The 72089-nt window shown below is 38.0% G+C and overlaps 5 protein-coding genes and 1 non-coding gene across 9 annotated transcripts; 2 read left to right on the forward strand and 4 right to left on the reverse strand.

Moving 5' to 3' along the window:
- The first annotated feature begins 3670 nt into the window (after nt 1-3670).
- On the forward strand, nt 3671-46602 carry LOC129769565 (uncharacterized). 3 transcript variants are annotated; one of them, XM_055771915.1, is made up of 4 exons: nt 42512-42663; nt 42858-43166; nt 45053-46139; nt 46197-46602. In XM_055771915.1, exons 2-4 carry the CDS (start codon nt 43074-43076, stop codon nt 46532-46534), a joined length of 1518 nt encoding a protein of 505 aa, XP_055627890.1. In that variant the 5' UTR covers nt 42512-42663; nt 42858-43073; the 3' UTR covers nt 46535-46602. The 3 variants fall into 3 exon arrangements, with proteins under 3 accessions (XP_055627893.1, XP_055627890.1, XP_055627894.1); XM_055771918.1 differs by lacking the exons at nt 42512-42663; nt 42858-43166 and adding an exon at nt 3671-3813; XM_055771919.1 differs by lacking the exons at nt 42512-42663; nt 42858-43166 and adding an exon at nt 44566-44827.
- On the reverse strand, nt 4836-35662 carry LOC129769566 (glutamate--cysteine ligase regulatory subunit). Its single transcript, XM_055771920.1, has 3 exons — nt 35017-35662; nt 14562-15141; nt 4836-5966 (listed from the first exon to the last, which is right to left on the reverse strand). The coding sequence occupies exons 1-3, from the start codon at nt 35122-35124 to the stop codon at nt 5827-5829; spliced, it is 828 nt and encodes a 275-aa protein (XP_055627895.1). The 5' UTR covers nt 35125-35662; the 3' UTR covers nt 4836-5826.
- An 11769-nt stretch (nt 46603-58371) lies between the features above and the next one.
- On the reverse strand, nt 58372-58524 carry LOC129772209 (5.8S ribosomal RNA). The gene has a single exon (XR_008742587.1). It is a non-coding gene; the product is annotated as a 5.8S ribosomal RNA (ribosomal RNA).
- Nucleotides 58525-64494: 5970 nt separating this feature from the next.
- On the forward strand, nt 64495-65327 carry LOC129768264 (transmembrane protein 222). 2 transcript variants are annotated; one of them, XM_055769784.1, is made up of 2 exons: nt 64495-64594; nt 64671-65327. In XM_055769784.1, exon 2 carries the CDS (start codon nt 64683-64685, stop codon nt 65220-65222), a length of 540 nt encoding a protein of 179 aa, XP_055625759.1. In that variant the 5' UTR covers nt 64495-64594; nt 64671-64682; the 3' UTR covers nt 65223-65327. The 2 variants fall into 2 exon arrangements, with proteins under 2 accessions (XP_055625759.1, XP_055625758.1); XM_055769783.1 differs by having other exon boundaries at nt 64536-64606.
- Nucleotides 65328-65446: 119 nt separating this feature from the next.
- LOC129768265 (RNA polymerase II transcriptional coactivator) lies at nt 65447-66273 on the reverse strand. Its single transcript, XM_055769786.1, has 3 exons — nt 66132-66273; nt 65918-65994; nt 65447-65862 (listed from the first exon to the last, which is right to left on the reverse strand). Exons 2-3 carry the CDS (start codon nt 65972-65974, stop codon nt 65599-65601), a joined length of 321 nt encoding a protein of 106 aa, XP_055625761.1. The 5' UTR covers nt 65975-65994; nt 66132-66273; the 3' UTR covers nt 65447-65598.
- Nucleotides 66274-69562: 3289 nt separating this feature from the next.
- LOC129766251 (uncharacterized protein K02A2.6-like) lies at nt 69563-71173 on the reverse strand. Its single transcript, XM_055766766.1, has one exon. The coding sequence runs from the start codon at nt 71171-71173 to the stop codon at nt 69563-69565; it is 1611 nt and encodes a 536-aa protein (XP_055622741.1).
- Between the last annotated feature and the right edge of the window lie 916 nt (nt 71174-72089).

Here is a 72089-nt window from a genome sequence, read left to right on the forward strand (position 1 = left end):
TCGGTGATATAGCAAACTATCTCGAACATGGCAATATATTCTGTACTGGCTTTCCGATGCCAGTTTCGGTTCTTTACCTTTGCTTATATTAGGCTGTCAAAAAAGTCCTGCGGTTTTTTTTTTGAATTTTCATTTGTTCATATAATTAGTTACAATCATCTATTTTAAGTCAAATATGCGCCGTTTTGTTCGAGATGCCAACTTCATTATACCCCTGTTATAGAAGCTCGCTTCCTTATTGGCAAAAAACTCGGATAGCCAATTTTCACAGGCCTCTTTTGTGGCTAACTTCTGACTACCTAGCTCGTTCGCCATGGACAAAAACAGGTGGTAGTCACTTGGTGCAAGGTCCGGACTATACGGCGGATGCAAAAGAACCTCCCATCCGAGCTCCCGGAGTTCGTCACCAAAGAAGTGTGTGGCCTGGCGTTGTCCTGATGGAAGATAATGCGGCCTCTGTTTATCAAAGATGGCCTCTTCTTCATGAGTGCTACCTTCAAGCGGTCCAGTTGTTGGCAGTACAGGTTCGAATTGAGCGTTTGGCCATAGGGAAGCAGCTCATAATAGATTATTCCTTGACAATCCCACCAAACACACAGCAGAACCTTCCTGGCCGTTAATGAGGGCTTGGCCACCGTCTGAGCCGCTTCAGCGGGCTTCGACCACGACCGTTTGCGCTTCACGTTGTCGTAAGTGACCCACTTTTCATCGCCAGTCACCATCCGCTTCAGAAACGGGTCGATTTTGTTGCGATTCAGCAGCGATTCACATGCGTCGATACGGTCAAAGATGTTTTTTTGCGTCAACGTGTGTGGCACCCATACATCGAGCTTCTTTGTGAATCCAAGCTTCTTCAAATGGTTAATAACGGTTTGATGACTTATCCCCAGCTCTTGGCCGATGCTATGGCTGCTACTATGCCGGTCTTTCTCGGCTAATTCAGCGATTTTGTCGCAATTTTCGACGACAGGCCTTCCGGAGCGTGGCGCATCTTCGACGACCTCTACACCAGAACGAAAACGTTGAAACCATCGTTGTGCGGTGGAAATGGAAACTGTATCGGGTCCATAAACTGCACAAATTTTATTGTCAGCTTGAGATGCATTTTTGCCATTGTCATAGTAGTACTGTAAAATATGTCGGATTTTCTCTTTATTTTGCTCCATATTTGCGACACTATAACTCAAGAACGACTTAACCAAACAAAACATTGTAAAGGACTATATTATAGCGCGCAAAAATACCTTTCCAACAAGCTATAGTATGACTCGATACAATGAATACAACTAGAACTACGCGCTTACAACGACACCTCGCGGAAATACCGCAGGACTTTTTTGACAGCCTAATATGTTGTCTTGAAAAAGAATCGCATGCTTGAAAGTTTTCTTGGATCAGAATAACTTTTTTTTCAAAAAAAAAACAAAATACAACATAAAAAAATAGAATAGAAGCGCAATTCAATTATTCCTATGATTTTTCAATGAGAAAAATTGAAAATGTCCACGTGAACAACATGGGGAGGGGTATAGTCAATATCCACGCTTGTCTAAAAACGTGCTTTTTCTGTCCACTTTGTATGTGGACGGCCCCTAAATGAAATAAACAAGTTGTATAAAAAAATTCAGAACATAGTTTATTAAGTTTTGAATATACAGTGACTCAAACCCGGAATCGTACTACACCATGCAGATCTCTTTTCCCTTCTTTTGAAAGTCGAAAACAAGTTTTCGGAACATTTTATTTAGATAAAGTCATAGTGTCATATGAGAGTTAAAAGGTTTGCTATCTGTTTTCAGAATAATGGTTTTTATTTCTCTACAAATAGCGAATGTATGCGCTAATGTATGAAAATTGACTCAAACTCATAATTACTCTGGTTGAAATCTACTCGATTTCGAAGGCGTTGGTCATTTTTCGAATTACATCATTAGTATGGTATCCCTTGTTCATTGCAACTATCTTTAGCTGTCTTTGGCCTTATCTATGAGTTTTTTGGTATATTCGGAAGGAGCATTTATCCATTTTTCATCAAATGGTTTTAAAATCGTTATTTTTAGAAATTTAAAGGTTTCTAAATTTCCTACACAGATAACTTCGTTAATTTTTTACTGGGATTGCTGTCGGAAGATTGTGAAGGAATTTCAATAATTTTTGAGCAATTGTAATGTAACCAAGTACCAATTTTATATGTCTTGAGCTCTAGTCATTGTCTTGGCAAAACTTGAATCCTCGATTCCATCCCATTTTGTTGACACTTTGCTTCATATTTTCCTTCAGGATGTTCAAGTAAACATTCTGATCCAATACACTATCGATGAAAACCAAATTGCTCATACATGCACCCTCATATCATCCCTCCAAAAATTTTTACATTTAATTCATCGTAGGCGAAGCGATAACAATCGGAGCCAAAAATATCAAATTAGGACCCATCTACGGAAATAACATCATACCAGTAATACATTGATGTGTTTCATGCTGTTTGGAATAATCAAAATGGAGTTACTGATTTTTTTGCTGAGAAACGGTTCGTCCCTCTGTGCTCGGGCATTCAAGTTGTCCTTCCTAGGCTCAATTTGTTTTTTTTTTTTGATGGTATAATCAGAATGTTTACTTGAACATGAAAATATGAAGCAAGACAATGACCCAGAGTTTCAAGTTCGTACATGGTTACATTACAAATGCTCGAAAGTTATTGATATTTCTCCACAATCTTCCGACATCAATCCCAGTAAAAAACTGTGGATGTTCTTTGGGTAGGAAATTTAGAAACCATTTAATTTCTAAAAATAACGATTTTAAAATCTACTTGATGAAAAAATTGATAAATATTCCTTCCGAATACACCAAAAAACTCGTAGATGAGGCGAGTTGAGATTTCAACCAGCGTACGATTATGAGTTTGAGTCAATTTTCATAGCTTAGCGCATACATTCGCTATTTGTAGAGAAATAAAAACCATTATTCTGAAAACAGATAGCAAACCTTTTAACTCTCATATGACACTATGACTTTATCTAAATAGAATGTTCCGAAAGCTTGTTTTCAATTTTAAAAAGAAGGAAAAAGTGTTCTGCATGGTGGAGTACGATTACGGGTTTAAGTCACTGTAAATGTGAATGTATTTTTTGAAAATATTTACTCAACTTGCCCTCGCAGACACCCTCCCCATGGACATGTGTAGACATTTTTTAGCGCCTATTACCCAGGGGTTAGACATCAATTGAATATAGGCTACCCAAAATCAAAATCAATATGGCGTTATTTGTTTACCAACATATCATTTGCGAGGATTGAAATCACGGAGATAGTAAAAATAAAGAAAAATGCGCTGCTTCATTTCTAACTGCATGAGCGATTTTCATATTTTTGTTTCACATGGAGGTGTTCACATTTAACATGGAGTTTAAAGTTAGCCACTATTCGACTATATAACCGGACCGAGTTGTAAACAATATTGGGTACACTGGCAAAATGAGGGATTCGACGTTTTAGTCATACCCCTGCTATTACCTCTCTTCAACCTTCTAAATTCGTCAACACTCATGTGGACGACCCATACGAAACTACTCACACTTGTCGTGCATAGACCTTGTGTTATTGTTTACATATGTCCGAACCAACTGTCAATCGAACAATTCGGGAGTGAAATGTTGGGAAGATAGATAGTTATTGTTTGGAATGTAGGTGCATAATTTAATAATGATACATTAGAAAATAATTCAATGGTGGTTTTTTCAACATTTCAATCCAACTATTATTTCAACTATGAATCGTATCTATCAGGCAATGTCTTGGTCCTTGGTGAAGGTAAGTGTCTGGTTTCCTATTTAAGGAAGCACAATTCCGTATGATTTATATTACAAAACTCAAGATAATAGAAATCACAAATGGTAAAAAGAAAGCTACAAATGGTCGGTGTTAAGTTAAGACCAAGTCGCAAAATTAAAAAATTGTAGTTATACAGCATATGGAGTGTGGACATCTACTTGAGAAAAAAAATAATGTCATTATCTATTAAAATTCTCAAAGCAATGATAAAAATCATGCCACCCCACTGACAAACGACTAAAATGATATCCCTTAAACACTTCACATCATACAAACTGGTCTGATATAAGTCTGTTATCCTCGCCTCTGTGCGAAGCGAGTCGAATGCATCCCCATTCAATACCTCATATTTCCTCTCATGCAGCAGCCGACTTGATAAATCATATTCAAAAATGCCAAAATTTCATCTCCATCAATAAAAAGTACTAAATAGTAACGCAAACGTCAGTGAAGCTTTCTTCAAATAAAACTCTCCTGGCGCATTAAAACTATATGATTTGGTGCCGGTCAGGAGTCAGAGAATCAGAAAAGAGTGCCGCGCGTGGAATGGGCTCAATATATTGAGCTCATAGCAGTGGTGACAACTTTTGATGAATGAATGCTACAGATGAATGAAACATATTTCATCGTTGGCTACCTTTCGGGGTCCTCGGTTACACTGTTGTTGAGATCGAGAAAATTGCCACAAACGCCAAAAGATGCAACAAGCGGAATTTGCTTAATCTTGTCAATTTTGCTTTTCGGTATTTTCTCGTTCACTCGTTCTGGCGGCCGTTTGTTGTGACTTGTTGCAATCCAATAAATTATGCACCCGCAATTTCGATGGTTCATCCGATCGGTTTCTCCGCTCGTCGCCAGCTCCGTTCAAATTCTGATTTCGGGGAATTATTTCGGCAGCTCGGCCGGTACCGGTACAACCAAACGGAGCGCTGTGTCTGAGACGCTTAACGGGACATACTGGTCAGTGATATTTATGGGATTCTTAATATGTTTTCCAATCATTCTAGATTCTACCTCTCTCCCTTTATAGTTTCCTCATTTCATGTTTTATTTCGTCTCAAAATGATGTGAAAAATCGTTATCAAAAATAGTCTTTGCGATCGAAGTGTTTGGAATAAAACTAATTAACAAACTATGCTAATTGTTCGCAGTTACTGTAGCGTGAACAGAAAGAAATGCCTATGATGGTCTTAAGTACTAATATAATATGTTTTAGAAAAAAAATAGAGCTACTCGACTGAATCCAACAGGATACCTTCTCCGCCGGACTGACCACATTCCTATACAGTATCTAACATGAAGTACTTCCAACATACACGCAAAATTTGTATCATATCGATAATTATTCGCTTGCCGTCTACAGTATATGCTGATTGTATTTTCGTATATAATGCCTACATAACATAATTTCTACATTTACTTGTATTAAATACAGTTCTGACGGATACTTCTTAAAGACGTATTCGATTCCATCACCACTAACAACTTGCATTCGATTAGCGAAGAAGCAAACCACCAGTCGACATTCAGCAGTTGTAGCGCAGACACAAACAACCGTTCAAGCATGTCGACAGAGGCGGTGATTCACGAAATCGTTGACCACAAACATCTACTTTGCACTAAACATATTTCCGTTTATTCTGCACCGCGAGTGACGTCGACAACCTCTGAGGACACGACTTCCAATCTCATCTAATGGCAAACTATAATCACGCCGTTCGCCTTCGGGAATACTGTGACTTGAGTTATTTTATGTCATTCGCCGTGCGGAATAAAGGGGATTTTCATGGAAAGCGTGCTTGGTGCGCGGTTATTCTTTAACATAAAAATAAATTTGTAACTGTCACTCTTCGTTGGTTTGTTCGCCTTTGTCAGAATCGCATTCTCATAAAGGAATTATCGTGCGGTTCGCATAATATACTAAGCTGGTTGGTTGACACGTCGATGAACATTGACTTGCTTCCTCGGCTAGGGACTGACAACGAATGGTGTCTAATTGCGGATCAGTTTAACAATGAAACCTTTCGCAGCAAGCACTCCGCGGCATTTGATGTGCACCTGATAGCGTGTTATCCAGCCGGCCTGATACGAACTCAGTTCAAGCTCATTTAGAACTGTCCGCGGGAGGAGTTCTGGAAATGAGAAAGAATATTAAACTTCATTAAACCAAATCATGATGTGGGGATGAATGAACACACGAAAAATTATACACAGAATGAGCGTTGTTCCATGTTTGTCTGATAAACTTAAGATGCCATACACTGTTTGATCTTAAACGGCCCACACGTGATCATTCGTATTGGCATTTGCTCAACAGAATGACATTATAAATGATCGTGTAATTCCAAGAAGTTGGAACGACTAACAATAACAACGGAAATTCGGATTTTCGGATCTCGGTTCATTACTTAAATAGGGCAGGGGAACGGTCATTTTATAATTAACGATTGATGAAGTAAGGTGTGCTGAGTTCATTTTAGGACAACAAAGTACGGTGTCGACATCTTGAAAAAAAAATGAACGAGTGAAGCAAGTAATGATGTCCTTCAGAAATGGTTAAAAAATGCATGTTCTGAGAATTCGAATAACTATTAGCTATTATTTTTATTGATAGTTTGACGATTTAAAATAAATCAAATTTTTGAAATTGTAATTAAAAACCATCAGAAATAATTTTCGTTCAAAAGTCTTTTACTGCTTGCAGAAAACTTTTCAAACTATCAATGAGAATATTCATTTGACACAGAGCTTAGGTAGACTGTACAATTCGTAATTGCTCTCCGTGATTGACCTGAACTAACCAAATTGCACAAAGAACACACAGAATAACGCTTGGGACTAGCAAATCATTCTCGTTGTGCAATTTTTGGTGATTCGAACTTTAAATGGTCAATAACGACACCAGCCACGTCCTTACAGTCACCAGGGGAAGTGAATCATGGAAGGTTTATCATGGAAGGGATAGTTGTTAGTGGGAATGGTTAAGACAAATCAGGATTCACTGCCGTAAGTGATGTGATTCTAAAAACGCGAACTCTCAACTATTCAGCGAAATGAGATTTGAAGAAAATAAACATACTTATCGGACAGGTCATGCATTTCTTTATTCCGCATCTAGTCACACGCAGTATTTTCTCAAAACTAGACGAATAAGAATATCAAAGGGAAACCTGAAAAGGTATCCGAGATTTGTGATATCTCGAAAGCATGTGTATAAGTAATATATGCAATTAAGAGATATAAAGCAATGATCGCAACACTGCTGAATTTGATTTGCCTAATTCCTTCGTGCTTTTAATGTCCTTGTTTTGAATCGATACAGAACACTTGCACATACAACCGCATCACACAATGTACACATACGCGCCCGAAACTCATAAAAAGAAACGAGTACTTCCGTATACAATCTTGAATACACTTATAATGAAGTGCTGTGATAACAACACTACACAAATCGTGTATGAATACTATATCACTCCTGACAATCACTCAGATTATTAAACTTCTATGTTTATTCTATCATTGGAATTGAATCTTTAATGCTACTTCAGGTGTCCAAAGTTTTGATCTGCGTATCGATTTTTTCAAAACAGGCACACTCCGTCCAAATGAAACTGTCTTCGACATAAGTTTTATGATACGAACGCAACTTTAGGGGGTCACATATATTTCGCGTATGTTGTTCTTTGCTTTGAACTAATAGAATCGTACTACACGATGACTGAAACGTATCGAATACTAAATAATACAGTACTGAAACACTGATCATAAGAATAACGTTGTAATGGTGATAATTACACTACGCTTACATATGCCTCAATGAGAATATTCGTTTGACACAGAAAAGTTTTTTTTTCGAAAACGTGTTAATTTCTTCTACGGATATGAGTGCTGAAGTTGCTGCACTCCTACAAACTGTCAAAATCGGTTTTCTTTGGCGTGCATTATTGTACATATTCAGTTACCCTGGTACGCATTACCTATATAAATAAAAATGTCAGGCCAAATGTGTTACTAAGCGCGAAACCCGAAGAAGGAATAGTCCGATTTGAGCCATCTTTATTTTGATGCATTCGTCTCTGCCCGTAGATCAATGTTATGGAGAGAAAAATCGGAAAATTTTCGGAAAACTCTGAAGGAAGGTCGGAAAATTCGGAAAAATTGATTTCCCATATGTTTTAAAATTACATCATGATAAGCGTTGTCGGTCCATTCAATGTTTACGCTATCAAAATTGATCTTTGTTTAAAAGTGGAAATGGATTTTCAGGTGAAATAAAGCACTTCTATATCTTCTATCTATATAAATAAAAATGTGGGGCCAAATGTGTTGCTAAGCGCGAACCCCGAAGAAGGAATCGTCCGATTGTAGCCATCTTTAATTTGATGTATTCGTCTCTACCCGTAGATCAATGTTATGAAGAGAAAAATCAGAAAATCTTCGGAAAACTGAAGGAAGGTCGGAAAGTTCGGAAAATTGATTTTCCATATGTATTAAAATTACATCATGATCAGCGTCGTCGATCCATTCGACGTTTGCGCTAACGAATTTATCTTTGTTTGAATGTGGAAACGGATTTTCAGGCGGAATAACGCATTCCTATCTACAGCCAATCGCAAAATTGAATATACAACTCGTGCTGGTTTGTTATTGTTGAGGTGTTCGGGGCTAAAAAATAAATAATTGAATGCGACTTTTATTCATCGTAAAATCGATCCCAAGCTCCCCACAATCCAGTCGACGAACAAAATATCGACCTAACATTGGCCGAAATGCTGTGACTTCTCCGTCTTGCCTACACCCAGAAAACAGATTACTAAAATATGCCAAATCTTTGGTGAGGCAAACATTAGTAGAATGTACATATTTTCTGTAAATATTAATCAACTGTATGTAAAATCAATGTTAGATGCAATATACATCCCTGCCAATGATTGGTACATTTTACTAAGCGGTATCGGTAACTTTGACGATCGTCATTGCTGGAAACCGTGAAAGAAATGTAAACAGAACATTATTAACCTAATTATCTAGCTGATAATTGAGTTGAGCGGAACTACTTTTCGATATTGTTTCTCCACAGAAAAAGGTTGAATTTACCCAGACAGGTGAGTGACGTTCTTGAAAATTAATTCAATTTATGTTCTTTAATCAACATTGATACATATTGGACAGCCAAATAATGATCCATGCTCATCTGTTGCGGGAGAAAGTGAAGACATTACTTCAATAATGAGGAATCTGGGTAATTCGAGACACTAAAACGAGCCTAGTTGAGCTCTAATTCCACCGCTATATTGTCGGATTTGGTCAAGGGCAACTTCATAAACTATTTTCCGACGATTGTGATCGGTGGTTCGATCAATTGGATGTTTTCGAAATCGTCAAAACGAAGGTTCCGTTTCCACTGACGCTGCGCTTCAACTCAATTTTGAAAAGGGGCATAGAACTGGCTCTTTGATGTAGTCTATCGTAGCTGTTTGTAGTAACCATTCTGTATTTGTAGCCGAGAATCAAACTCAATCGATGCAGGATCAGATGTTGGACGCTGCAATGGCCATGCCTCGAGTTAATGTGCATTGTAATGTGGTTTATACCGCATTTAGATAGTTCAACAAATGACTAAAATTGCATACAATAGTTCAAAAATTACTGTTATACTGGCTGGTTTTACATTTGTTTACTAATGTTATCGCCTAATATGTACGAATAAAGTGTGCTGCACATACAACGTCCCGTCACTGTGAAGTCAACGTGAAGGAATGAAATGTCAAATATTCTCCCATGGAAATCGTATGGTAACATTCACATACATCATCACCGGAAATTGTGACGTCGGCAGAATAAGTCCAAGAGAATATTTGACGGGACGATGACGGTGATGTTGTATGTGTAGCGCACTTAATTCATATCGCAAAAATCAACTAATCATTGGTAATATTTACCCAAAAATCGTCATATATACCAATTTTTCCTAAGAGTGTATAGTTCATTGATCGAAAATACGGAATAATTAAAAAACCAAATGGTATCACTGGTAGTCCGCTAAACTGTCATCTCAAACAAAAACAAATGGACCATATAACTGGTGAGTAAGGAAACTGTTATCGCTTTTTCTTTCATTAATTATTTCATTTTCTTTCAGACTATGATGTGAAAACATCTGGCTTTTCTATAGCCATCAATAAAAACTAGCCGGAAGATGATTTCCCCCATTACCAGTCGCCAAACAACAAGAACAACAGTGCAGATTTTCACCGTTGTCACAGGAGCCAACAACATCTGCAATTCCAATCAGCAGTATCCTCCAAACCCATGCCGGGGACAGCAACAACAGCGGCAACAGCAGAATCGAATCCACGGGCACAAATGTGCATCAAGGAAATAAAAACTATCAACGCAGGAGGTATTTATCAACGAGCTCAGCTGGACTCGAATCGTCAATCCGGAAACCCCGGATTTAAAAATTTCGCTGTATTGTGGTTATTTGTATATCACAAACACATATTGTTTTGTAATGCGTATTTTTTCGAGTAATAAAATGACTAAAATTGATTATGTATTTTCCTTTTAATATTTCATTTCTTTTTAATAACAAACTAATACAAACAAGCAGCAAGCAGTGCTGGAAGCAGCGCTGCAAGCAGGTCGACGCCTTGCACATGTTGGCGAAAAAGTGGCGTCAAGTTGTTCGATGAATGCATATGAAAGGTCGATAACTCGATTGCAAGGTGGCAGCATTTGAGGTCGATTGTTGACATTTCATCGACCCGATCTTGGCAGGCAAAATGGAATGTGGGTCGCGTGCTAAAGCCCAATCTCATCGCTTGCACATGGAAGGATAGTGAGGAAGAGAAAATCGATACTCGTCTCGGTATTTCAGCGCGCACAGGAGGTCTGTTCGCTCGGCTGCCTTCTACCTCGCTCATTTGTTGCATCAGCTCCCCATCACTTTGTGAGAGGCGAGACTGGATTAGGATTGGGCGATCTCGAATCGATTTTCCATCCCGATTTCCGATTTCCGTACTTGAGAAAATCGAGAAAATCGATTTTTTTGCTTTCGATCTTTTCGATCTTTTTGTAGATTCGTTTTTCAGTATACATCGACGTTTTATCTCACCAAAGGCATCTAACTTTTTTTTTTAAACATAATGTCAACATTTGGATCACTTCTTCTACGATTTACTTCTATAAAAATGCTGACAGAGACCGAACTAGCGGCAGCTACTGAGGGGATGAACTGTAACCGGTTGCGGATAGGATCACTGAACCTGATGTTGACATCAATCACAGGCGAAAGGTTGTTTTCTAGAACTGGCATCAAAAACAAGAATCGTCTTCGACTAAATGACAGATGTATGGCACGATTGGCTTTTATGATCATTGTCAGCTGAGTGCTGGGTGGTTGTTCAATTTCTAAGAATGCTTTTTTCAATTAATTTATTTAATAAAACGACTACCTGACGGCACAAGGTGAATGCCCTGTGGCTGTGGTCTTCATGCTGAGAAACAAAACAATATGCTTTTGATGTTTGAAAAGAGAAATGAATTTTGTATTCCCTGTTTTAAGAAAATATAGAATAAACAGATAAATCGGCATTTTAATTTTTCAAAAATCGAATCGGCAAAGATCGATTCTTTGGTATCGATTTAATCAGTGGATCGATCTCAACGCCGTTTGGAAAATCGATTCGATAAGATCGATCTTTTTATAAAGATCGCCCAATCCTAGACTGGATAACGCAAAGCACACTCTCCTTTATTCCGCGCGGCGAATGACTTGAGATTGCAAAGTTTACTGCTTTATTCTGGAAACCACCTAATTGTTTAGCTCCTATTTGACGCTCGAATCGATAACAAATGAGGACACGACTTCAAATCTCACCTAGTGACGAGCTATAGGGCCTGATTCTCGAATACACTTCACGGTCGGAACAAAATAAACGGCACGCCATTGAACTTCGTTTTACGAGTTAGTAAATTGTCGAAGATAATGATGAGTTTTCAGGCAGAATGATCACTTTTCAAATAAAAAATCATTAATGAAAATTAACTTCTTCGTATCAAACTGGTATTCAATGTGAGTGGAAAACTTTGTTTTCTTCATGTGATATAATAATCTCATACAAAAATTTCATCTGAAGATAATTTGATATTATAATGATAAGTTTAGTGGGAAACTAATCTCGTATCCAGATGTCGACGCCGTACCGTTGTCATCGCGAATACGTTTCATTCCGTTTCCACCGTGAAGTGTATTCGTAGTGTATTCGAGAATCAGGCCCATAGTCACGCCATTCGCCTACGGGAATGCAGTCACTTGAGCCATCCCGCGTCATTCGCCGCGTGGAATAAGGGGGACTGTCTCTTTTGCGTGCGGTGCGAGATCTCGGAAAGTCTAATACAAACATTTCAAAGCGTTGGGGGACAGATGGCATTATTTGCCTATTTGACGCTTCATGGCATGGAATAACATGTTTTCTGTCGAAAATGAAATGCTTTTTGACAACGCTAGTTTGGGTGTAAGTAATGTCATTAAATAAAAATTCTAGCATTCTAACAGGTAAATTATAGATCATAAAAATACTGCAGGAAAGTAACGACAATCGAAATGATTGTGTAGGGTTGAAGAATAATGATATTGTTGATTGCAGTGAATCGCGAATGAATATAATTACTCGTAATGTCAATACGAATGATCGTGTAAGGGCCGCTTTAGATATTTGGATACCGTTTTGTCCCAAGATCCAAAAAGTCTCAAATTCCGAAATGAAAAGAAGCATATTTGACGAAGTTACCGTCCATTAGTTTTTTTCGATGTTTTAGATGCATTTCAGCGCGAAAAAAAGCATACTTGCGTCTAAATTATCCATTTCTCAAATCATTTACATTCTCCATCAAATACTCTAAGTTGCGCATAACATGATTTCTAATAGCAAAAAGTTCAACCAGAGTTACCATATCTACAGAATAATCTGTATTCATACAGATTTTTCAGACTTTTTTAAACAAAGACTCTGTAGATACAGATTACTGATTTTTTTGGTTTTCATACAGATTTACAGATTTTTCAAAATAACGACCAACATAGTTATAGCTTGATCTCAACAATATTTTTCCCTACTAACGAATATTATTCATATAGCATTCGAATCAGTCATTTTGGAATCCATATGTAGCGTGTAGTAGTGCTTCTCAATCTAAGGCGAAAAGATGCAAAAGTCTGTAAGATTCGCATGGTTTCATGCTGTGGTGGCTGAGAGCAGACAAACGACCACAAAGAGTTATATTCGTTTGGAAAAAGTGTGATATCATACATTGTGCATAAATTATAATATCAGTATACTTATTTGCTGTGGTGGCTGAGAGCAGACAAACGATCGCAAAGGATTAACACAGATTTCAATACAGATTTTCAGAGAAAAAACTCAGATAAAAAGATTTTTTCAGACCAAAAACATAGATTTTATTATGGCAACCCTGATAACGACATGCAACGAAAAGCGCAACACAGCCTCGCACAACCGAAAAGGCAAACGGCGTGGATTTGAGTTATTTTTTCCCTATCTATCGCACAAAAAAGTATTTTTTCAAATTGTGTACCGAACACGGTTTTTAAAGCTGCTGTTGAAGTTTCTTACAACTTTGTTTATTTAACTTTTTTCATTTTATTTTATGGTCCCCATCTCCCGCGCAAAAAAGGTTTGCCTGTATCGTTAAAATAATTTTAGATTTATACTCGTTGGAAGTGTGGCATTTTTCATTTGAAAAAATCTGCTAATTTATATTGTATTCATTCAGCTATGTTGAACTGTGATTTTTGTGTTAACTCGAAGACGAATGAATCGTAAGATTCAAAGTATCCGTAAACAAAGGAAAAAAAGGATGTGTTAACAGCAGTGGTATTGAGTCAACCTTCCGCGCCGGGTGTTTGCCCTATGTTTGTGCTATCACCACCATTATTCCAACAACACAAAACATTAAAACTGCCTAATGGTAACTATTTCAATTTACATTTGGCAACGCAGAAGAATTCGATAAATAATGTGGGAATCATTAAAATCTGTTCGCAAGAGAATACCACTTTCGTTGAAAAAAAAAATTGACAAATTTTACCAATTTTTCATGTGTTCAACTTAACCCTGGGTGATGAGACCAGTTGTATGTGCCTGAAATCGGGAGTACTTCCTTTTATACCAAATAAGTTATCGAGAAGAACAGCCGGGTTGCAATATTTTCTTTCTCCACTGATTCACTGTGTTCATAAAACGAACGCTGCATTTGATTCGCAGTGATATATGACTATTGGAACTCACATACATAAGTAGAACCTTAGCGACAGCCCCGGTAGGTAAACACACAATTGTATGGGATAATGGGAGTGCTTCCAGTTTTCGTTAATTTTTAATTTTAACCATTCACGGATTAGTGATTCGTAATGTATAGTATTCTTAACAAATCTTAAGGAATTTTCGTTTGGATTGGTATACAAATCATCAAAATTCATTTACATCAAAAATAGTTGTTAACGTTAAAACTATTTCATCAAAACGTGACCTGTTTAAAAAGTTTAAAAGCCAACGGCGGAATGTGCACAATGTTGTACGCATGTACTTTGAAAATTTGTTCAGAATACCTTAAATGATGATAATGATCTGACCGGAAAGTGCACAGAAGCCCATTTGTATATAACCCATCCATCTCTATTTTTCTCCAACGTAACTCACCTTGTGGATCGCTATGGGTCAGAAGTTGAATGTCATGCTGTCCGCAGTAATCCTGTAGCTGCGGTGGCACCACACAGCAAGCCGCCAGATTGATCTGCGCTATCGTTGGATGCACGGTTGCTGCCTCGAACAGCTCACGCAATGAATTCACATCTAAGTCGGCAATACCGAGCTGGCCAATTTTTTTATCCACCGCATATCTCTCCAGTGAACTCCACAGCTTCTTCAGATTGCTAACCGCACTTTCACTGCCAGTGGCCCACTCTATTACGCCTTCCTTCACCTCTCCATTAGTTTCCCCGCCGGCCGAACTATCAATGCTCCGAGGATGATAGGCCAAAATCAAATTGTCCAAATATGAGACATTCAACGTATCGAACAGCCTCTCAACCGCCTCCGAGAGACATGTTTCCGAATATTGATTGAGAAAAATCTTTGCCCCGATCTTAATGTCGGTTCGCTGGTGCTCCTTTACCTTCGTCAACAGGTCGTTGTTCTTACGTGTCACCAGACGGACCTGCTCATCGGATACCTCAACGACCTCCGCCTCCACGAAAGTTGCCCGTAAACAATCTGTTAGCTGGAAAGAAAGTAAGAAGTAGTGTGTGAGAAATTGCAAGTGCGGTTTTCTACTTATCCTATAAAATACTTTGGCAGTTGGTCAAAAATAGTTCCGAAAGAAGCAATAACTATAAATAAGCTGAATGATGGGTCGTTTGCATAGAAAAAAAAATACATACATCCATATTTCCATTTCGCGATGTGTATCAGTTTTCTCAGAATTATGCTTCTCGTCAAAAACAAGCATGTTCGGGAATGCGGCATTTTGCCTCCGTGGAACGTAATGAGTTGCACAAAATAGCTCCGAATGAGATGCCGAAAGTTTGGCATGCATCAAAAATTTTACATCCAGTTCGGAAACGGTCACTTTTATGAGATTTTAATTGCTTCATACTGAGTGTACGATTTAAGTCACGCGAGAGTTCGAAACATCTCACGTCATCCCAACGAATATCGAATATCAATCGAACGCATTAGCGGCACAGTAACACTAGCACCCTCAACAGATGGCTTCAACCGGTCGCGAGAAAGTGAAACGAAGTGACAGTAGTAAATAAATTGCATTCAACTATCCTACAACCAACCAACAAATAGCCAACAGAACGCCGATGAATCGCGGATTTGGTTCGATCCAAAAATAGCTTAGCGGATGTTATTCCATCCATCCATCGGTTCGAAATATCATTGGAAAGGTTAAACGAGTGAACTAGGAAGAAGGAATGCACTCACATAGATTCGTTTGTACCAAGCAATTTTCACAAATAAGGGGAAAATAACAAAGACAAAACTAATTTCGATTTCTTCTAAAAACAGTCGACTTCCAAATATAATCGTCAACCATACAAATAACGAGTAGTAAAGTAAAGATAATTACCTTTGTATATTGATCATAATAATAAAACACAAAACTAACAAAAATCATGGTGGAATTGATAGGTTTTTTAATACTTCATTCTCAGATCTAAGATAATTCTAGAGCTTGCCACTTAGAATGCGTTCAATGCGTGTTATTTTGCTTGAGCAGGGGTCTTATAGTTTTGTCCGACACTGTAAGTAAACAAGTGAATGTTACATAAAATCTCATTATATTGACTTTCAGCTTAAAAAGTTTTTTTTGAGTAATATTACACTCTGAAACGTGTTCATTCATCAATAACTCTGCGGCTACATACACATCATACAAAGTAAATCGAATCTCGTTACTATTTCTTAAGTTCGTCGGAGATACTGGGTTCATAATATAATCGAGCACTGAATTGAAAAGCCTCCAAACATGTGAGCATAATGAAAATAATTCGAGATTTACACACTGGAAAAGCTTATGATTATATTATTGATCATACATATTGAAAAATAGTTAGGTACAGTTAGGTCAAGAATAAAAAAAAGTCTGTCTGATATCGAGGCATGTTCTGTAAAAAATCCTGAGCTTTCAAGAAAAAATATAAACCATTGTAGCGCCCTCTAGTCCAAAGCCATTAAAACAATAAAAAATTACTACAACCAATAATTACGAGACTAAAATCCATTTTTTTGCAAGTTCAATATTTTTAATAAAAGGCAAGCTTCAACTTGCTATGTCGATCATCTTAATCGGTTCAGTGGTGAAAAAAATACCGAATGCATCTTACTACGGTGTATCAAGAAAAATTATCAAAAAAAAATTCATCAAAAATTTTAATACTAAAAAACATATTGAAATTTTGAAATTATTTTTTTTGGGATTTAGAGTTTCAGTACTACTCTAATTTATATTTAAATGTGTTTCTACGGCTTTTCTAGATATGCATGATTTTTTTCAGATTTTTTGCGCGGTACAAAATTTTTTTTTATATTTCCAAAGAGTATGGCTGTGTAAGGGAGAAAAAAGTTCCCCAAATCACCAGCTGTATGGAAAATATTGTATAGGGTACTAAATAAAATATTTTGGCAGTAGTACCATACATTTGAATCCTTATATGGTACACCATGAGATCTATGGTGAAAAATGCATCTTTTCGTTTTATTCACGCCATTCTCAATAGCTTTGAGACAAAAATATGAAAAAATACTGAATGTATATCTTACTAAGGTTTATCGATAAATATTTTCAAACTATTTTTTAATCAAAAAATCTAATAATAAAAAAATTAAATACGCAGTACAAAAAAAATTCATATATTTTCTGGCATTTCGAAATTTTGAAATAACCCACTTTGAGACCCACTTCTGCTCTAATTTTTATTTAAATGCGTTCGTATGTGTCTTTTTTTCTACATGTTACGTAATATTTCCTGAATTTTTAAGAGCATTGTGATACACAAAAAATAATTTTCTTCATCGTCTGCATTATTGTTTATTTTCTTGAAATCGATTATTTCATTGTATTCGTGGTTTTCAATGGTAAGATTAAAATTTAAAAAATTAAAACAATTCGGATTTTTTCAAATGTTCTTCTCATTAAACCAAATGATCTTTCCACAAGGACTTTATTTTTTTCTTACAGAGCTCTAACGTACTGCTGACTCCTATGAATTTGGTAAACCGCCTTAATCCAATGTAAAGATAATCTCATGTTTTTTAAGATACGAGAAAAAAAAGTACGGCGCAATGTTCTAAATATACCGAAAAAATTCATGAAACACATGAAAAACTAAATTTAAAAAATATTAGGACAGTAATGGGTCTCTAAATTCAAAATAAATTCAAAATGCCAAAAGGCCAAAAAACAATTTTTTTCCCGCGATCCTCTTAAAAATTCAAGAAAAAATTACGCTACATGTGAAAAAAAACAACACATACGAACGCATTTAAATAAAAATTTAAAAATTTTAATTGGAACTCAGAGACATACAAATTTCGAAATGCCTGAAAATATATATTTTTTTTTGTGCCGCGAAAAACACTCTAAAAATTCTGGAAAAAATCACATATACCTAAAATAGACGTAGGAAGAAATTTAAATACAAACTAGAGTAGTATTGAATCTCAAAATAAAAAAAAATAAAAATTAATTTAAAATTTTATTTAGTGTTTGATTTTCTGATGAAAAAATTGTTTGAAAATATTGATCGATACACCTAAGTAAGATGTACTTTTTTGTCATATTTTTGTCTCAAAGCTATTGAGAATGGGGTGAAAAAAACCAAAAGGTGCATTTTTCACCATAGATCTTATGGTGTACTATAAAAGGACTCAAATATATGGTACTACTGTCAAAATGTTTTATTTAGTACCCTATACAATATTTTACATACAGCTGGTGATTTGGTTTGGAGGACTTTTTACTCCCTTACCCAGCCACATACTCTTTGGAAATATAAAAAAAATTGTTTGTGCCGCATAACACTGAAAAAAATCACACATATCTAGAAAAGCCAAAGAAACACATTTAAATATAATTAGAGTAGTACTGAATTTCTAAATCCCGAAAAAAAAATTTCAAAATTCCAATATTTGTTTTAGTACTAAAATTTTTGATGAATTTTTTTTTAATAATTTTTCTTGATACACTATAGTAAGATGCATGTAAGATGTAAGATTCAGTATTGTTTTCAAATTTTTATCTCGTGGCTTTTGAGGATGGCGTGAAATAAACGAAAAAGTACGTTATTCACTATAGATTCTATGTTAAACTACATAGGGGTTCAAATAAACCGTCAAAATTTATTATTTAATGTCCTATACAATATTTGATTTGGTTTGGGGTCACTTTTTACTTTTTTCGCTGAAAAAAAAATTAAAAATTAATATTCATTTTTCACAAAAACTTTTTTTTTAATTCTCAAAGAAATTATATGAATAACCCATACAATTTCCAACAAGTCGTCCATACATCGGAAGATGAGCACTTTTACAGGGAGAAAGCTTTTTTAACAACATTTTTTTCGTGTTTTCCTTGAAAAAAATACAACTAATCCTAATTTTGTTTAAAGTGATGATAGCAATATACTGTATTCGACAAAGTATTAGATCTTATGAAAATATGAACTTCCGTCGGGGACGTCAACTTTCTATCTTTTCTAGTTTCTGGAATACAGGGCATTTTGGTAAGGATACCCCTGAAAAAATAATGTCTCACTCGTAACATTTTTGTGGGTAAATTTTCGCGTTTGACATGTTCTTGACATGTTTATGAATAGAAAAAAAATAGCAGAGCAAGTAAATCGAGATAGTTTATACATACAAATGTTACGAATCAAACATTAATAATAACTTTTCAAAGAAAAACATGAAAAAGTTGTTGTTCGAAAAACTTTTTCCTTGTAAAAGTTCCGATGTATGGGTGACCTTTTGGAAATTATGTGGGCTATTTATATTTATTTTTTCAAAATTTTAACTTTGTTTTCGAGAAAAATGAATTTAATTTTCAAAATATTTTTCTTCCAAAGATTTTTTTTTTCAAAAAATTACTTGATATTTTCCAATGAAAACATAAATAATTTTCTACATTTCATTCTTTGACTAAATTTTTGTATTCGACAATATTTTAGATCTTATTAAAATATGAACTTTCGTCGAAGACGTCAATTTTCTATCTTTTATAATTTTTGGAATATAGGACATTTTTGTATGGAGATTCCTGATAAAATATCGCTATCTTGACTTTAAACAAAATTAGGATTAGTTGCAATTTTTTCAAAGAAAACATGAAAAGTTGTTAGAAAAACCTTTTCCCTGTGAAAGTGTCCATCTTCCGATGTATTGGAAATTATAAGAGCTATTCATATATATTTTTGGAGAATTTGAAAAAAATATTTTTTTTAAGAAAAATGAATTTTAATTTTTAAAATAATGTTTGGTATTTTTATTGAGAAATTCAACAATTTCCTACATTTTATTCTTTGATTAAAATTTTATAGGTATTATGGTTTATGAGTTATATTTTTTGTAAAAGTCAAGAAAAAATTTTGGCCCTTTTAAAAAAGTAGTCTAATTCTTTTTTGAATATTTCAAGTATGCAAAGTTGCTCAGAAGATCCGTGTGCTTACACCCACAACGTTTCACTGATATCTAAGATGGTGCTGCCAACGGCCAGTTGAGTTGACATGGAATTCGTCAAAAGTGGAAACATTGATTTTTGGGGCCCCCTAATAAAAAACACAAAATACACTTCATGTTATTTTAATACTTAAGTATTCAAACAGCATCAAGTAATATTAAAAATATAAAAATTTGAAACTTTGAAATCTAGAAATTTAAAAAGGTTGGATTTTTAATGGATGAAAATTGTATTGGGATTTATTTTCATTATTAAAATGATAAAATAAGTCAAATAGCAGTGTTACCAGTGATCCGTGATCCAGTCATCCGAAAAATCTTTTTTTTTTCAAATTTTCCCAAAAATATTTGTTTTCAAAAATTCATAACTTTTGAACTACTGAACCGATTTAGATGATCAGTATATCAAATTGAAGCCAATGAGTTTCTTCGTTTTCTTCGAAAAAACACTACGCTTTCTAAGAAATGAATTTTGTTTTTATAATTATGGATTGAATTTGTTTTTTATAGTTTTCGTTGTCTCGGGATCAAGGTCAGTATTTTTTTCATATTTTTTCTTGAAAGTTGAGTTTTTTATACATAACTTATCCAAAAATTAGGGAGGTGTTTTCTTTCGTTTTTGAGTTATGATTTTTCAAAGTTAACCAATGGTCCAGAAAATCATGTTTTTACATTATTTCCAAAAATGACGTTTTTCAAAATTTCATTACTTTTGAACTACTGGACCAATTCAGTAAATCGACATGACAAATTCACGTCGATGAGCTATTCTTTTTTGGAAAAATATTACACTTGCGAAAAAAAAGGATCCTATTCGCATAGATCTACCCTGGTCGCATAGAAATATTGAAAGAAGATTAAAAACGAGTTTACTTTGAAAAATAAAAAAAATAGCTCATTCGCTTCAATTTGATATCATCTTAAAGTTATAATTTTTTTTTTGTGGAAAAAAGGGGAAAAAATTATTTTGCGGACCATCGGTTAACTTTGAATAATCATAACTCAAAAACGAAAAAAAGCACCTCTCTGGTTTTTGCATATGTTATATAAAAGTAGCTCAGCTTTCGAGAAAAATAATTTAAAAATATAGCGCTCCTGGCCCCGAGACCATGAAAATAAAAAAAAAACTCAATTATTACGAAAACCGAAATTATTTTATTAGGAAGTGCAGTATCAGACTAGATCATCGGCTTCAATTTGATATATCGAACATTTGAATCGGTTCGGTAGTTCGAAAATTATGAATTTTTGAAAAAAGTTATTTTTGGAATAGTGGGAAAACTAGATTTTTCGGACCTCCCTAAAATGGAAATGGGCACTAGGGTGGCAATTGATGTATGGAAAAAAACATCTTCGAATTTAGAGAACCGACCATGTAAATTTTGTTTATTGGCGTAAATAAATTACCTATTCAAAATTTCAATCGGACATGATTTCAGGCTGCCTCAAAGTACTCAAAGTTTTGATTTTTTGGCCACTCGGGCTGAGTCCCAAAAGATCGATTTTCGGTCAAAAATTATTTTCCGAGATGACACCAGATCTCGACGTTTTATGCATTGCAGTTATTGGACATCGGATTTTTTTTCAATTTTCCAAATTTCATGTACATCCCCAAAAACGTTTTCGTTTGGGGACACTTTTACATCCTTACTCCCTTTACCGCCATCCCGTTGACTCACAACTCAACGTTTAAGGCAACGTTTTTGTTCTAGAAATTAGAGAAAAAAAAATTACTAGACTACCCTGAAAACGAGTTTTCGGAAATCCCATTATTTTCCGAATTATAGCCATTTTAGTGATGCGGTATCTAATCTAGTACGGCTATAACAATAAATTTCAAACGCATTTTTCTCGAAACTAGTTTTTCCCAACTGGCGTACACGATATCTCAAATTCTACTGAACCAAATTATGTCAAAGTTATATGAATACAATCATGTATGCATCTCTCTGTCGCATGAACCAATAAAAAATATATGTTCTCAATTTTACATCATAAAAAAAATCTGGAAACGTCAAAAACACATTTAAAAAAACATTTTTCTTTTCAAGTGGTCGTCGTTTTTTCAAAAAACATGTTTTTGACTTGTCCGAGGTTCATGCGACAGCGGCATCTTTACTGAATGGCGCAACTTTTTTTTTAACCCTTTCACTTTATCAGTTTGTGACTTTTCTAATTATGAATAATTTTTTCCCGTTTTGTTTTGGTTTTATTGTCAAAAGATAGAAAAATAAATAATGATATAATGGATAGTAAAAATATTCTTCGTTTTTTTTCCTTTACACTTGAATACCCCATAAGGGATATAATATGCATCATATGTAAGATTGACTCACAAAAAAGAACACCCAAATAATTGAACGGTGGAACCTCTTAGCACATACAGTAGTTTTAGGTGTGGCTTCATAGGAGTACTTCATTCTCGAACTTTCTCAATTACATTGAAACAACGATCCATAACAGAAACAATGAACACATAGTAGGAACGTGCATATATGGAACGTCATAGAATAGCAGATACTACCGGAGACTGATTATTATTTGCCGCCAAAATGTTTACCATGTTGGAGTACTAATTTAAACCCAAAATAAAAACGGCATTTGACACCATTTTATCAATTAGTTGTTTCGCAAAATCCACGATGAATCATAGCAGCGCTCTGAGTCACAAAAGTCCAATCTCCTAGTGGCGTGTATCGTCCTAATAATGCTCAGTCATCATGACCACAGCATTTGTGGTCATGATGAGCCAGCCGCCCCCCATCACCGTTGGTGAGTTCATACCTAGTGTAGCTCTCATAGACAGCGTGATTCTCATCGTAACGCTTCATTCGCGCGATGTAAACTATTCACAATTCATTAGACATGAAACACAGCCGCAGTTAGTGTCGAATTTGTGGTAAGTGCAGTTATATAAAGTAGCACTAACTTTCCCTCTTATTTTTTTTTTCAATCTATATAGATTCTTTTCTGTTACAAAGTGTAATTTGACGTTATCCTGGAGACTGCCTGGTTGGCTGGATTGGCTGTATCTGGGTCAAGGTCAAGCGTACATGCGCCGCTTCTACACCAGCAGGTCACGATGGTAACAAGTGTCATAAACAGAGTCAATTGTGATTTTCAAAACGAATTGAAGATCAAAGACAAGAAAGCCCCTTCGACATGTATAAAACCAAGTTCAGACGACGCCTTGAAGAAACCTTTGAACAAAATGATATTAGGTATGTTTCCAGACATCGGAACAGCAGAAGTAAGAGCATGCTTTCAACCTGTCTGCCACCCTCGAAGTTTTCCACCCTCCATTGATTCAAGTGTACTCCGATAACATGTAATGATCTTGTGGCAGTATATGTTTGGTAGCGTTTTACCGCACACTGTAAATGAAATTCATTGAATGGGTCTTTATTTTTATCTTGACCACTTTATCACGAACTTTCCTGACATTACACATGGTTGATTCACCACCAGCAACAGCGTATCCGGAGCACATTGTGTTAAAAACATCCATTGCAGACGCTCGAATAAGCATAATCTCTGACACACCGACGAAATGCCATTAATCATTCGGGCGAGAAGCAGTTTGTGACAGGAGAAAGACAATATCTTTCACGTGCTTTGTTTGTACTTTGAATTTAGAAATTTAGTCATGGCAAAAAAATTGAACAGAAAATGCTACGTTGACGAAAATGAACGTTAGCAATCCTTCAAGTTATCTGAAGAATACTATTATAAAAATTTATTACCCGATTATTTCAGCCATGCAAATGATGATGGGTCCGTTAGATGTGTGTTAGATGTCTTCCGAATTCGATGAAAGCCGTAAAACACGTAACTCACTTTTAAGTTAAGAGAAGCCATGAGTTCTATCTATGATTTCTTATAGACTTCGGCAAAAAACTGGATGTCCTTGAGTTTGAGACCTTTTCACCCTAATGGAAACAAATACGTTTTGAATTTTTGAAAAATCTGATTTTTAGGGTTTTAGAGTGTCATTTTTCCTAGAAGCAAGATGAAAAACTAAAAGGGTACAAGCCGAATGTTTTACCAATGCATTGCTTCAACAAGAGAATTACTACTGAAACAGTTTTGAGCCAGACACACATAGAAAATCATTGTTGCACTGTGTAATTTTTTTCGAATCTGTCTCTTAAATTTAAATTTTACTCGTTGTATTCGCAGCGATTTTACATAGCTGTGATTGGCATAAAATCGGTTGTTTGGTAATCGATATTGATATCGATTCGTGTAGAACAATTGAGGAGTTTTTTTAAATTCGTCGGTCAATTACTTGAGCATGATTTCATTCTCTTGGATTTTCCATCGATTTGCTTTCACAGGAGAAATGTCCTGTTGTAAAACGCGACTAAGTTTAAACTCCATGCCTCAAACTATGGTTGATTATACCAGAGATCAGTTGGTGGCATTTCGAACATTTATTGCCATGTTGAAAAGACGATGTAAATGCACATTGGATTTTCTTTTAATTTTGATGCTTTCATTAGTGTTTTCATAGTCTTGTTGATTCAGATTAAATACAGGAGGCAAAATTTTTTATTACCTGTGAAAAAATTCTGCAATACTGTGTTGAACTACTTTGAAAAATGGAATTCTAGGAAAAACACTACAGCATAAATGGTTTGTATTAAGGCCTATTACTGGATGGACAAAGATTTAAAGTAGCATTAGTAAAAATAATACCTATTTAGATAGATGAAAACACATTGTTTGATTAGTGGACAGAGAAATCAAAATTAAATAAATAAAATATTGGAACAAAGAATCTGTGCTAGTTGCAAATCATTGGATGCAAATATTTTCAAAAATGGAAAACAAATTTATAGAGTGTAAGGAATTCGTTAATTTACTATTTATATTTCGTGTCTAGCTGGTAATACCGTACCGGTTGTAAGGGTTTCTGCACGATGAACATTATGTGGATAACGGAACAATCGCGACTCCATGTTTGATCCCTGATAGCTACGACAATTGTGAAACAAAACTTAGATTTGGAATGTAACCATTTCTATGATAAAAAATCCAAAATTCCTAATCTACATCTGAATATGAGAATTAATTTCGTTGTAGAGCACAAAATAGGGAAATCTAAGAAGGTTTGATTGTTTTCATTCGCGGTTTTATTCACTCATTCATGAAATTCATCGAAAAATGTTTTTTTTTTATTTTTTGGCTCACGTGTCCCGTTTTCATTCCTTAACTTTTTGGTCAGCCTAGTTAGAAGACAATTGTCAAGATTTAGTGTGTAATGCTGATCGTAACAAAGAAACAACGGACAATAGAGTAACTCAGTAGCTCATCTCCTTATGACGAACTAAGACCAACTATTAACTTCTAATTTCTGTAAAATTATCAACTCTGAATCTCTGTACATCAGAACCTTTTAGATTTCTTCAAATACAGAGCGTAATATTAGCACTATAACGATTTTTAGCTCAAACTTGCATAGTTTTGTTGGATTATGTATTATCATTTCAAGGTTCGCTTCAGTAAAAAATCAGAGTAAATTTTGTGTTAATAAAAAAAGTGAACCTAGTCGGCTATAACTGCACAAATGTGACTGTTACAGTGTAGGACCATTTATATCATTCACAATTCCAGCAGCCTGAATGGCATTTTCATCTTTATCATAAAAAAATATGTGGAATTTTCGTTTCGTTGACTTTTATTTTTAAATTCTATAAGCTGAACTAACAGTGTTCACATGGCCGCATTACCTTATACCAGTTAATCGTTTCTTGCTGAATTGTCAGGATACCAGAGATATCCGCATTCTTTATAGCAAACCCTTATGTTATTTAACTAAAGCATAACCCATTGCACAGAGCTACGCAAGCGATCGGCAAAGCAGCAATGTTTTCAAAAAGCCTTAACATTTTACAATGACTGATCGCTCTCTAGTGTGTTACTAACAGAATATTCGACGCAACGTGACATGTTGAATCATTATCGCTAGATTATTTGCTTTTTTACAGCACAACGGTTAACGGTATGTCAAAAATTTGCTTCAATACAATTCAGTGATCGCCATGAAAATTCGTAAGGGAATAATGTGTCACCATGAATATCACTGTATCGGAACCAGCTTTATGGCACCCGCCATGTTTTTGGTGCCAACATCTCAAACGTCAAAAGTATCTGTTTTCTTCAAAACAGTGATCCGCCTTGACGGCATTGAACTTCGTTTACTAGTTTAGGGGAGCGTCAAAGAATAGCTGATTTTCAGTCGGAATGAAGGTTTTTGAAATCAAAATTATGAATGAAAATTAGCTTTTCCATATCAAATTAGTATTCTATTTAAATTAAAAACATTTTTTGCAGGTGATGAGAAAGTCTCATACGAAAATTAATGAAGACAACTTTATATTATAATGAAAAAAAAATCAGTAACAATGTTGGAATTGTATAGCTATATGGTTGAATGCAAGTCAGAAATACGTGTTTCAAGTAATTAAATAATATAATGTGGAAATTTTCATTCAAATTTAAAAATTTAAAAACCGGTTTCGTGTCTTCTGATCTGATGGAGATTACACTAACGAGTTTAGGACCCAAATAATGGCCCTAATTTAAAATCGATACCATGCCAATGTCTTCGCGAATTACCAATTTACCACCATCTGGCATATCATGATGAACTTTTACAGCAGAGGGATAGTGAGATAAGCGGTGACGGTAGGTAGAGTGAGAAAGGGATAATCGTGCCATAAACCTGATCGGAACGCATCGACTGCAAACGTCGTCCCAGCAACGATTTTCTACTACTGGGAGAATTGTTTTACGTTTATTACGTGTTATAGTGGCGCGCATTTGTGCTGCAGGCTCCTTTGTCGTTGCACATATTGATTCCTTTCATTCTTATCTCTAGCTGTGTGTGTTTATGTGTGTGATTTGAATTTTTTTTCAATTTAATTTGATTTCGATTACGATTTTAAATCACGGTCTCAAAATTCAAAATTTTTAGATAAGTTTTAAATCAGTTTGAAACCAAATTTCAGTTCACGATTTTGTCAAACACTTGGAAAAAAGATGTTTCCATCACATAGGACACATATTTAACACATTAAACGCCCCGTCACCCAGATGTGGGTGACACTTTTCTCGTTGAAATTGAATAGTATTTTCAAACGGAATTTGATAGAATAGGCACTTAAATGTAAATATGGGATATGTAGAATATTCAAAAAATCAAAAACATAAAAATATAGTTTTCATACTATACTTTTAAACGGTTTTATTTAGCATGACCTATTGTAAGTATGTTTGTATGTTTATCTGTAGGGTTGTCCCACATCAATAGAAATTTAACCCCCTTCCTGTTGACCTATTGATCTGGAATTTGGAATACGCCTTAATATGTGCTATCGTTATAAAACTGCGAATTCCATGATCGTGAATATCCTGGATGGCGGCCGCTTCAAAATGGCGGACTACATATTTTATCAAAACCTCATCAATATGGGTATCAAATGAAAGGGCTTGACTAGCAGAACATACTTATTTGTGAAAATGCAAATACAAAATGGCGATACATGTTTTTTATTTCAAAACCCAATCAATATGGATATCAAATGAAAAGGTCTGACTAGTAGAACACATTAGATCATGAAAAACCTTAGTTCAAAATGGCCAATTACTTTCATTTATACAACTTTCTTATTGATCTTTGGAGCCGATCTGGCGTAGTGGTAACATCCATACCTCTCACGCTGAAGATCACGAGTTCAATTCTCACTCCCAACATTCTTCCAAAAATTGGAAGTAAAAAGTGACGAACCAGCCAAAAGTGTTGAAAGTCACTATAATACAGATATATATAAAAAAAAAAAAAAATTATTGATCTTTCTTTCAAAAAATTGTAACTCAAAAACCAAATATCTGATTAAAATATGATGTTGACAAACTTATTGGAAAATCTATAAACCGTTTGAGAAAAATCACTCAAAATCAAAATAAAAAAATCACGAAATCAATTAATTTTGAATCTTTCCTTCTAGAGCTTCGCACTATTTCGTCGTCACATGTGCACATGTGCGTCTAAGAAAAAAAAAACTTTCAGGAATAAACAGAGGTCTATCCGAGTTGCGCAATTATTATTCTCATTCTCAGAAAAAAATTAACTTGCAGCTTGCCTCTTCTTTTACCTTTTAATCTACCAAACGTAAAGAACAATGAAAACGAATCACGTAGAAAGTCGAAGTTGCCAAATGTGATATGATTTATGACGATTATTTTCAAACAAAAGTGGCATATGTTAGTGGTATGATATATTCACTGAATCTTCGATTGAACAGAATACTCCATCTCGAATAGAATCTCGAATGAATTTTAATGATTCATCGCCATCGACTAAAGTATAGAGAGCAAATACGTTCGATTGAATTTCATTTTTTATTACCATTGGCAACACTGTATGATTGGCTGAAAAGTTATTTTCATGAGTTTTCTAATCAACAGTCAGTTGATTTCATTCGGATTAAACAGAAAAGTGGTCCTGAATCGAACCCGAATTCATTATTATCGTTGCCCGCTTATTTATCTAGCGCACCGACAGTTGAATTTGGGCCCCGCAAGAAACTCGACCAAATTGCTCTGAGCGACGAAAATGTTAATTCGGAATAGTCGGTTTTCATCAGAAGCTCAATTTCAGAAACGCACCATGGTTATATTAAAAATCGTTTTTCTCCAAATTTTTCCATTTTTTATGCCGTAACAACACTCCTTGAAGTGGATTGTATATTGCGTCCAACTTTGAGCTCAATCGGTTCCGTACTTTTCGAGTTTTTGACTCGTACACAAACGAACGAAACATTTATATATATACTAGCTGAACTGGCAAATTTCGTTCCACCCTAAATGATTTTTTTTGTTATCCAATACCTTCAAACATTCAAATTTTCTTGCTAATCGAAGTTCATTGGTCCAATCGCAGAACTGTTGATTGATTGATCTTCTAATTGACCTTTTACAATTTCCTTTCACTATAAATATCCTAGTGCTCCTACCAAACCCCGTTATTGTAATATCAATTTTTTTTCAGGCACAATTCTCGTTCAAGATTTTTCAATTATTTGTAAATAACATTTTTCTCCGTTACTTGGAATCAGTGTTGAAAAAAATCATCTTCGCTAAGATCAAATGCATAGATTTTCGGGCTAGGTTGCATCGAAAACCTATATATTCCAAACGAAAATTAAAACGACAGATCCAGGCAACCATTGAATATGAGCAAATGAGCTTTTGTCCCTCAATATGTTTTGATGTTTATTTCTTCCACCCAGTGTCATTTTCATCTTGATCATCGGAAACGTCAGAACTGAATTTCATTTCAGCCAAATGAATATCAGCTGTTGTTAACTTCTAACCTGAGGCTGCTGTGTGCGGTTGGGTTTTGCAGTTGCCGGATGCCGTAATCGGAAATACCTTTGAAATTCCCGATGTCGCAAATGACTTGACGGTAGCTAAAACCACTCGTTGTATCCATTCTGCATATGCCATATGCTACCGTCTCGCCAAATAAAATTTATTTTGAACTTAAATTCACTGCCAGAACGAATATCGTTTCGAATGTGATGAATATCAATTTGTTGCTTTTGATATCCAAAGTATAAATAACAGCGAAGTTATGAACCCCACTCAATGTCGCATTCATTCATTATAGCAATTTTGCTCATGCAACAGCGATATGAACAAAATGAACTCGTTTGTTATTGTCATCAATATAATGAGGGCAGTGTGTTCCAAGCTGAAAAAAAATCATTTACACTGGAACAAAATCATATTCGTTTCTCGTGAATATTTGTTGATATTCTAAGACACTGCTTGGAATACATATTTGATACAGGAAATATAATAAAATTATGACATCTCAAATATAACCATTCCTTCCTCGAGTTTTGTGCTTACCTCTTGCTTGATTAGTTTTCGGAATATGCAGAAATTTGTGTTTCATTTGTAGGACAGCCTCCCCTTAAAGAGAGGGGAGGAGTGTCGTACCACAATAGAAACATTTCTTGCCCCTTAAAACCTCTATATGCCAAATTTGGCTCCGTTTAGTTTCTCGAGTTAGGCAGAAATCTATGTTTCTTTTGTATGGCAGCCATTGATTTTTATATTATTTTTTTGTCTATATGCTCAAAACTGTATTGAATACAATTGTTCAGAATTGATAACCCTTCCCTACACCCTTGGATGAAATTCAGCAGTCAGCTCAGTGAGCAACAAAAAATGAAAACTGCCATAGTGCCAATATCAATTTTCTTCTTTCTTATCACACGACATTAAATTTGTAGTGTTATTCAAAATCTGGGATAATCGTAATAATTATCATACCTGATGAGTTCCAAAACATTGATTTTATTAGGATTTCTCGTTCAAACATACGCTACACTCATACACTTTGTTTATGCCATAAAAGTTCCTTTCTTTTATCATGGTGAAGGAGTGAAGTTACAATGGAATTAGATCAGATCAAATCATTCGCCTTTGTACCGTTTTGTCTCATATTCCGAATACTTAAGCCTTTAAACCATTGTGGCCATTAAACAGTGTCTCATTACGCAAAACGGTACAGTTTCTCGAAATTAATTTGATCTTTGGATACAATAGAACCTTCTTTTTCATTTGACTACAATAAAATTGATTTACATATTCATGTTGAAAAACTAAAAATATGTTTAATCACTTTTGTCTCAAATTCCGAACACCATTTTTGTCACTGACTCATGTTCCGAACACTTTTGTCTCAAATTCCGTACATCAAAAATGCATTTTTTTTAAATCATTACTTTTAAACTATTGAACCACTTCATATGTTCGATACATCAAACTAAAATCAATTAGCTAGCCTTTTTAAGAAAATGTTATGTTCGCAAAAAATGGATTTTGCTTTTGTAATCATTGTTTGTTTTTGTTTCTTATAGTTTGCATGGTTTCGGGACCAAGGGCGCTATATCGGTATCGATACCTGTAAATGATGTTAAAATGAAGTATATAACCTAAAGAATGTCAGGGTTTTGAATATTAGATTATTCATAACATTAAAGTTCATAAAATTCACATTTAAAAATGAAGTGTTGGCAATTTAAATCATGCGTAGAAACTTGATTCATATTCCGAACGCTAATTTCAATGCAGATGCAGAAATCTGCATAAATTATCATTTTATTTCATCTATTTATCGTAGATTCTTACCATTTCTAACACTTAACATGAAAACAGCAAACAAAATAGTTGAAAAATACTACAAAAACTGAAAAATTAACGATGCTTGTTTTTTTACAGAATTTGCTAATGCATACATTTTATCATTGGTTTTGACTGTCACTTTCTTGAAAATGCTTAATATTATAAATTATAGGCTGTATCGATACTTGTAAATGATGTTAAAATGAAAGCTATAACTCGAAGATCATTGAATTATTTATAACGTTAAAGTTCAGTAAATTTACATTTGAAAATGAAGTGTTCGGAATTTGAATCATGCGTAGAAACTTGATTCATATTCCGAACACTACTTCAATATTAATTTTAATGAAGATTTCTGCATAAAATATCATTTTTCCCCCATTTATTCTAGGTTCATACATCCTCTAGCACTTAACATGAAAACAACAAACAAAATATTTGAAACAACTACAAAAACTGAACAATGAACGATGCTTGTTTTTTACGGAATTTGCTAATGCAAACATTTTAACATTGGTTTTGACTGTCACATTTTTGCAAATGCCTAATATTATAAATTATAGGCTGTGTTGATACCTGTAAATGATGTCAAAATGAAGCCTATTAAAAATTATAGGCTGTGTTGATACTTGTAAATGATATCAAAATGAAGCCTATACCTCAAAGAATGTCTGTGTTTTCATTAATCAATTATTTATAAAACAAAAGTTCAGTAAATTTACATTTAAAAATGAAGTGTTCGGAATATGAGACAAAACGGTATTTGATTACGGTCGGCAAACGCTTTTCGACATTATCACAAACTGCACGCACGACTTCGATCGGCATTTCTTCCCAGATTTTCACTGAATAGCTAATAGTGTATAGAATCACAGTAGGCATTGGCTGTCTGGATAAGTTAATTTGATTTCATCATGCACCGGAGCAAGTGCGTCGCGATTCGGTCCTGCAAACTCGGAACGAAAATTCAGAGGTCTATTCGCTCGAGCAAATCGTTAGCAAAACTCTGAAATCCACGGTGTGTGGCTTTCTAAACGGTTCCGGGAAAATAACATCGCATGAAATTCCGAGAGTGGTGCAACAGCACCTCCAACGGTTCATAACACGTTATTTTATCCAATATCTTGGTTGACGTAACAGTGCCGAGGAATAATGTTAAATCGAGAAGAAGTCAAGTTTCTTTCATGCAATCTGCAATCAAGCGAAATTCGTTACTTCTTTGAACATGAACCAGCAAATTTACCAGTAGGAGTGTCTACAGAAGAAGGGATTACTGCCTTTTCTGGAGCAGCATGAAGTGGATTGTCTATTTTGACCGGACTCTGACGAAAATGGCGTTACAGTGTTTTCCAACGGGATGAATTCGGCTAATACTTCGAAAATATGGCCAAATGAGAAATACTGGTCAATTGTGGAGCACATAATGAAGAATAAGGGTGGAACTGCAACTGAACTGATGGATTTCAAGCGGAAATGAAAGTTTGACAGCCGAACACGTGGCAGCCTACATACTCCTTTACATTAAAATCTATATATAACGTTTTGTTCTAGGACTAGCCCTTCTGGAGATAACGAATTTAAACTAATCAAAATCATGTTCATGAAATATCAGAAAAAGCATGTTGCTGCTGAACACTACTACAAAGTTCCCGACATTTTACTAAAATTATTTTCATTATGAGAAATTGGTGATATCTTGAGAACAGTAAGTCCTAGGAATTTTAAGAATATAAAAGTTTTTAATATTAAATTGAATTATTTGAATAATATTTTTGGACACTGTATTTAAATGTAATTTTTCCTAAATAGCTTATTTATTTTCCAACAACTTTGTCAAAAATCAGTCGTAACTTAAATTGGTCATATTATAATGAAAATTGTGATTTTAGGTAGTTTCCATCATAAGTACCAATCGGCCGGATGATTTGGCATTAAATTGCTCTATGGTACAAACGAAGATCCATCAATTTACCTATCGAAGAACAACCCCCAATAAATTAAATTCGATAGTAAAATCACTCAAACCTCTTGAAATTTGAAATTTAAGCAACTTCCGTTTTTCCGTCTTCATACAGAAATACATTGATTCAGATTATTCAGGTTTGTCAAATTTTTCTAATTCTATCCACGATTTGTTGCTGTAGTCTAAACTCGGAAATTGCGTAATTGCGTGATTGCGTAATAGTAGAATGCTGATTGCTTTTGTACAATTTATTACTCAGCAGTAAATGGTGCTTTCATGTGCAAACTGCCGGCAGACAGACGACGAGAAAAAACCCAGATGTATGCTCGTATACGCTTATCAGACTTCTTACAGTGCTTGCAGATCGAAGGGAGGAATAATTGCAACAAAAATATAACCGATGAACATAACAATAATACATGATGTATAATTGTTCAAACTGAATATTTCTATCTGTTCATCATTTTTTTCTATAAATGTCGTGAATGGTTATTATACCAACATACTTCTTCTGTCAAAGATAAACCGGAAATTTGTGATTTTCAATCCTCTCGCTGAGCTTTCTTCTATGTATTTTCAAGTTGGTACAACTGACAGTGATATTAATGTCAATTTTGAGCGCGATCTGTCATCTTTTTTGTTTAAAGCGTCATTAGAAACAAATTTTTGTTTTTGCGGCGATTTTCGATATGGATAATGCTATTGATACAAGATAATGTATGAAATTTTATGTTTCAAACAAAATTGCTTGTGACGGTTTCATTGGAAATGTAGCAGAATACATTTGGTGACGCAACTATGTTGAAAACACGAGTTTATGAATGGTATGAGGCATTCAGAGACGGTCGATTTGCCACATCAAGGACGGCCATCCACCTCTTCAACTGACGAAAAAATCGACAAAATAAAAGGAACGGTGCACGGAAATCGTCATTTAAGTTTGAGAGAGCTAGCCCGTAAAATAAATATCTCTTACGTGATTGTACGTCATATTTTGGTTAATGTTTTGGGCATGAGAAAAGCTGCAGCACGACTAGTGCCAAAAGTGCTAAATTTTCTTCAAAAATTTCATCGCAATCAGACATGCTTTATAGAAAAAAGTGTTTCGATGACTGGATTGCTCGTTGGAAAAGGTTTATTGCTTCAGAAGGGGCATATTTTGAGGGCGATAATATAAAGTTAGATGACAAATATAGCATTTCTTTTAAACACAAATTCCCGGTGTATATTTGACAGAATGTACATTCAGTTATCTAGAATTTATACTCAGACATACTGTTCAATTCCCGAATGATCTGAGCTTTTTACTATCAAGTATTTCGACCACTAACATAAATAAAAAAAGGGGAAATTATTGCGCAATTATATACGTATTTTATATATTCTGATTTCGCATTGTGTAATCTTTCTCACTTCATCAATGATCACACCAATGACTACAAATTTCATTCCATCGTCACTATCCCTCCCAGAGTATGGCACCACTGTAAGTGGCGTCGAACACCACTCAAAGTATTGGTCGTAAATCTGCCAAAACAGCGATTAATTTTCCCATCGAGCCTGGTTCAATATGTTTTGATTAGCACTATACATTAGGGTTTTTCTTTTCACTCAAACCGACCGCTTTCTACATCAACCAACCAGAAAAAGCATACTGAAGCCGGTTACCGGTCGTTTTTAAAGGGTTCTATTTTTACCCGACAAGACCCAGCCCAGAATCCAATTTCGCGGAGTGCAAAATGTACTCACCTCATCTGTTGGTTTCTGGCCAGCTTTCTTCCGGAGGTCGCTTACGTTCAGCACATTTCCGGTGCTGACAATTACATTGACATTCTCCTTAAGCAAATGAGACAGCATTTTTCGATTGTCTTGATATTACACACTAGTTATCGTTTGTAGGAGATAATGAATGACCTCAGCACCAATCCAAGTTAAGCACACGATTCAACTACGATACACAAAAAGTGATTCCACTTCACAGCCCACGGTGTTAACCTTGAGAGATAAGGTTTCTTTTCACGAATCGAATAAATATATCACTCACTTCATGTAATAGATACAACGAACGGGGATGGGATGTTTGCTAATAATCAGACGTCCACCACTGTGTTGACGCAAGAAATTATCTCTTGTCAGCTTCTATGCTATGACACTTTTCCGACTTCAAATTCAATATCAATCACGGCGAACGACAGACAGCAGACGGAAAGGCTATATGTTTTATGTAAAGCTTGCTATGTTGGAATGATCGAACGGTGTGAACCGGTTCATCGAACAGCGTCTCAAATACTAAACCAGCAAATCGTATGGTTACTAGTGAGTTAGCTGTAGCTTCCTTACTACTAGAACGGTGTCTGGTGTCTGTAGACAAAATAACTTTTATCAGCGATAGTAAACACACCCAAACATTTTCAAGAGCAGCAGTATTTACACACATTCTCGGTGCGGCTCGGAACCAACACCGATGCGTGGCGTATCCAATGTTTGATAAATTCGTGTGTGCACGAGATTCCATGACTGATAAGAAACGTCGAGGGGACAGCGTATGCTCGAGCGAACGGTTCCAGTATCCATTGCACACCTGTGGTAGTGTTTGAGTTGGCCAATAATGAGGAAACAAGCAAGCTTCTTGTATTCGTGGACCACGTGCTTGTTGACGCGTGGTTCCCTCGATACGGCGCCAGCCCATGTAGTGGTATTGGCATGGACCGTCGGATGCTTCATGTTATGTTGATTTTACAATCGTTGAACTACTACCGATGTAGTATTTTTGTTATGAATGAATTTGACATTTGGACGTCTAGCCTGCCAAAAAGTGAGACGCTTCGTTTCTACTATCGTTATGTAGTTACAATTTGTTACTTTCAAAATGCCCGTTGAATCACGTTCAACCTAAGATAATCATGTTGTTCAGGGTTTTATCGTTTTTGCTGTTTTCTTGACTGATGGAATTTCACCAGATCGACATAAGAATATGATACTAAAATTTATTTTTGCGTGAAATTCAAAACTTTATTTTAGATGTTTCGTATTGTCCGATTTGGGTATGCACTGTTATGTTTAATAATTTGTTGCATTTTTAAGGGTAGCTTCATAATTCCTCTCTCGTAGAAGTCTTGGTCCTTATTGGCGAAAAACTCTATTAATCGATTTTCACAATCTTCTCTTCTTCCCAATTCCTGATCACTCAGGAAGTTTCTCAGTGCGAGAAAAGGGTGGTAATCGTTTGGTGTCAGGTCCGGACTATATGATAGATGAATTAAAACTTCTCAACACTTTTCTGTTGGCCAATTCTGACCGAAACAAACAAACAAACCAACAATTCTGACCGTCTCTGGTCAATCGTCAGCTTTACACAGGCTAGTGGTTGATAGTAGAGATCTAAACTTAGTGTTTGGCCACACGGAATCAGCTCATAATAAATATTCCTTCCAAGTCCCACCAAATACTCAGTAGCACCTACCTAACCATTAGTCCTGGTTTGGCCACCATTTGAGCTGATTCACCATACATGGACCACGATAGTTTTCGCACAATATTGTGGTATGTGACCCATTTCTTATCCCCAATTTTCATCCGTTTAACAAAATTATCATTAGCTTCGACTGCTGCGACTACTAATATGCCGGTCAACTTCGATGATTTCTGTGATTTTATCGACATTTAACCCTTTGCGGTCGTATTAAATTTGGGCATGGGTATCGTACTGGTCGGAATTATTTTCCCTTGAAAAAGCAGTGATACATGCAAGATTATGAAAAACAATATTTTTTTAATTTATTTTGTGAACTTTATTTTGCGCGAAATCTTTCGAAATAGTCTCCAAGAGCGAATCATATGAAGTATAATTAATACATAATTTAATTTTTTTTATCCGTTGAATATGAGACATTTTCTGATATGTTAATGCAATGAATGTATAATTGATGCCAGCAATGTGTATCCGAAAATATCAGCACTTGTCAATTTTAACAACGTAATAAACAGATTATTCAGATGACATAAGACACTTATGCAAACAATTATTTTACTCTTTAAAAACAACTACTCAAATAATGATTTCAGGGTATCCGAAATGATCAAATGTTTTCACTTTAGATGAACAAAGATTTTGTCGCTTGAGACACTTATACGATTATTTAAATAACATGAGACATTTATACAAACAGTAGTTCTGATATTTATCAACAATCTTTTCCATGACACCAAAGGGTTACAATGGCTAAATTCTGCTGTTATGAATTTTTGTCCCACATTTTTATGCATTCAACGCACTGTGCGTTATTTTGTGTGGGTGACCACTTTGTTTGATACTGAGTACCGTTATCTATTATTCGTAGGAGCGTCGTATTGATTCGTGAACAGGTTCATTAGACATCAAGCTTCGTTTAGGAAAAGCATAAACTTGGTCGCGTAAAAATAAGATTGGCATGGTTTTTTTGCTGTGGTGGCTGAGAGCAGACAAACGACCACAAAGAGTTAAAATGATCGATTTCTTTTTTCCCTACCTAATATACAGAGTCAGACAAAACATTATGACCACTGCTCAAGCAAAAAAAGAAAATGCAAAATTTTGAGAAGGAATAATCCAATCCAGTGCTTCAATCCATTTGTAATAATTAATTTGTGTTGTTCAAAGAAATTTATAACATCTGTATTCAAAACATTAAAAAAAATTACGATAATGATCATTCATAAAATGTAAAAAGTTGTGTTTTGTCGTTTAATTTTAATCATCGCGAAGTAATCATGTCGAAAAATGGCGAGATTCCTTTTCTGTGATTGTGTACATACTTTGTAACCAAAAATTAAATATCAATAAAAAGAAAATGGCTACCCATATACGCAAAGTGCGAGAGAAGATGTTATTGCGCGTTTTTTGTTAGTGAGATTAATATTCCCGACAGTGCACAGCTTTTACTTTGTAAATTTAAACTGTAAATTTAATTTCCAGTGAACATTGATTTTAATCTCATCAAAAACAACTTGAAAAAGTTCATAAACATTGGATCCCTTTGAAGGTGTTCAAATTCATGGTCGTAAACTTCGTAGGAGCAGTTTTGTAAGTTTGGTAGTTTCAGAACAAGAACTGAACTAATGAAACTGGGACTAGAACTAAGATTTCGACTAAATACCAGACGTATGACACGATCGGATTCAACGGATTTATTGTCAACAGAGTTCTGGATGAGTACCAGTTGTTGAATTTCTAATAATAATTTTCAATTAATTTATTCAATTAAATAATTCCATGACGGTTCAAGACGAATGCCCTGGAAAATACATTTTTTCTGAGCTTTGAAGTTTTTTTGTGACATTCATTCTGAGAATCAAAATGAAATGCCTTTGATATTTGAATAAAAATGTGAAATGTTTATTCCATGTTTTAAGAAAGGACAGCACTTCTATAGAACAAGTAAATGAATTGGAAAAAAAGGCATTCGATTTTTCAAAGATCGAATCTTTGGTACCAGTTTAATCAGTGAATCGATCCCTGCGCCGTTTAAACAATTGATCCATCAAAATCAATTTTTTTCCAAAGATCGCCCAATTCTAGTCCATAGCCACACGCCTACTTCGAGTGAACAAAATAATTTGTGTTTCACCAACTATAATAAAAACGAACTTTTTTGGAATTCAAATCTAATGTAACCACTCACTAAGACTCTCACATTGCTTTTCTCTAGCTATGCCAATGTCAATACGATTTTACGGAAGATTTCAAATTATAAATTTCATGTTTTGAATTCTTAAATTGTAGGTTTCAAACTATCGAAAACTGTACTAGGCCTACTCTGAACATCCCTTGTTAAGCATTTGTTTATTATTCATCATCTATATTTATATTTTACATTGAATATTATCTATTACCTATTACTATTATTAAACGACCAGACCAGAATGCCAGAGTGTATTCGTGCCATGTTATTTAATTTCATATAATGTTACTATACAAATAATATCTATATTTATGATATTTATGATAAAATTTGTCTTTGAGGCAGAAATTTTGCAAAATTAATGTGTCCGACTTTAAAAAAAAATGAGATTGAGTCGGGAAAGACGGACATTTGGCGGGAAAGACGGACACCTGGGGTGGGAAAGATGACCACTATCTGAAAATTCAAGTTTATGTACTTGATAAGTTTTGGTTTGAAGACCACCAAAACTTATCAAGTACATAAACCTTAAAAACCATAAGGCCTTAAAAGTGATCGAACAAAAAGGCTAGACTAAAATCACCAAAAAAGTTTGCAATTTGCAATTTTTTTCATGTCCAAAATAGCTTCCGGCATTTGGAATGACAAATTCGGATTAGGTTTTAAAAACCGCTCTGCTTATTCGTCCATGATATCTGGTTGCACTTGCAAACGTAGTTAGTGGGCATCTGTTAAACAAAGAAGGAGGAGATAATCAATTTGTTTCAAAAACGAAATGTTCGACATTAGTCGATGGAGTGTCCGTCTTACCCGACTTGTTTCGTATTCTTTTTCCATACATATTTCTGGAGTAAAAATGATAAAACTTCACCACTGATTCGATAAATTGGAAGAAAAGTGATGGTAATACACTCATGTAGCGAAAAATACACCAAAAAATTACTCGATAATAATGAGAACCTTATCTTCTGCAGACGAAAATTTACATCGAGCTGCTCTCTTTTTTGTGTAGATTATTTTTTGTTTTTATTAATAAATTTAACAGAAAACCATCTAAGTGTACACAGTTAGTATCACAGGTATTGATACACTTTGCAATGCAGTGTATCAATACCTGTGATACTAACTGTGTACACTTAGATGGTTTGTATATCATTGAAATTTAAAATAAAAATGTTATTTATTAATAATACAGGGGTGTCCGTCTATCCCGACTTTCCCCTATTAAGTCCGCAAACTCCCAAATCGACGAAACGGAATTAGTACAATATCAAGTCGAGTTGTTTGCTCGCCACGTAAAGATATTCTTAGACCTTTTGCAGGTAGTGAAATGTAACGGCAGGAACTGCCGCATTGAACAAAGGAGTAGTTATTTTTGTGTAAATCAACATCAATTTATACCAGTTCATGGTCTTCTCAGCTAAACACCAGATGGTTTAAAAGCACCAATCCCAACAGATGTGATGTGATTAATTGTCCATCTCTGTTTGTTCGAAATTCTATGAACTTGTCGAAAGTTCTTCCGAAGTCACTACTCGCATATATAGAACTTTCGTCTAAACATTTGATTCCGACCTGGGCAGATATCTGATTTTTTTACGTTGATATTCTCATTTCTTTAAAAAAAGGTAAAAATTTTTCAAACGGCTTTGACTTTGTGTACAGATTAGCGTTACGTAACATGAGGGGGAGGGGGATTTGTCTTGCGTTACTTTTTGTTACATAGGGGGGGGGGGGCTAGGTGGTCCATAAACCTCATTTAGTCAAGGAAAAAAGTTTTCAGTAGACCACTTTCGGAACGAAAATGTGCCGGTGAGCACTATTTACCGGATCCTGGCATCCCGGAACGTCGAGCGGAAGATCGGTAGTGGCCATCCGGTGAAGATCATGAAGAAAAAGAAGAAGGAATCTATGGAAAAGCTGCGACAACAAGGACGGTACGAGTTTGCGTGACGTCGACCGAAAATTTCGCTGCTCCTATTCCTACATCCACAGAACCCCCAAGCAGGAGAGCACCGTCTTTCGGAAAAAGAGTAGGTCCCCAGAGTACACGGGCGAGCTGATAGCAACCGTGAAATCCGGTGGATGACGAAGAATTATCGCGGGACGTTGTTCGTACTGGACGACGAGAGTTATTTTCCGCTGTCAAAGTCCCACGTTCCCGGCAATGACCGGTACTATACCAGCGACAAGGCGTCCACACCTCCCGGGGTGAAGTACACATACAAGCATAAGTTTGAGAAGAAAGTTATGCTGTATATTGCAATCTCCTACAAATGGATTTCAAAGCCCTGGTTTAACAAGCCGAGAAGACTTACCATCAACCAGATGGTGTATCAGGAGGAGTGCCTGAAGTGCCTTCTAGCCGGACAAAGCGTCTTTCCATTACGCCAAGAAGACGTTAACATACCTCGAGGGAAAACAGATACCGTACTTACCCAAAGAACGGAACCCGACCAACTTGGCCCAGTGCCGTTCGATCGAGGATTTTCTCGGCTCCGTCAGTGTCCTGGTACACAAGAATAATTGGTGGGCCACGGACACCAAGCAACTGACTACGATGATTCGGAATTGCATCCGGAAGATGGATGTCAGTGCCAGCGCTCTTGTGAGAGCATCTCCACCACGCCGTACGGCTGAGCGCGGCCATTTTGCCAACATTCATTGACTTTTTTTGAAGAACAACCGTTATGTATTTAATAAAAAATACTGAATTGCTTGAAATATTTTTTTTTCACCATATCACTGAAGAAATTCTTATTTTTTATTGAGCACTGGTGGTTCGTGAATTTTCTACGAGTGCGCAGAGTCTCCCACCAAGGGAAACATCGGTATAATTGGGCTGAGCAGGCAGTGGTGTCAGATAAGTTCCCTTCTTTCATTCCATCATACATAAATTAGGTTTTCGAATTCCTCGAAAGAGTTTTACACTACACTACAGATACAAAAATCTTAAAATTAAAAAATACAAAAAGTCTAAAAGAATAAAAATCCGAAAATCCATAAATCTAAAAATTTTCAAACCTATATCAACTGCCAGCTGGTAGAGCACGGGTTGGGAGGTAAATTCATCACCAGATTAGTGCTAAGACTAGGAACATGAAACGAAAGATAGTGGAAGATAATAATGTTCTATTGGTGCATGCTTCAATTCCAATTTCAAATTTAGGTTTCATTTTATAGAAGCAATTTAGTAGATAGGATTGTTCATATCAAGAACAAAAACTGAACAGTACATAGTTGAACCTAAAACTCACATAACAGTATACAAGGACACTATATAATACCTCGATATTATTCCTGTTTGTAATGATGCCACAAATAATATAAACAATTCAAACAATTCGCTTCAACTACATAGGCGATAGAAAGTCATGCAAAAATTTGGAAACACACATCACTTTGAGGTACTCATAAGCGGAGGTGACCATCGCTAATTTGCTATTCTGCTTTCTCTCCGATTGTAAGAATTGATAGCGGTCACCGCTACTTCCCGCCTACTGCCAAAAACATATTTCAGTGTCTCCATTTGCTTGCATGCAGTTCAGTAACGAGCAAATAATTGAATATAGCAGAGCTGGCGGTGCGTCATCCATCGAAGCACAACTTCCATAAAATCATTCCCATAATCGATAACGTTGGAACCGGCGAAATACAAACAAAGCGTCTAAAAACAAGACACTTTGTTTATATGTGTATACCACGCGTGCAACCGAAAAAATACGTTAGATCATAGGTGAGGATCGTTCTTCTCCAGAACTCGGTGTGCCAACAACTCCGGAGAAATCCATTCAAATCCTCACTGCTAGTAGAACTACGGGGCGAGCCACTCCAGTACTGTGCACAGTTCGCGACGTCGGAAGACGCACATTCCTCCGTTCGTCATTATCGTTTGCATATAGTTCATTGTTTTTCTTCGACATTTTCTAGTTCAGTGGGACGGTACCGTTCTCTGGAATTCTCGTTGCATTGCCGTGTGTGATTATCTAAAGCTAATATTAATATAAAACTAGACACGTTATCTCTCTGCTCACCTTATGAGCAGCAGCAAGAGGATTCATCCCGCGCTGGATTTCGCCTGGAAACTGCAGTTTTTGTTTTAAAGCGATTTGTGACAGATATTGTGCATAGAGTACCGTTACAACTATGGCGGCATCAGGAGAAAATATTAAACTTCCCGATTTGATTACCAAATGGATGGAGGTGCAGCAATCACGAGCCGGATTGGACGATGGAAATGTGAGTTGAAATTATGAGCATATGGTATAATCGAAAATAGTTACGAATGGGTTGATTTTGATGATGCGAAGCTAAAGAGAATAAACAGATGTTTGTGGTGCGATCGTTTATTCTAATCTAACCAAAACAGACTAGTTTTCATTGCCATGGTTTGTGGCATATCGAAAAATTACTGACAAAATGTAAACTATGAATATGAATGTGCGATTTATCTGCATTTGATTGAAAAGTAATAGATGATCGTATAGTTCAAAATATTCGTGATAAAATTATTTCCTGATGTTTCGCTCATGAACAAAACAATAAAGTTAAAATTGCCAATCTTGTAAACAAAGATAGTTATTATACCTTACTCTATACACATATTTTTCGAATTATCGGTAAATTTTGAAAAATAATGACTCAAAAACAAAAAGAAACGATCTTCGGATTTTGGGATATGTTATATAAAAAACCTCAACTTTAAAAAAAAAACATATAAAAACATAGCGCCTTCTGTATTTAAATGAGTAAACTATAGAAATACAATCAATAATTGTGAAAATAAAATCCAATTTCTTCGCAAGTATAATATTTTTTTGAAAAAAGTAAATTGTGGAAAAAATCCTACGAAAAAATTTAAAAAAATTATTTTTCGTGTACTGATCAAATATATTGGACACAAAACATGACAAGCAAATATCCAATTATTGGATGCCCGAAATATTTTTTCGGTCTGTTCTTCAAACCTGTCGGTATAAGATTAGGTTACCTTGAATATTTCAGTCAATTTTTTGCCATGTTCTATGTTTGACATTGTTTGCCACTGTCGATAATTGAAGAGTGGCAAACAAAATAGTGTTTGTACAAATATCAAACCAAATTTTGCAAGTTAAAAAATGTCAAATATCTGACCTCCGGACAAACAGTGTACGGCGACCTAAGGAACGGGGTTTCCAAACTTTTTGAACTCGTCGTTATGGGACCGATTTTCTCCCACTACAATTACCACATTCGATGAGGATCAACATAGTTTCGTTCCGAAGTGTTCAACCACAACGAATCTACTCTCTTTCATGTCATACGTTTTCGATGGACTGTCCAATGCTATGCAGTAAAAAATGGATGCAGTCTACACCGATCTGTCCGCCGCCTTCGACAAAATCAACCACGATATTGCAGAGCAAAAGTTCAACGAGCTGGGTCTCAGTGGAAATATTTTGCATTAGTTGAAATCTTATTTGATTGAACTTTCCCTCATGATGAAAATTGACGATGGTCTCTCTGATGAACGCTCGGTTAAATCTGGAACACATCAGGGGGTCTTGGTTCTTTGATATTCGTGATCACTTGAATGATGTATATCTAGTATTGGAGGCCCCTCGTAATTCCACCACTGACGATTTGAAACTGTTCATTGTTTGTCATCTCTGTTCAAGGTTCGGACTGAATTTCTTCCGTATATTCCATCATTGGATAACAGTCTTTTCGTTTCCGTGTGAATTATTGATAGCATTCAATAATCCCTCTTGACATTCATTTCTCCGTTAATTCAACACAACAATTCAACATTCGACACTCGATCAAACCCGTTCTTCAGGTCATGAAAAGAATACAGTTGGAAATTACCTCACCGTTAAGTGATGAGCAAATAAGCCGCTCATTCAATTATTGTCCCCACAGTTAAGTATATATCCAAAGTAGGAGCACTGCCGAATATAATATAAACGGGACGTACACATTTTTGAAATAGCACCGACGCAGCTAATTGAAATTCAGTTTTAACAAACGAATTATATACGATGACTAAAACAATCCCACTCTTTATGCATACCACCAATGCCAACAGAAATTATACTATCACACTCAATTATTTCTCACTCCGGAATTCGCTTTTTCCCATTTAGCCACTGAAAGTTGATGTAATCGATCTGACGCTGCTGCTAAAATCGATGGGCTTCAAGCTGGAATATTTAGACTTTGAGAAAGAGAAATTAAACTGTGACACGCTAACGGTCGACATCAAATGCAACAAGTCAGGCGTAAAGGCGAGGATGAGCTATGATTTAGTGGATTGCTCCTGTCCCGAGAAGGATGAGAAGGAAACTTCATTTTGGGAGGTTCAAGCAACTGGTCCAAAAGAGTTCTCGAAGTTCAAGAACAACACCTCCTCCAATCTACTGCCAGAAGTTTCAGAGAATTGCTCACTGGTTTCGAAGGCAATGCTGTCGAATCTGCTTGACTACTACCGGAGTAGCATTAAGTCTATTGAGCGTGGGGAAGATGTGTTACGTTCTCCGCTAAAGGTTGCCATGCCCAAAGTCTGCATCACCAGTCCCGATATGATAAGTGTTCCTAGTTCTTTCTCTACACCGCCTGCCGAAGGAAAATGTGTACCACGTAAGGATACGATGCATACCCCAGAAAATACTGTTTCAATTGATCCAGCATTAAGCCCGATGAAGCCAAAATCATTGGCAGGTTCGTCCGAAAATTCTCCGAAAGCATCAACAGTATCAAATGACACCAAGTCTAACAATTCAACGGGAAGTATAGAAATTGGCAACACTACACGTGAGTTATCCAAAAGCTCAGATGGAAGTCCTCGCGAAAAACCGATGATCACTAGCGAACCTATACAGGATAATGTTCAATTGAATGTAATGCCAGACGATAATTCATTCGTTAATAGTGATGCCATGAAAGCCATCATTACATCCAGCCCGAACGAAAAAGTTTTCGAAGGGGACGCCTTAACCGATCAAAACAATGAACGCGATGTGAGTGTAATCCAATGTCTTGAACAGGCACGACAGAAAATCGATGCCGCACTGCTTGTTATGAAATTGAACAGCCCTTATCAAAGACCTTTATCACGAGCATCAGTCCTCACGACGACCCCACAGACAGTAATCAGGAAAAAGATTCTCACACCGAATCTTCCCGAGCGATCTAATTCATTCGGTAGCGTATCTCGTAGGATGTCTTTGCCAGGTATGGTTAAGTAATCTCGTTACCTTCAACTATGAATAACCAAATTTTATAATTCAGGGCGAGCCGATACACCAAAGATAAACGGTGGACCACCATCCTTCCCGAAGAAAAAGACTCCCGGAACATCCCAACTGGCTTCGTCCAGACCACTGGGATCACGTGGTGACACGCCACGTCCCAGCGCAGCACAAATTAAATCTGTCACCATGCTGCGAAAAACAAGCTCATCGTCATCCGTTGCCTCAACCGGCAACACTAAAAGCGGATCAATATCAACATTGAAGAAATCAGTCACAGTGACTAAACCTGTGGGAAGCGTTCGTCCGACAAGTATCATTGGAAAACCAGCAACAATGACCAAATCTTCCAGTACGACATCGATCGATAAAAAATAATGTGTAGTTTAGATGTTTTTTGTTAACCATTTTTGTTATTAATCGTTTTCAAGTGTTTAAAAATTATATTTAGCTCTGTTTCCTCTAACATCACAAGACTATACTATTCCCACAATAGGGTGGTATTCCTTTGAAATAAAGTCTTCTGTTGTGGTTTTGTCCAGTGAATCAATTGAACCCCGTACGTTACATTCGACATGGGACGGGCGCTGGAACAAGTCAGTTTGGGCAATAAATTCAGTTTAAACCAACTATGTGCGGAAAGTACATAATCTCACATAACCTAACAAAAAACCAAATCTTATAAAATTGAAACATATGTAAACTTTTCTACAGTATTACTTTGATAAAAGATCACACATTGGGGTTTATTCCGAGAGTCACTTCACGACGTGACAGTCAATTTGCGCACGTGTTTGTATTTTGAGAATCGGCGTAATTAAAAAAATGCCAGGTGCATTGAACTCTTTTTATTTCTCATTGTACAGGGTTTTCCAACTTTAAATTCCGAAAGTAAATTGAAATAAAACACACTTAGAATTCGAATGTCGATGAAACATTTATTTCAAATTAAAGTTTGGTTTATGTCATTATGTGTGGAATACAACATCATTCAAATGTCCACCTAGGGCTGCGCACACCTTGATCCGGAACAGGTAGTTTTCGATGACTTTTCGGCAACTATGGGGCGGTATCTCGGTCATAACTTCACGAATGATGTCTTTCAAATGTTCAAGAGTTTGCGGAGAGTTGGCATAGACACGGTCTTTCGCATAACCCCACAAAAAAGTCTAGCGGGTTCAAATCGCATGATCTGGACGGCCAATTGGCATCACCAAAACGCGAAATTATGCGTCCCTCAAATTTCGTTCGCAATATGGCCATGTTCGGTCGTATTGTGTGGCACGTGGCGCCGTCCTGCTGAAACCACATGTCATCCGTATCCATATCTTCAATTTGTGGTAAAAAAAAATCGGTTAACATGCGGCCATAGCGCTCGCCATTCACAGTTACCGTCTCGCCGTCCTCATTTTCAAAGAAATACGGCCCGATGACTCCACCAGACCATAATGCGCACCAAACAGTGACTTTTGGCGGATGCAAAGGCCTCTCAACAATCACGTGTAGATTTTCTGAGCCCCATATACGGAAATTTTGGGTGTTCACATAGCCACCGAGCTCGAAATGTGCCTCATCGCTGAAGAAATTTTGATGGAAAATTCAGCATTTTGCTGCTGTTGTTCGTTCACCCAATCGACGTATGCATGACCATTCCATGGTCATCACGCTTTAATGTTTGTACTAGTAGGACTGTATATGGATGTAGGTGCAAGTCCAAATGCAAAATTCGCCACAATGATGTGTTTGACAAGCCCAATTGATGAGCACGCCATGGAATAGAAACATTCGGGTCATCCTCCACACTGGCAGCAACAGCAGCAATATTTTCGGCCGAACGCACATTACGATGATGCACAGGTTTCACAATATCCGCTACGAATCCAGTTTGTTCGAATTTACGCACTACATTAGCGATTGTGTGTTCTATAGGCCGTCCATGACGACCAAAATCCGTCCGTAATGCTCGAAAAATATTTGCCGGTTTTTCATCATTTTTATAGTATAATTTAACAAAATTAACACGTTGTGCGATGCTAAAACGATCCAACTAACGATATGACGCTTTGGTTGACAGCTATGTCAAACGGTTGTCAGCGCATGGCTGTATACTTTCGGAAGCCCGAAATGGAAAACCCTGTACTTTCGAGTCACTCGACTCTTAGAATTGGGTGAGAATTGTCATATAACACCGAAGGGAAAAATGTCACTTATACCGACTTGACTCTCAGAATAACCCCCATTGTGATGTAGGAAAAAAACCATTGGATTAAACCTCCTACATGAACAAAAATGTAGGTTTTGGGCAATGTTTTTGTTTGGCGATTATTCGATTTTTTATCGTTTTCTTGAAGATTGGAGTTTCTATAACGTAAATAATCAAAATTACACCAATGGCTTTTGTTAAAAAAATAATTTTTACAGCTTGATCGTTCATGGGTTAAATCGTACTCAATCCGCTCCATCGATTTCGGAGTATGCGAACTCAATATATTCTGCTCTGATGTAATATCTGCCGATCGTTAGATTATTCCACACATCAGCTAACGATTCCCCTGCATACTTAAAATGTTTCGTTTCCAGTCCCTTATGATAATGAGGAAGTATTGCACCTACTAACTCCCGGGGAAGAGGTGCCATCCGACGTTCAACGATTGAAAGCATTGCGTCCTGGAGCATTTGTAGTAACGCGTATTGGATCAAGATTCAATTGATTAGAATGATAAATCGAAAATATCTATGACCTTTTTAAAACGGGTTCTCGTTATCACTGGCTTGATTATTCCTCTAATCTGTATAACCACGAATTGAGGCAGCTCGCTCACCCTTTTAAAATCAAGACCATGATAAAATGCGTTCAACGAACAGAACTACCTGAACGAACTGCAACGTACATTGGACCAATGTATTATATTAAACATATCCAAGGTGCCCTAGAATCCTTCGATAACGTAATAAAATTTTATTTAGCAGCCACGACAAAAACAAGATCTGTGTTTCTGTTCTGAAAAAATCTTTTTATCTAAGCTTTTTCTAAAAAATCTGAATTGAAATCTGTGTTAGGTTTACAAGTCCAATTTTTAAGCATAATTTTAGTTTCAGTATCATTGATTGGCATAGAAATTATTGATTAGACGATGTTGATGATTAGATTTATTTATTTATTTATTTATTCACCGCAAAGCGAAAAACCTTATAAAGAATCATTTATTCTAATACAAATTCATACAAATTCAATCAGATCGGTTTCGAATTTGTTAAATATGTAACATGGTTTATCATTCAAAATGAATTTAGGTTTTTATTTTTATTTCAATTTAATCCAAAATTAAATTCATTCAAATCAAAAATACATACATAACATAAACAAAAAACATACAATACATACAACATATATACATAAAAACCAACAATAATCTTTAAACAAAAATGAAACAACTTCATGTTACATGGAATATGTGTATGTATACATACCTAATTTGTATGTTGCTTAAGTTATTGTCTCGCAAATATTTTTTCACTCCTGTACGAAAGTGATGTTTGAACCAATCCTCGATTTTTTTTTGCCGTTATAACGAAACATCTTAGGCCGTAAATCGTAAATGTGCCTGAATTGGAGAGGGCCGTTATAGCGAACCGTATAAAGAGCGGCCATATAGCGAGGTATGGGTATACACTGTAGTAAAAATACATTACTTTATGCACATTGCACTAATGGGTTAACCCATTAGTGCCCAGCATATGAAATTTGATACACAAAAGTGCCCGTTTTCGAAAAACTGTTTTGATGAAACTAAAGTGTTAAGCGCATTTTAAATGATACCATATGATAATTTAAGAGTGTTTTTTTGTGTCAGTGTCATTTTATCTGTCTTTTTTGTTGTGTTGTTGTGCATTGAAGCTTGCATAGTTCGAGTTTAATGGAGACGCAAAAGTAAACATAAATTTATCAATGTTTTATCTTAAAGGATTCTAAATTGCTCAAATCTGTGACACAACACTACACAACACTTCCGAAGAAAATTATGAAACTGCAAAAAAAAATCTATGTTTACTTTTGAGCGTATGAAATTTCATACGCTGTGCAACTACGGTATATTTTTTTCTCAATAGGATATATCGGCTTCCCGATAATCCGGAGAAGCTGTACAATTATCTGATTGATTTGAACGAATACAATTTCGAAAATCTAGTGTCAACAAATGATATTGACTTTGTCATCATGACCCCAAGCGGTGAAGACAGCGATGTGGATGCTGGAAATAGTGACTCGGAGGACGGCCCTTCCGGTTTTGCCAAACAAGTGAATGTCAAGAGCAACATTGAACGAGGCCAATCACAAGGAAGCTCCTCGGGCAGCAGCAAGAAGCGGACACTGGTAAAAAATGACCTTAAATTCGGATGAGTGACATAAATCCAGCAAGGATCGAGTTCATGCAGATCAAGCCTAAACACTCGAAGTCATCGGAAGTTAGGTTTGACGGAATAAATCATTTTATTAATACGAATCCAACTGGTACCCAACGAAGGTGTGCGTATTGCAACAGATGTACGACGTATATTTGCTTGAAGTGTGATGTGGGTTTGCACCCTTCGGAGTGCTTTTTCCAGTACCATTCTCAGTGATACTAAATCCGATACACTGCCGTTCATGAAAATAGTTGTTGAAGTTGAGTTTTATGAAATAAAACCGTTTTGTTCGATATTCAAATGATTTCCATTTTTGATAATGTATCGGCTCAGCGTATGAAATTTCATACGTCAGATATCTCAACTTCCAAAGAACTCCAAACCATAATTAGCTACCCGTCCCTCGTTGATTTGATCACCGCGGGATGTTTTCGGACCGTTGAGACCTTTTATTCGACTTGCTTTCGATTTTCGACCTTAGTAATTAGTTGGAGCGATGTACGATATTTCAAAAACTAAAATTCCGTGTTTCGTAAAGCAGAATGCACTACTAGCGAAAAAGAGGAAATCGAACAGAATTAAACCAAAACAAGACCCAAGACCGTTCCTAGAACCATGCAAGCCACTCGGTACAATCGCTGTATCTGTACCGACCTGTTTCACCCCAAGTGGTGCGGACTCAATTCATCTTATTTTCAAGCAAAATCATGCATTTTTTCAAGTGATTGGTTGCAATAAATTGTCATACCACCAGAGATTTACAGATATGTTTGCAAATTCACAGATATATATGTAAAATACTTTTAATTTTTGTTGCAGACTGTTTGGATATAAAAATATTTCACAGGTTTATGAAAAATGAGAAGCTCTATTCATCACATCAAATATATTTACCTCACCGTATGACATTTTTCCATAGTTTTAATACATAAAAAGTTTTCATATTTAGTTTATATCAATACACATGAGGTTAGACCTATTTTTTGAGTCATTCATTAACACTATGCCGTCCGGCGTAACCACAGTGGCTACGTTCGCAAAATAGGGTGATGTCGTGAGCATAGTATCGCTCAGTGGCCGACGACAGTATCAGTATCTTTTGCATTTTGTTTGGTAACAATAACTTGTACACGTCAACGTTTTTTATGATTTCATAAGTACTGTTGCCCTGACATCATTGCAGATGAAAGATACGATACGATTCTTCACGATGAATGAAAAATTGCATTCATTTACTATACATACAATACATTTACTATACAAAACTTCAAAATTTCATGACAGTGAGGGAACAGTGTCGAGAACCTATGAGAACTATCGATTAGATTGGTAAAACTTAACAGATTGTAATTCTTCGACAATGTCAAAAACGGCCGTATACAAACCAACTAAACCGAATTAGCGCTACCGGCGCCGAGCGAATCATTTTTTAGTAAGTGTGGACGGCAACATGTGCGTCGCTAATTTCCTTAAAAATGACTCTCCTAGAGGGGTCTCTTTTGAGCAAACGACAATGAGTTGATTCTCAAAGTCCTGACTGAACATCTTTGAGTAATATTAAAATTCACTACATCCAAGCGATAACGGAGATCGTTTCATCCCAGTTCATGAACATCCCTTCAATCTCTCACTGTAAGCCTGTAATATATATATCTCTTTGTCCAGAAGTGGAAATGGATTTTCAGGCAAAACAACGCATTCCTATATCTTCTATCCATCTATCTATATAATTAAAAATGGTAAAAATGGAAGGCCTAATGTGTTGCTATTCGCAAAATCCGATGAAGGAAACGTCCTTTTTCAGCCTTCTTCATTTTGTTGTATTTATTGTATTCTGCCCATAGAACAATGTTATGTTGAGAAAAAGTTTAGAAATTCGTTCTAAAGAATTCACATCAAAACAATTTGTTGCCCCTCTAACCTCGAGTAAACCGCGAGTAATCGGTCGAAACCTACTAAACATGATTTAAGTTGAAATTCTGTATAAACAAATCATGAATTAGTGGCTCCGCAAAGCTCATGCGATTGAGCCTTACAAATAAATGAATTGGAAAAAAAATATCAAAACAATAATTTTGGGCGGGATGAAGTTCGCCGGGTCAGCTAGTATATATATACAGCCATTCCATGCGTTCTTAAGGGGAAAAATGATTTTCGGACCATTGGTTAACTTTGAAAAATCATATCTCAAAAACGAAAAAATGCATTTCTGAAATCGAGATATGTTATGTAAAACAGCCTAATGTTCCAACAAACTATAAAACATATAGCGCCCTCTAAAGCCCAAAGTGAATACAATAAAAAACTAATGCAATCGATAATTACGAAAATGAAACCCATTTTTTTGCAAGTTCAATATTTTTTAATAAAAAGCTAGCTCATTGGCTTACTCTAGATATGTCGATAATCTAAACCGGCTCAGTGGTTCTAACGTTATGAATTTTTGAAAAAAGTCAGTTTTGGGAAAAAGTGGAAAAAAAAATTCGGACCACCCTGGAATGGAAATGGTCACCCTAACGAAAAAATAAAAAAATGCGGGTCTAATGTTTTGTGATGAAGCACAAAAGTACCACTTTTCATCGAAATCTGAGAACCACTATATCGGTTTGGCATGGTATGGCTGTATATATACAAAATATACATATACAAAATATACAATAATATACAAAAGACAATCTTACGTGCATCGCGATGCACAAAATATCAATGAATCTATGAAAATTAACGTTGAAAGACATTTCTACAGATCCGCACACTTTTACAGACATTTCCACATTTTTAACAGACTTTTTTTAAAAATCATCTGGTAACTCTTCGTTCCACTTTTTATCGAATGTTTTCAAATCGCAGGAGTAAACATTTACATGACTGTGACTTCGTTTGTTTTTATTTCGTTTGGAGAAATATTATATCAGGGAATGTGGACATTAAAAATGCGTTGCTCAGAGAAAGGCCGCCCGAATATGAGTGAAAATGTTCGCGTTAGCTTTTATCGTATACCCTTGGAAACGTATTGTTTCAGTTATTGAAAACCAAAAAGATTCCTTTACCGTTATATTCATCACTAGGACTAGCGGATCATAATTTATTTCATTCGGTCAGCTTCACTACCAAAGCTGTTTTCACCGACGCTAGAAAAAAACGTCTCCAAAACATTTCACTTCTGCTAAGTATGTACGTATCGAAATTCGCCAATGTCGAATTTTGCTCCAACATTAAAATCTTGGAGTGAACTAAGCGTTATTCGTAGGTTGTTTATATTCTGTCAGGTTCTGATACCTTGCAATATAAGATGCTTTTTCAGAAATGCAATGGTCAACTAAAAAATTGACGGAAGAATGTAGCTCGTTCATTTTATAAGTTTAATTATTTTTGCCTTTGATAACAATACCTTTTTCATAGTGTTGATTATCATAAGAAAAATAACACTCCTGATCATTGGATCTTTTTCGGCAATTCTATTGGATCTTTCTTGACAGCCGTTTTGATTCAGTCCGCACTACCTAGGTTTCACTGTTTTTTTTTATCCAAAATATATATTTTTATGGCGTCAGCCTAAGTGTGGAAACACACTAGACGGTTACACCGCGCGATTTTTACAATGACAAGTCGCAGCAGGAGCTTGATGTAAAACACATTCAGCGGCTTTCGACGGTTTCACTATCTGCCATTATCATATGTTTATAGACGGATGCAAGACGAGTCTATGGTACAAGGTACAACTGTTTGGACAGTAAGCCGATTAGAGGGGTGGTATATAAAGTCAGGATGGTGGAAAACGGAAGAGGGGATGTTCACCTGAGCGAGAGGGAGAGAGAAGTTGATCACAAACGTCTGAAATATTCAATTCTCGACAATTTGGATGGAATTCGAGGATCCGCAGCTACATGGCCGCAGAGTGGTTTTCACGTATTGGCTCACCTGATAGTACATTTATTATTGCCTTGCTTTATGTGCACTAATACTCTCACAAAACCGTTGTGGCGAATCATCTCCATCGAGCCACCGCAGCGAATGAGGAACCGTACAACAGTGATTTTGGAACCGTACACACCCGCCCCGCCTTGTGTGTTTTATCTCATTCACATTCCATTATCCAGGCCCCGCGACGGCCTGTCAATGCAATATCCGCGCGGGAGAGCCGTCCAGTGTGTTCTCACGCTAACGGGGCCGGGAGTTCAATATTTCGACAATGTTTGCTTACAACTATGTTAGTAATATGTAACCGATTACTCGCGGTTGGCTCGAGGTTAGTATTACAAGTGTTCTCATAATTGGTATGTGGCAGTCTTCGATGCTCTGTACGTGTGCCCGACACGGGATACTTCGTATTGGGATGCAGCTGACCATTAATCAGCAACGCCCCCCTAGTCTGTACCCCATATCTAGCGTGGTGCGTCTTTCTCGACTCGAGGAATCCAGGATAGAATGGTCACTAGCCGGCGCAATCATCAGCTCGTGTAGAGTTGTCATGAGCGGTACAACCTTTGGCTCTTGTTGAATGATCAGTGGACTGCACAACCTTTGGCCCGTGTATCTGTAAAGAGTGTGTGTATTTTTGCCGCGACTAAGTAAAAGTTTATCGTTTGGATAGGAGGGATATGAAACGGGGATACAACGAAGGAAACATCATTAAACGTTGACATCGGCGTTTCTGAGGAACAGGTATATATGAAGCAGAAGATCAGGATTACGGCTACCTAAGATATCCCGGACGGGGATATCCGATTGTGCTCTGCCTTGTGCTCTCAGTGCTCTAGAGAGCTGAGAGCGAGCAGCATGGAACCGAATACACGACCAGACAACATGCTCGATGTCGTGGTAGCCATCGCCACAATCACAAAGATTGTTTGCTGCGAGCCCAATGCGATAGAGATGCGCGTTTAGGTTGTAGTGATTGGACATAAGCCGAGATATCACGAATATTCCCCGGAATCGAGCAATGAGAGGGAACCCATGCTAAGGTAATCTTGAATAATTTTTCGACCAAAACACTCAATAGTTGTCTTATTCTTGTTAGGAAATAAGATGAGCATTTATCAACTTTCATTGAGCGGATTGCCTCTATTGAGCTGAGACTGTCTGAAAAAATAAAATAGTGGTCGATGGGCAATGTTTCAATGATCCCTAATGCGTAATATATCGCACCCAGTTCAGCGACATACACGGAACAAGGATCTTTGAGTTTGAAAGAGGCACTGGAATTTTCATTGAAGATGCCGAAGCCAGTGGACCCGTTTATGAATGAACCGTCAGTAAAGAACATTTTATCATATCTAACTTTTTTTAATTTTATCATATCTTTTATATTTTATTTTTAATTTTATCATATCTAACTTTCCCATATTCTGCCGAAAATATCGGCGGAATAGAATCGGAGCGCAGATGATCTGGGATTCCATGGATTTTTTGTCGCATGGACAGATCAAAAGTGACAGAGGAATTGCAGAAGTGAGGGAAGCAAACTTGGTTGGAGATGCCTGGTGAAGGGTGCACGTCGTGGGTAAGGTACTCATGGTATATAGACATAAAACTTGACTGAGGAGTCAGTTGGAGTAGATTTTCGAAGTTATCAATCACCAATGGATTCATGATCTTGCAACGGATGAGAAATCTGTAGGATAATTCTCTGAGCCGAAGAGTAAGCGGGGGTACTCCTGCCAAAACTTCGAGACTCATCGTATGTGTCGAATGCAAACACCCCATGGCTATACGCAAGCAACGATATTGTATTCTCTCCAGCTTGAGAATATGAATCCTGGCAGCTGATCGGAAGCAAAAACTGCCATATTCTAACACTGATAATATCGTTGTTTTGTACAACTGAATGAGGTCTCCTGGATGAGCACCCCACCATGTTCCGGTAATTGTTTGGAGAAAATTGATTCTTTGCTGGCATTTCTGTATCAAATACGCAATGTGTCTACCCCAGGTACATTTAGAATCAAAATATACACCCAGGTATTTGAAAAACATAGAGTGTTGGATCGTTTTGCCGGATAGGTGAAGCCGGAATTGGGCGGGTTCGTGCTTCTTAGAAAAAACGACCATTTCAGTTTTCTCCGTAGAGAATTCAATACCCAGCTTGAGGGCCCACGTGAACAGATTGTTCAGGGTATCTTGCAACGACTTTTGCAGAACGACGGGATTAGTACCCGTGATGGAAATAACTCCATCGTCTGCAAGTTGTCTCAGCGTGCAGTCTCTAGTTAGACAATCATCCATATCATTGACGTAAAAACTGTACAAGAGGGGGCTTAGGCAGGAGCCTTGTGGTAGGCCCATAAAACTGTAACGAGAAGATTTCGAGCTGCCATGAGAGAAAATCATGTGCTTTTCTGACAGTAAATTGTATAGGAAATTATTGAGAATTGGTGAAAGTCCACGAATATGAAGCTTCTCTGAGAGAATTTCCATGGAAACTGAATCAAATGCCCCTTTGATATCGAGAAAAACGGAAGCCATTTGTTCTTTGCGAGCAAATGCGATTTGGATTTCAGAAGATAGCAGCGCGAGACAATCATTTGTCCCTTTACCTCGGCGGAAGCCAAACTGCGTATTTGACAGCAAATTGTTCGTTTCGATCCACTTGTCCAAACGAAGTAGAATCATTTTCTCTAACAATTTACGAATACATGATAACATTGCAATCGGCCTATACGAGTTGTGATCGCAGGCCGGCTTGTTGGGTTTCCGTATGGCTATCACTCTCACTTGTCTCCAGTCATGCGAGACAATATTCAGCTCCAGAAACTTGTTGAACAAGTTCAGCAAACGCTGTTTTGCCAAGTCGGGAAGATTCTTCAACAAGTTGAATTTAATCTTGTCCGACCCCGGAGCTGAATTGTTACTTGAGAGAAGGGCAATTGAGAATTGAGAATTGAGACCTCTTGCACTGAATCAGGCATCGAGGGAAATGAACGCTGCCAAAAAACCACATTTTTCTTTCAAAAATGTTCTCACAATCGGAAGCAAACATAATACTATGCTTTTAAGAGGGTCATTTATATTTAAAGCATTTAAAATGTTGTCCACCAGGTCAGAAAGCGTAAGCAAGCCAGATTGTGGCTGTTGCCTCGACCGCGAAAAAGGAGCAGACGTTTTGGGTGCTGCTCCGGGAAGTGCTGAGGACCCCTGGTGCGTAGAAGAACCGCTTAAACCAGGAGGTACTTGCTTCAGTCTATTCTCAGCACGTTCGATTCGAGTTTTCATTCCAACTTGGGCAGTTTCGGTTTTCTTTCTGGGGAGTGATGGAAAAGAGGTAATTTTTCTTTTCCTGATGGCACCCTGCGATGTATCAGAACTTCCTGCATTGGGAGCGTCAGCAACAGGCTCGTCGTTCTGCAGAATGGAGTAGGGATTGTCCTGAGTCGTTGGAACGGGACTCTTAAGCATTTCTGCATAAGTCCGCTTGGAACGTTCTTTTAAGGAACGCTTGATTTTTTCCCCTCGTTGTATGTACACCGGGCATTGAGTAAGATCATGAGGAGTACCGCCGCAATGAAGACACTTGCGCTCTTTCGGGCAAGGATTCTCATCATGGCTCTCTCCACAATCTGCGGAACGTTTTTTGTTGCAACAATAGGCGGCCGTGTGACCGAGTTGCATACATTTGTTGCATTTCATTACCCGGGGTACAAACAACCGAAAAAAGTAAACGAAGTGCACCTATTGCAACGTAGTTTGGAAGGGCGGAACCCTCAAATATCACACGAAAAGAGTTTGTCCGATTGAGAACCCTTTTGTCATTTTTAAGTGACACAGATCCCGCGAGAGCTCGGGACACATATAGTTAAATTGGTAAATATAGGCACTCAAAAATGTGTACATCGTACGTGCTGTACGATGTGCAATATGCGTTCAACTTGTCGGTGTTCATGTGTCCTGCAGTTCACATTCTGACGCGCATTTAGTTGCGGTCTTCATCGATCCACGAGCCGAGTGATCCCCTGCCTAGGGTATAGCTTTCACTGTTGTACATGGCTACAGTTGTACTGTGCGCAGCGCCATAGACGGTTAGTGATGGATAGCATAAACAAACTGAATCAAAACACTTGGTAAACATTCTTTTCATTGACCTTTTCTTGAGTTCATAACTAGGATTGGAAACTTGTTTGTTGTGTTTGATAGTTCAGATACTGAACAAAAATCTTTTTCATTGAAATATGTGGTGAAAATTGGTCAAATTTCTGGTTGTCAGTTTGACATGCAGTACAATGTACAACCAAAGCTCTCTACTCTCTACTCTCCATTCTGTACTCTCTCTACTCTCTACTCTCTACTCTCTACTCTCTACTCTCTACTCTCTACTCTCTACTCTCTACTCTCTACTCTCTACTCTCTTTTTTTTTATAGAGGTGAGGAACGCTCTTCCAGCCTTATCTGGGAAGGGATAACCCAGACGTCGAGTGGGGATCGCACCCACAAAAACCAAGCCCTCTACTCGTAGCCTCATTCCCCCCGGGACCACATCTAGGCGACTACTTCAGGGGGCGGCTGTGCTCATGCACTTCACGAGTTTTCAACGCAAGCTAGTGTTGATCCTTCCCTTTTTCTCTATATTCTTATTCACCATTCGTTGCTCTCCACTGCGCTTATGACCATTTTGCAGGCATCCATTTACCCGTCGAGACGTGCACCGATTATGAAGCGCCCTCCAACTTAACGCGCGCCCCGTCACAGTCACCCTCGCAGGATTTCTCTTCTCAATGGAGCGCCGATTAGGTAGTGCCCTCCAACATGACGCGCACTCCGTCACAGCTACTCTCGTGGGGTATGCACCAGTTTGTCGATGGCTTCCTCCATGATGCTCGCTCCTTCGAAATGTTCGCAGTGTTCCTCCATCCAGGCCACGATAAGGCGTTGATAGGCAGGCATTTTTCTGTTCTTCGCGACAGTATCCGTTTACCTGTCGAGACGTGCACCGATTAGGAAGCGCCCTCCAACTTGACGCGCGCCCCGTCACAGCCACCCTCGCAGGATTTCGCTTCCCAACGGAGCGCCGATTAGGTAGTGCCCTCCAACATAACGCGCACTCCGTCACAGCAACTCTCGTGAGGCACAAACCGATTTGGTGACGCCTTCCTAGGCGCTCGCTTCGTCGAAGTCCTCGCAGTATTCTTCTTTACAATCCGGCCCTCCACTTCCGCTGTAGCTCGGACATGATGTGGACGATTGCACTGTTCACTGCGTTCCAGGTGCCCTCGTCACGACACATTTCCTCTACGATGTTCCCAGCATGAAGGGTAGGCAGCCCCTCGCGCCTTGTGGTGAATCTTGGACATACAAATACGACGTGTTCCGGTGTTTCCTCCACATCTCCACACTCCGGACAAAGAGGCGATCTTGCATGTTCAAACCGGTGCAGATACTGCCTGAAGCAGCCATGCCCAGACAGAAACTGTGTTAGGTGAAAATTCACCTCTCCATGTTTCCTGTTTACCCAGCCCATTAGTGTCGGTATGAGCCTGTGCGTCCATCTGCCGTTTTGAGCCGCACTCCACTCTTGCTGCCACCTAGCCATCGACTCTGCCCTCATTAGCTTCCGGATTCCTCTGGTTCCCCTCCTCATATAGCACTCGCTGTCTTCCGCCAAGATGATGTTGATAGGGACTAGCCTGGCTATGACGCAGACCGCTTCTGTTGATATGGTTCTGTACGCACTCGCGACTCGCATCGCCATGAGCCGGTACGTACTATTCAGCCTTCTCGTGTTCCGCTGAGTTTCTAACGCCGCGATCCAGGCTGGACCCCCGTATCGTAATGTCGATGAGGAGACACTAGCCAAAAGGTGCCTCTTGCTGCTGCTTGGGCCAAAGTTGTTGGGCATGATTCGTGTCAGTGCATTGATTGTCTTCGTTGCTTTTTTACAAGCGTTGTCGACGTGAATGTTGAAGTTCAGTCGATCATCGATCTGCACCCCCAGGTATTTCAAATCTCGCTTCGAAGTTATCAAGTGCTCTCCGATGGTGATTTCTGCACGTTGCACCGCCCTGCGGTTGCTGACAATCAACATTTCCGTCTTGTGGTGGGCTATCTGCAGTTTCACACTTTGCATCCACCTTCCGATCATGTCTATCGATTCGGTCGCGAGCATTTCGACCCGTTCCAAGGATTCTCCGGTCACGAGAATAACAATGTCATCCGCGAAGCCAATGATCTCCACACCTCTGGGCAGATTCAGTTTTAGTACGCCATCGTACATGCTGTTCCAGAGCGGTGGACCCAGGATAGAGCCCTGCGGAACTCCAGCCGTAGTTTTAATCTGCGCCTGGCCCGTGTTTGTCTCGTACACCAGCACACGGTTCTCGAAGTAGCTTCTCAGTATTCTACACAGGTATTCAGGGACTCTCATCGTGTGGAGCGCAGTCGCGATGGCCTCCCAGCTGGCACTATTGAACGCGTTCTTAACGTCGATCATTATCACTGCGCAGTATCGATTTCCTCTGAACTTCTGTTTGGATGCTCTGTTTGCTCTTTCGACCACTATGCGAATGGCATCTACATTGGATCTCCCTTTCCGAAATCCGAATTGACTATCGGACAGTCCACGAACTCCCTCCTTGCATTCCGTCAGCCTATTGAGAATGATTCTCTCCAAAAGTTTCCCCAGAGTGTCCAACAGGCATATGGGTCTATACGATGCTGGATCACCCGGCGTCTTTCCTGGTTTGGGCAGTAGTACTAGCTTTTGTACCTTCCATCGATCCGGAAAGTAGCATTCGTCTAGACACTTCTGCATTGCTGTCCTGAACATATCAGGGAATGATAGGACTGCCGCTTTTAAAGCTATATTGGGGATTCCATCTGGGCCAGGCGCTTTCTTCGTTTTGAGGCGTTTCATAGCTGCAACTAGCTCGTCGTTCGTCACCTCTCTGCGTTCGATGTTATCCTCATCCTCTCCATATGGCATGGGTGGCCAGGTCGTTGGGTCGTGCTGCGGAAATAACCCTTCCACGATAGTTTTTAATTTTTCGGGACACATTTCGGAAGGTGTCGTTGGGCCCCTGAGCTTCGCCATCACCACTCGGTAAGCATTGCCCCATGGATTGACGTCCACGTCCCGACATAACTCCCTGAAGCAATTAGATTTGCTCCGCTTAATCGCCCGTTTAAGAGTGGATCTAGCCTCTCTAAATTCCACTCTCCGCTCTTCTCTGGTGTCTATGCTTGACCGTTGGAAGCGTCTTCTGGCGTTGAGACAGTTGGCCCGAAGCACGCCAAGTGTCTCACTCCACCAGTAGGCTGGAGGTCGCTTATACCTGGGTTCCCTTTTTCTTGGCATTGTTATATCGCATGCTTTGGCTAGCGTTTCCGTCAGTTCATCTGCGTTCATGTTCAAGACGCCACTCTCCACGCGTAGTGCTTCGATGAAAAGATCCTTGTCAAAGATTTTTGTCTTCCACCTGCGTGGGCATGTCCTAGTTATCCGTACTGCCACGGAGTGTCGTTGGCCAATGGTATAACGAATGGCTTGATGATCACTGTGTGTGTATCTTTCGCATACCCTCCATCTCATTTTTGTCATTAACGACGGACTGCAGAAAGTCAAGTCGATGATGGACTCTCGGCCATCTCGACGGAAGGTACTAGTGGTACCCTCGTTGCACAGGGTAACATCCAGCTTGGCCAGAGCTTCTAGTAAGCAAGTCCCTCTCGCGTTGGTGCATCTGCTTCCCCAATCTACTGCCCAGGCATTGAAATCCCCTCCTATAACGACTGGTTTTCGTTCGGCGAGCTCCTCGGTGAGGACATCCAACATATAGTGGAACTGGTCCATCGTCCATCTGGGAGGTGCGTAGCAACTGCAGATGAAAATTCCGTTGATCTTTGTGATCACGAAACCCTCGCGAGTCCTCGAGACTACCTCCTGAATGGGATATCGGCCCATGACCTGGATGGCGGCCATTCCCACTTTATCCGTCACCCAATTACCGTTACCGGGGGGAATGCGATACGGCTCCGCGATAATTGCGACATCACATTTTGTTTCTGTCGTTGACTGCCACAACAGTTGCTGTGCGGTGTCACAATGGTTGAGATTTATTTGGATTATCTCCATCACTGTTCGCTTGCCCTCGCCTGTTTGTACACAGGGCAATTAAAGCCTCCCGTCGTATGGTCATTACTGTCCTCGCAGAGCATACACCTTGGCTTTCGCTTGCAGTCGCTGGCAAAGTGTCCCTCTATTCCGCATTTCCTGCACAGTTTGGATCTATCTGGCCCCAAGCAGCCTTTCGCCAGATGGCCGAAGTTTAAACACTTGAAACATCGCTCCAATTGCTTTGGGACAGGCGGAACAATTCTAAAACGACCCACAGCCCAGCAGACGTTTATACTCTCTAGCTTCAGCAACTCGTTCGCTGCGTCCGTTGGGAGACGAATCGTTGCGGTCTGCGTCCCGCGATACGCATTTCTTAATCGGATTTTCATCGGAACTTTGCCCACGATGTTTTCCTCCTCCAACTTCTGACGCAGGTCCATCTCGGTAGTGAACATACTGAGGTTCCTGCATTCAATCGATGACTCGGAGGATAAGGCCCTTACGTTCGCTCCGTCACCGAGAGCCCTTTCGACAAGATCCTTAAATGCAGAGCTCCTGATTTCTGGGTCTCTCTTCAGCTCGAACAGCATTTCGCCATTCTGGGTGCGCCTAGACTTCACCAAGCTCTCCTCCAGTTTCTTGAGGCCAGGGTCCTCTCGCATTTTTTTGAAGAGGTCAGCATATGATACGTCGCCCTTGGCTTCGACGATGAGTGCATCGCCTTTGCCTCTCGCCCGCCGAGGATTAGGCTTCTTGTCATTTGGCCCCTGTTTCTTTTCATCCTCTTTCTTCTTTTTTTTTCACCGTTTTCTCTTTTCTCTCCCTCTCTTTTTGCTCGTTCACTAATTTTTTCTTGTTTCTTCTCGTGACCGTGCTCCAGTCGTTTCTTTTGCTATCGGTGCCGCTCTGGTCGTCGCTGTCACCCAGCTCTTCGCTGTCGCCCTGGGCGGCACTATCGCCTTGATCGTCGTTGTCGTGGTCGTCCTTGCGTTTTTTGAGCATTTCTTCTTCTGCTGGTGAATCTTTTTTTCTTTTTTCCGAACGGTTTCGAGGAATCTTTGGCGTCACCTGTCCAGCTGCAGCTTTTTGCAACGCTTCTGCGAGTGTTTTCTCGGCAGTTTTTGTCCTTTCGACGAGTCCATCGTGCTCCTTCATAGCTCGTCCCAAGAGAGATCTTATACCCGACACCCTGGTCTTGATCTCTTTATGCACGTTGGGTTTGTCCTGCACGAATGTGTCTAGTTCTTTGACCCTTATCATGATCGTGTTCAGTATGCTTTCTCCAGTCAACCCTCCTTCCTGGGTTAAACTACCGCTGGACTTTGGCAGGAACAGGGGATTGATCCCTCGACTTTGCTGGGTCTCGGGTATTCCTCCATTACTGCCACTAGGACCTGGTGGTACCACTTGTTTCAGTATTGGCGATCGCAGCAGCTCTACTCTACTCTCTACTCTCTACTCTCTACTCTCTACTCTCTACTCTCTACTCTCTACTCTCTCTGCTCTCTACTCTCTCTGCTCTATATGTACTCTCTACTCTCTGCTCTTTACTCTCTGCTCTCTACTCTCTACTCTCTTACTAGCATTTGCGGGCGCGCAAAATAAAATCGCGTAATTTTGAGAAAATTACGTAAAAAAATCGCGTCATTTCGAGCAAATCGCGTAAAAACCACGCAAAAAAATCGCGTAAAAAGAGAATCCAGTGTATGTCTGTCATGCTACGATGGTAGCTGTACAACGCTGATCACGTATAACGCTAGTACACCTGTATGTCTGTCCATGAGATATCGTGCGAGAAATCATAGGTAGACACGAACCATTCAAAATTTTTGAACGTGTGGATTGAGCTACCGTCCAGCAGAGGTCTCTGATAATCTTACCTTTCTTGTGGTTGCATTCGTACATTCCGTACATTCCTGTGGTGGAGAACTTTGTCAGTTCTGCCAAAACCTGACATTAGTGAAAAGTTTGTTTATGTATTGTTGAAGGTACAACATTTGGTAACATATAAATATATTTTTCAGGGTGATTTCGAGACATTTCAAACGCTCTGTTTATTTGCAGGCATCCACAGCAATGGAACGCAGCAGGCGATTGTCGAGCGAAAGCTCCACAGATCCCGTCGTGCCAATAAACTTTGCTACGGACAAGTACCCATTTTGTATCGTATGGACTCCGATTCCGGTTCTGACCTGGTTTTTCCCATTCATCGGCCACATGGGTATTGCCATGTCCAATGGAGTGATACGTGACTTTGCCGGTCCATATTTCGTCTCGGAAGATAACATGGGATTTGGTCGTCCAACCCGATTCCTGCAACTAGACGCTCGTTTCGTTGAGGGAGGTGTGGTGGAGTGGGATGAATGCGTTTCCAAAGCATCCGTGGTATATGGCACGAGAATGCACAATTTATTCTGCGACAATTGCCACTCGCATGTAGGAATGGCTCTCTCGTTGATGAAATACAAAGAATACACCAATTGGAATATGGTTGTATTGGCATTTTGGATGTTTTTCGCAGGAAAATATGTTGGCTTGAAAGGCTTTCTGAAAACGTGGACACCGTTTGCAATAGTGCTGGTTACCTGTACGCTTGTAGCAATTTATTTGAAGTAAACTGTGACATAATGATATTCGTTGATGTCCCTATATTTAAGACTATTCGTAGAACTTGATGTAATATTTTTTATTTATTAAATAGTCTGGATCGACTCATTCAAATCAAGTTTTATTCCTCCGATCACGGCCGATCACAACCGGAGAAATAGCTGTGAAAAACAATTATATCAGTTGCATTTTTTTAAATGAAAAAACATTTGTAATCGTAACATTTCCACATTTTATTATGAATATGAACAAAACTTATGATTAAGTGATCGCTATCTATACATCAAACGTTTCGCTTGATGATAGAAGCGCAAGATATAAACAATGCTTGGCATCAGTTAGCTGAAATAAAAACAATTTACGAAGGACCGCTCCCAGGTTCTCACTAGAATGTTTTAATTTTTTCATTTATCTCGTCCGCGCTCTCCAGTAGCTTTTTCCATTGAGAAACCGTCAAACTGATGCCCTTCTTTCCCGGTAACTGTTTGCCATCCTTTTCGTAGTACTCGCGCACATTGACATAAACTTTGTTTTTGAATTCGCTGACCGTTACTTTACGGTTTCGATCCAGCTGCCATTCATCTTCACCCTGCGCACTGGTGCTTTTGCTGGAACCATCCTCAACTTTACTCTTCTTGACCGGCGTACGCTGAAATAAGAACGATTAGAAAATAATGCTCAATGAAATTCAAAATTAACCTTACATCATCCGGTCCTGAATCGGAGTCCGATGTATCTTGCTTCTTCTTATTCTTCGGCATGTTACAAGTTTGTTGGAAAGCTGTTTGAAAGAAGAGAGGTTATATCAATTTGCACAAAATAACGAATTGTTAGTATTGAAAAGCAGAGGTTTATTATTATTTACTACACTGAAACACAGGATCATAGATCCAGAATAAGTCAAACAGTTAAACATACATTTCCAAGACAAATTATCGAGAGAAAAAACGGCTTTTGAAATAGAATAAACACGAAGCCAATTTGACAAACAGTTGAGACGCTGAATCAGTGCGGCGCGAGCGGTGTAATCCGCGATGACAAAGGCAAGGCGAGTAGAAGTATATCCTAAGGTGGGCCAACTTGCTAAAACCACTCTTCAGCCATCTTGGAAGTCTACTGTGTTTTGTTTGTAAACAAAACACAATACGCTTGTGCCCAAGCTCGCTCGTGATCAGTCTGTCTCTTTCACACTTCAAGGAAAAAATTCCCCTTCTGCTTTCTTCCGTACTGTTTTCATATACCGCTCCCCTAACCAACTTAGTGACGAAACGGCCTATACCATAGACCCGTCTTGGACAAAGGTACAGTGTCGACTAGAGACGTCGGTTAATTGTTCAGTTAATTCAAATAATCGAATATCTGCAATTATAATCGAGTAATTTGGTATCGAATAATGAAAAAGCAAAATATGAATACATCGGATAGTTATCACAGTAATCGCGATTAATGAAAAAATGAACCATTTTCAAGGTTAATACATTCTTAGGTCAAGAGTTATGCTATGGATTTTTTTATCCAACAGCGACCATCTAACATCGGCAACCCGATAGACAGCGTGATACAAAAAATCATGAAATGGTAAATTTATCAATATACTAAAATATCATTTCATTCAAAAACCATGATTCTACTCCATGTTTATTTTACAATTATATTTAATGTTACTTTTAAAATTATAATATCATAATCTTTTTTATTATGCAATGTCTGTTCATTATCATTACAAGAAAATTATTGCTGCTGGCGACATCAGTGGCTGTGAGCAGGGATGCCAGGTTTGAAGATATGTCTTCATATTTGTAAAAAGTTATTCCGGATAATAAAAGTAATGAATTCTTGTTTTTATGTGCTTTCACTCTTTATTTTACAGTCTCAATTAGCTCCCGAAGTCACTTGCGTCCGGTCACTTTTCCTGTTCAATCTCCTCTCCCCGTATCTCTCGCTCACCCAATCTGTCTCCTATTTCTATCCAAAGTATCTCATCATCAAGGTCAATACAGTTTGTCTCCAAGACTCTACATCCCACCTTATTTTTATTTTATTTTAGTATGGTACATAGTCCTCAAATTTCTTCGGATCCAGTCTTCTTCTCTTAGCTCTTTCGGTTCCTACATCTTGCTTGTTCTCAGGTATATTTCCATCCTGGATTTCAGGATCTGCTAGATGCTCCGTAGTGTCCTGTTGTTCAGCTTCCTCCTCTTCTAAAGCCTGTCTAGAAACTGTTTTATTTAGTTGAACCTCTGCTTTTTTTAAATGTGTCACATGACGATTACATTCATTTCCGGTTTCCAATGATTTAACCGTGGCTTCCGCTCCAGTACGTTTAATTACCTTGAATCTTTCCGAAGAATAATCTGTGTTTAGCTTATGATCCTTCTTCATCCTTTTTGTATAAACTACATCCCCAACCTTGATTGGATTATCGCGAGCCTTTCGTAGATTATCAGAATATTCCTTCCCTTTTTCTTTAATAATTTTATCACGATCTCGAACTTCCTCATCCTCTATGCTGTACGGCATTGACGGTAGTTTATTCCTTATTCTTCGTCCAAACATCAATTCCGATGGTGATTTCCCAGTTGTTGAATGGTTTGTAGTGTGGTACGCCAACAAAAACTTACTAAGTTCCAAACGCCAATCCTTACCTAACTCCTGGGCTATTCGTAGTCGTTTTAAGATACTTCTATTTTGTCGCTCTACCTCACCGTTCGCCTGTGGCCAATATGGTGTGGTATTGACTAGTTCGATGTTCATTTCTTGACAAAACTGCTTCAGCTCCTTACAATCTCCATTCAATTGAGGTCCATTATCAGCTCTCATGGAGTAGGGAATTCCAAATCTACCGAAAATAGTTGAAAGCTCTCGAATTGTATCATTTGCGGTGATACTAGTCATTTCAACGACTTCAACAAACCGACTGTAATAGTCCACCACAACGAAAAGCCATTGTCCTTCTGGAAGCGGTCCCATAAAATCAACTGCTATTTCCTGCCAAGGACCGGCTGGCATTTGTTTCCTCCGCATTGGCTCTGGAGCGTCCGGTGCCGATACTAAAATACAACCTCGACATTTCTTTACAAAACCTTCCACATCTCTATCCATTTTCGGCCACCATACCGATGAACGAAGCGTAGATTTCATCATAGAACATCCCAAATGCCCTTCGTGAGCAATGTTAAGAATTCGTAGTCTTAGAAGTTCAGGAACAACTATCCGATCACCTCGCAACAGAATGCCCCCTACTTCACCAAGCTCATTACCGAACACCCTGAACTCCAATGGAATTCTCTGTCGTTGATCTTGCCGAAGACTCTCCAAAACCAGCTGTATCTGCACATCATTCTTGCTAGCCGCAACTAGTTCATTCCAAGGGACGGCCACCGCGCATGAAGCAAAGTTAGCTATCTCCCTAATCATAATTTCCTCGTTTTGATCAAACGGAATTGGTTTACATGTTGATAGTCTAGACAATACATCAGCAAGATTTTGATCTCCAGGAATATACGTTATCGAATACTCAAATCCTTGCAGACGAAGCACCCATCTTTCAATTCTGGCGCAAGGTTTCGAACGTGGTGTAATATTGGTAAATTAGGCAAGTAAATTAGGGCTTTGCAATCAGTCAAGATTTCAAACTTCAATCCATATAAGTAAATATAAAATTTTTCGACACTCCAAACAATTGAAAGCGCTTCCTTTTCAGTGTGGCAGTAAAGCTTCTCTGTATCAGTGAGGGATTTTGACGCAAAGCAAATGACTCGATGTTTTCCTTGGTTATCTACTTGAATTAGTAAAGCGCCGAGTCCAATAGGACTAGCATCCGCCATCACCATAGTTCTATCTTGTTTTTTGAAGAACCCCAATGTTGTTGACTTAGTTAGTGCTAACTTGATTTCGTCAAAAGCAGTATCATGTTTTGTAAGCCATTCAAACGGAACTCCTTTTCTTGTCAAATTTCTTAGGGGGGCATCAACCGTTGCTAAATTTGGAATAAAGCGATTCAAGTAGTTTGCTAAACCTAAGAAACTACGGACCTCATTGGCATTTTCAGGTTTTCTAAAAATAGTTAACGCTGCTACTTTCGTGTCGGATGCAGTAATGCCTTTCTGATTGATTTTATGACCAAGAAATTCTATTTCTGTCACACCAAAAATGCACTTTTCCCAAGCTGTATATTTCGTTCCTTCAGTCTTACAAGTACCTAAAAGAATAGGGTATAATAAAAAAAACAAAAATAAATTAAGCAAGTTACGTAGTATTTTTCTTTTTCTTTTCCAGTATAATATTCATATAAGAAGTTATCTTCAAACAGAAAAAAAACATCGGTGCACTAACATCGGAAATTTACTTTACTCTACCTTAGCCACACGATCATCATGTTCGTATTTATTTTTCCCTTCGATGTAGATATCGTCAATGTACCACCAGGTACCCTCGCAACCAACCAGGATCTCATCCATAGTTCTCTGGAAAATTTCCGGGGCTGTGACCAGTCCAAACGGCATTCGTTTGAATCGGTATAAACCCCGAGGTGTTAGAAAAACCATTGCATCCCTCGACGTTTCATCTAATTCGATTTGCAGGAATGAATCCTTCACATCTAGTTTACTTCGGATCATGTTAGAACCAATTCTGGCTAGAAAATCGTCGATCAATGGCATTGGGTGTCTCTCTCTTAGAACAGCCTCGTTCACTCTTCGAAGGTCCAGACAAATTCTTGGCTCACCGTTCGCCTTACCCACAACAACTAACGGTGATACCCATGTAACAGGACCCTTTTTCTCTTCTATGATATCTCGTTCCATCCATTCACTCAACTTATGATTGACTGCCTCCTCTAAAGCTACCGGTACTCTTCTCATTGGTTGAAAAACTGGTTTAATTTCCGCATCCAAATGAATGTGCACTGAAACATCTTTGATCTTGGAAAGCGGCTCAACTTTTTTCGTAACCTGATCAATATCCAAGCCAACTTTTAGAATACCAAGTGCCTTCGCTGTTTTATCTCCCAACAGCGAACGTTGACCTCCTTTAATAACAAAAAACTCCGCCTCTACGGATTCAGCTCCCACACACACCACAGCTTTGAAGGATCCCAACACTGTCAGTGGAATGCTGTTTGCATAGCTCTTCAATATGCGATTACTGCCTTTTACACAGCTTGACACACAGATCCCTGCGGATTTGAAACTGTTCCAAGCAGTGTCTGTAATTAAATTTGCATCAGCTCCAGAATCGACCAACATGGGATGCAAGACTCCTCCAATTTTGCAGACTATTACGTTCGACACATTTCCGGAGTAAAAGGCGTAGTACGTTTTCTGTGAATCGTTCGCCAACGGCACAATTACCTCTACCGCATTTGACTCCCGTACAGGCGAAGTTTGGTCTACTATACGGATTTTCTTAGTTTCCGAAGAATGCTCTCGCATGTTTTCCTTACATCCGAATGAAGGTCTATTCTGCCAACGGCACCGTGATTCGAAATGTCCCATCTTTTTGCAACGTTTGCACCATTTTCCTCTGGCCGGACATCTACTGTCGGTCGAAATGTGTCCATAGAATCCACATTTGAAACATTTTAAATCCGCACTTTTAGACTTCAATCGAGATTCTACGGAATTGTTTGGTTTTGTCTGCTGATATCGTGACTTCCGTTTAGCATGATGTATATCAAACACTCGTTCTCCATATTTCACCTCTTCTCGAATTGCACCAAAATCCTTCAACTGCTTAAGTACTCCTTCCAACGACCTCCCAATCTGTTCAATTTCTTCTACTGTTCTATCCTTTTGAAAAATTTGTTTGCGTAGTTCTTCTTCTACTATGGTGTCTACCAACATAATGTCGGTGAGTATTTCCCGAACTTCCGGATCATACCTATCCACACCACATTCACCTATTTGTTGCCGAATTCTGATAATAAATTCAGCAAATCGCTCTCCTTCCATTTGCTTCATTCTTCGCAAGTGATGCCGTTCCAAAACATCTTGTCGTCCGGGTTGGAAAAAAGACGGGTGGGTAATGTCGGGGACATAACCGGAGTGACGTAGGACTATACAAAGGGGACAGCTTTTGTTAAATATATATTTTAAATATATTGTTTTATCTTCTTCTCCTACGTGAATACCTACCTATCTACCTGAAAAATGGATTAGTTTACTGTTTACTCTTTATGAATATGTTGAGGGTTGAAAAGAACCTTTGGTGTTGTGTTTTTGTTATCACTCGATATTCCCATCTTGTTCGGTTAAACCTTCCTGTTTAGCTATTGCGTTTGCCACTCGCCACAGCTTTCACAGTTGGAAAATTTCTTCCCATCCAGCTTGTGACATGTTGTTCAGTAAATTACATTTAATGCGACATGCCGGAGAAACACTTTGCCACTCACTGAAACTAATTGTTGCCTTGATGAGCGCCGAACCGAAGCTGCTCTGTTCTTGATGCGGGTTTTCTGATTGTCGTGAGCAGCTTTGCAAGCCAACTCGAGCACTCTGACGGCCGAAACTCTATAATCGCTGTTAGGTATACTGGTGCTCCGGCACCAATACGTTCGGCCTAGTTACCCTTGCGGAGCAATCAGTGAATGCGACCAACAGAGAACTGGAGACCTGCACGGTTCGAGTGAGACTTTGCCTTTCCCTTAACTTGTCCTCCTTTGTTACGTCCACGATGCCGATGCCGTACAATCACACGGGTTTACGGTTTGAAAGAAAATAAGATATTTTTTGGGGTCCGCGTGTTTTATACTCTAGCGGTACACACTCACAGGATAGAGACAAATCGGCAGACTCAGCCAGAGGGGCGAGTCCAACGAGACGAACGAATGAGCGTCAAAAGGGAGCGATGGCAAAAAAATACATTCATTACGATTTG

Source organism: Toxorhynchites rutilus, chromosome 2, assembly GCF_029784135.1.
Source record: "Toxorhynchites rutilus septentrionalis strain SRP chromosome 2, ASM2978413v1, whole genome shotgun sequence".
Classification (NCBI taxonomy): domain Eukaryota; kingdom Metazoa; phylum Arthropoda; class Insecta; order Diptera; family Culicidae; genus Toxorhynchites; species Toxorhynchites rutilus.

Excerpts from the sequence above, each read along its gene's own strand:
- LOC129769566 (XM_055771920.1), bottom strand. The coding sequence starts at position 35,124 with ATGCTGTCTCATTTGCTTAAGGAGAATGTCAATGTAATTGTCAGCACC. Across the intron at positions 15,142-35,016 it reads GCCAGAAACCAACAGATGAG|CTAACAGATTGTTTACGGGC; the intron begins GTGAGTACATTT and ends CTTTCTTTCCAG. Across the intron at positions 5,967-14,561 it reads GACCCATAGCGATCCACAAG|AACTCCTCCCGCGGACAGTT; the intron begins GTGAGTTACGTT and ends TCTCATTTCCAG.
- LOC129769565 (XM_055771915.1), top strand. The coding sequence starts at position 43,074 with ATGGCGGCATCAGGAGAAAATATTAAACTTCCCGATTTGATTACCAAA. Across the intron at positions 43,167-45,052 it reads CCGGATTGGACGATGGAAAT|CCACTGAAAGTTGATGTAAT; the intron begins GTGAGTTGAAAT and ends TTTCCCATTTAG. Across the intron at positions 46,140-46,196 it reads TCGTAGGATGTCTTTGCCAG|GGCGAGCCGATACACCAAAG; the intron begins GTATGGTTAAGT and ends TTTATAATTCAG.
- LOC129768264 (XM_055769784.1), top strand. The coding sequence starts at position 64,683 with ATGGAACGCAGCAGGCGATTGTCGAGCGAAAGCTCCACAGATCCCGTC.
- LOC129768265 (XM_055769786.1), bottom strand. The coding sequence starts at position 65,974 with ATGCCGAAGAATAAGAAGAAGCAAGATACATCGGACTCCGATTCAGGA. Across the intron at positions 65,863-65,917 it reads CCGATTCAGGACCGGATGAT|CGTACGCCGGTCAAGAAGAG; the intron begins GTAAGGTTAATT and ends TTCTTATTTCAG.
- LOC129766251 (XM_055766766.1), bottom strand. The coding sequence starts at position 71,173 with ATGAAGCAAATGGAAGGAGAGCGATTTGCTGAATTTATTATCAGAATT.